The sequence below is a fragment of the Simochromis diagramma genome, unplaced genomic scaffold (assembly GCF_900408965.1).
Source record: "Simochromis diagramma unplaced genomic scaffold, fSimDia1.1 OVJJ01000510.1, whole genome shotgun sequence".
In the NCBI taxonomy this organism is placed as follows: domain Eukaryota; kingdom Metazoa; phylum Chordata; class Actinopteri; order Cichliformes; family Cichlidae; genus Simochromis; species Simochromis diagramma.
Genome location: NW_024387326.1, coordinates 3406153 through 3467100, shown reverse-complemented (window position 1 = coordinate 3467100; position 60948 = coordinate 3406153). Strand labels below are relative to the sequence as shown.

Genomic DNA, 60948 nt, shown 5'->3' with positions numbered 1-60948 from the left:
ACTGTGGAGCAACGAGGCTGTGGAGGAGCTTCGCACGTGTTTGGAGTCTACAGACTGGGACACAATGAAGGCTGCTTCTAACAGCTTGGACGAGTTTACGGACACTGTCACCTCCTATATCCACTTCTGCGAGGACAGCATTGTGCCATCACGCACCAGGGTGAGTTATAACAATGACAAACCCTGGTTTACTCCTAAACTCAAAAAGCTGTGGCTGGAAAAGAGAAAGGCGTTCAGAAGCGGAGACAGGGACTGCTACAGAGAGGCCAAGTACAGGTTCACTAAAGAAGTGGACATTGCTAAACATCAGCACTCTGAGAAGATGCAGCAGCAGATCTCAGAGAATGACTCGGCCTCTGTGTGGAAAGGTTTTAGGAATATCACAAACTACAAGCCTAAAACCCCCCACTCCACTGATGACTTGCTCTTGGCCAACACCCTTAACGACTTCTACTGTCGTTTTGACGAGCCATCAGGCAGCCTTCACACCTCCAACGGCCCCAACAATAGAGACACTTTGGACACTAATTCCCCCACCTCTCCCCCCTCCATAGAGCCATCACCACCTTCAAACCGTTCACCTACAACACCCCCCTCCTCACCCCACACAAAAGAGGATTTCACACCACCTCCTCCCACCACAACTCTTCATATTCATGAAGCAGATGTGAGAAGCAGTTTAAGAACCTGAATGCTCGGAAAGCTCCCGGCCCAGACGGCGTGTCTCCTGCCACCCTCAGACACTGTGCAAACGAGCTGGCCCCAGTGTTTTCTGGCATTTTCAACTCCTCACTGCAGGCATGTCATGTGCCTGCCTGCTTCAAGTCCTCCACCATAATCCCTGTCCCCAAGAAACCTAGGATCACTGGACTAAATGACTACAGACCCGTGGCTCTGACATCTGTGGTCATGAAGTCCTTTGAGCGCCTAGTTCTCTCCCATCTCAAGACCCTCACGGCCCCCCTCCTGGACCCCCTGCAGTTTGCATATAGAGCCAACAGGTCTGTAGATGACGCCATCAACATGGCCCTACACTTCATCCTGCAGCATCTGGACTCCCCAGGAACCTACGCCAGGATCCTGTTTGTGGACTTCAGCTCTGCCTTCAACACCATCCTTCCAGACCATCTCCGAGACAAGCTTTCCCAGATGAATGTGCCTGATCCCATCTGCCGGTGGATCACTGACTTCCTGACGGACAGGAAGCAGCATGTGAGGCTGGGAAAGAATGTCTCGGACTCCCGGACCATCAGCACCGGCTCCCCTCAGGGCTGTGTTCTTTCTCCTCTGCTCTTCTCCCTGTACACCAACTGCTGCACCTCCACCCACCAGTCTGTCAAGCTAATCAAGTTTGCAGATGACACCACCGTTATTGGACTCATCTCAGACGGGGACGAGTCTGCCTACAGGAGGGAGGTTGAACGTCTGGTGTCCTGGTGCAGCCACAACAACCTGGTGCTGAATGCCCAGAAGACAGTGGAGATTATTGTGGACTTCAGGAAGCACACAGCCCCACTCCCCCCCATCATCCTGACTGACACCCCCATCACCTCTGTGGACTCATTCCGCTTCCTGGGTACCACCATCACCCAGGACCTGAAGTGGGAGCCCACCATCACCTCCGTCATCAAGAAAGCCCAGCAGAGGATGTACTTCCTGAGGCAGCTGAAGAAATTCAACCTGCCAACACGGACGATGATGCAGTTCTACACCGCAATCATCGAGTCCATCCTCACCTCCTCCATCACCGTGTGGTACGCTGGAGCCACTATCAGGGACAAACAGAGACTGCAGCGTGTTGTGCGCTCTGCTGAGAAGGTGATTGGCTGCAGACTCCCATCTTTGCAGGACCTGTACACCTCCAGGACATTGCGGCGTGCAGCTCGGATCTCAGCTGACCCTTCTCACCCTGGACACAGTCTGTTTGACCTGCTCCCCTCAGGCAGGAGGCTCCGGTCCATTCGCACCAGAACCTCTCGCCATAAGAACAGTTTCTTCCCCACTGCTGTTGGACACATGAACAATAACCATATGACTATCCCCGCCACTAACACATGACCCTACGCCGTGTTCACTGTATCATTCCATGTTTGGCACTGATCACCACCTGCACTCATGTATATATCTTTCAACGTAGCACTCTTAATTCTTACTCTCATGTATATATCTCATGTATATCTCATGCACATATCTTTCCACGTAGCACTTTTAATTCTTATCCCTACTTTTATTTTTTCCATGTCTATTTAAGTGTTATTTATGACACCATGTTTGCACTGAAGCACCGCAGCAATTTCCTAATGTTGTAAACCTGCTCAACATTTGGCAATAAACCCCATTCTGATTCTGATTCTGAAGCTGCTTTGTCTGTGGAAATCCAGCTGCCTGCCTGTCCAAAATTAGCAAAAGAAGTAGTTTGTTGCTGTATCATTAAATGAAATTCTACATCATGAATTCACTGTTCTTAACACAACAAAAGGCAGGAGTTCAAGTAGCATGTCACTGTTATTATTAAAGTAAGGGGAAAAAAGTGTGACAAATAACAGTGAAATTTAAAAATACTTCAAAAGAGTAAACATTCACACACACACACACACACACACACAAAGTAAATCCTAATGTGATATCTGTCTTTTACTTTTTTGGTGCATTTGCCCACAAGGCTAAACAGGATGCACAGCAGTTTGACTGCTGGTGCTGAAAAGGAAATAAGTTTCCTGTTGTTTTAGGTTCAGTCATGTAAATCATGTAAAATTATTTCGCTAGAGAAGTCACATTCCCACTTTAAGTTTTAACCACTACAGTTCCTTAAACTGTAGTCAAATTAAACCAGGCGTGCAAATATAGGAACCAAAGCACTTCAGATCTGTCTTGCCATACTTTTGTATTGTTTAGTGTGACACCTTAACAGTGCTTTAGCATTGAATGAAACTGTACCTGTGCCATAAAAAAGCCAGAGACAGTATGAAAGGAAGTTTTTTTTAATTATTGTTTTTTTTAGACTTTTATTACACCACATTGTTATTAATGTGAGCAGTTGTGCCCGATCATTCCGTTTCTCTCTTTATGTAAAATAGCATCCTATAACATTTTTGGATGTGTCTAAGCTGCCAGCTGTCTTAAGTTCAAAAAACACAATATACACTATAGATAGATAGATAGTGAGCAAGAAAGATAGATATATAATTTATATAATGACTTTATATATTAGGATAATACCAATAGTAATCTAATAATCTAATTAAAAACACCACATTGTTCATTATTATAGATTAAAGCAATGGTTCCAACCATTTAGTCTCCTCTTTATAAAAGAAATATAACATTTTAAGATGGAGTTGGGAGTGGTTCTTTCTAAAACTACTGGATAATTTCTAATAAAAACCTGTCTGAGCAAACAACAGAGGTAAAGCATATTTAAGTGCATGAACGAGCTTAAAGTAAGTGGTATGTAAAAAGTAAATCACATGTAACTGTTTACATATGTTGTGTTCAAATGATTTGGAAATAGTTACCTGGCAGAATTTTACTGGATAAAACTTTCCTAAAATGTGCTGAAATGAGCACTGAAATGTGCTCATGTGTCAGGTTTCTGAATTATGCATGAGACTGAGTCTGAATTCAATTACAGTTCCTGGGACTAATGTCATTTATTCATCACTCAAGTAGAAACCAATTTAAAACCACACATCAATTTACGTATGTGTAAGTTGCTGTACTGTGAATTTGTTCATCTTAACAAATACTTTTAGTATTTAGATTAAGATCAAGTGACTGTTTTTTGTTAAGAAGACCAAAAGTCTCTTAAACTGCTCTTCATCCTCCAACATCCATCCATCCTGCAGATCGACAGTTGTAGCTCAAGATCACTAGGGGGCACGGTCGAGGCTGAAATAAGCGGTGAGGAAAGCGACCTCAGAACATGCAAAACAGAAAAAGGACAAAAAAAAGCATCACATGTAGATTATTCATTTTAGAGTTGCGCTATTGATTATCTTGCCATATCAGGGGTGCAAAGTAAATGTTTTAAAGCTCTAAATTATATCTGCAGAGTATTCCTGCACATTTTGCATGACATGCTTTGAAAAGCAAGACCTTTTAAAGTTACTACCAGATACCAGCTTTCTTCAAACACTGATCTTTCTCATGTTATTTTTTGATCCGCTGATGACGCATTTCCAAAACAAAACGTAAGAATGGCTGTTACCTCTTGTTAGATCATACTTCATACTCGTCTTTTCTTGACTCGAACCTCAGGGCCGATATGTGAAGTTCAGCAAGTTGATTGGTCAGTTCCTCATCACTTCTTAGAAGCAAAGGGAGTTTTTGTTTACTTTAAAAAACCTCTAGAGAAAGAAGCTATTCTAGTTTTCCCAAGTCGGCGGGACTCACACCAAACCCACGCTGAAGTGATAACACTGACAGCTCTGTATCAGCAGTCACAAGTGGTTGATTGCTCATGATAACATTTTTTTTATGTAGCAAACAAGCTGTGCAAATTTATTGAAGACATTTAATTATTTTGACCCTCTTGCACATGTGACCTCTAAGAATATTTTGTGCATTGAACTCAATAAATTGTCCTTTTTTTGAGTTTTTTTTTTTGTGAAATGTGTGAGTGAGTGTCATCAGCTGAAATGAGGAACTGGTCATGCGGTATCTAAGCTCATCATCAACTTTGTTCTGACTGAGGTGTTAAAGACATTTGTTGGCAGGAAGTTACAGTATGGGTCTAAAAACAAAAAAAGGAAAGAGATAAAGAAATAACACGAACTCTGTCATCTTTATATTGCTCTTGTCTTTTGACTCCAAAAGGTCAGTCTATTAAAATAAAAAGACGTCATTTTTGCGTAAATGAAATCAATTGTGGGAAGAAAAAAAAAGGAATAATTAACAATTATTCTCCTGCAGCAAGATATTTACTCCTAAAGAGCAAATACCCACATATGACTGTTCATGCTTAAGTGAAAGAAGATGTGAAAAGCTTGTGTGAGTCAAGCAGTTACTCAGTTTCAAATTTAGTTTGAGGAATCACTATTGGTAGGAAAGTGAAAAAAGTTGCGAGTGCCGATAAAAATTCAGTAACTTTATACATACGTAATAGTATACTGCCAATGTGCACATACTGCATACGTACTTTTTATTTAGAGTGCAAAAAGTGTGTGTGATGAGGAAGAGTGTATGTGGGGTTTAGAAGTCTAAATATAAGTGATTTTGTAACCAGAGGAGGTTATTTGATTGCGTGTTTTGACTCAACACTGTAGAACAGACTAGAAAGAGTCTAGCTCAAATTTGTTTCAGTACCATAACAGGAAAGATCAGGAACTTTTTATTGAAAAAAAAAAGTTATTTCTTTTATTTTAAGCTCATGTTCTCAGGTACAAACTGAACATTTCAATAAAGCTTTTCAAAATCATGAAAGTGAGAGTTTACTGTATATTTTAAGGGGGAAATATCTGTAACCTCATCTAATCTAATCTAATCTAATCTAAATTTATCTGACAAAAAGATGTGAAACTCTACCCACTCAGGAGATGTGGGCGTTCTACATGTTATAACACTGAATGATCATTATTTGATGACATCTTCATCACGCCCACCTTTCAAGTGACTGCAGGAAAATGTAAAGTATGTGAAAAAGCAGCTCAGAACACATAATGCTTTAAATCAGAAAGCTTTAAAACGTGGATTCAGTGCTGATGGCTTTAGGAGGTAAATACGTGGTGTATCCCGAATGTGATACTGAGAGGCGGAGGTTTCAGGAGCCTGTGGTAAAGCCACATAAATAAAAATTTGCCATTATCTGAAGGGATGTGGTTGGTTAACTGCTTAAACGTTAGCTGGCAGATCTTGATAAGGCTTTATCGCAAAACCAGAATATGTACCGTCAAGATTTTTACTTTGTTTTGTGATAACTTTCGCCATCCTGAAATAAGTACCATTTTACACGTAAGCCAGAAATTTGTTGCCAGAAACTTACTTATTTCTTACTTATTATTGTGACTTGCTTACTCATTAGAACAGTTTTTAATGTTTTCTGTGTCCTCGGAAACAAAAACATGAATCATACTTGTCGTTTCTGAATTTCATAAACTTCTAAACTAAACCAAAAGCCTCCACTGCGTCTTCCTTCTGCACTTTGGCTTTTTTCGCAAGAAGTGTTGCAATCCGACAGCATGTTTTTAGAGCTTGTCATTTAAAACAGCTGATTATGCATTTGACGTGAAGGTGACATTAAATGCTACTGTGGACAGAAAAGGGGAAATTGAACTCGTCACGGAGGAAACTCCCACAGACTTCTCGGCTGGCTGACAAGAAGGAAGCCACAGTGAGAGAAGGACAAAGGAAAAACAGCCTTCACAATCTATGGTAGGTAAGTGAGCCATTTATTTTATACACCCTTGCACTGTGTTGGAGATCATGGGTGAGCTAGGAAAGGGGTGAACGCTTGCCTCTCACAAGTGCTACTTTTTCACAGCTAGAAAATCATGTTGCTATATTATTTTAAAAGTTATTGACGTCTGATGTGTGAGCATCAGCTCTATTTAGAAGTAATGATAAAAATCCACAAAAGTCAAATACACAGGTTTGCTTTTTGGGCTTCATCAGAGCTCATTTTAAAATGTGTTGAGCTCATGAAAGCGGACATGAATTCCCAGCATATGTCATCCTGTGACTTCTTCTCCTTTGATTTGCTCAGAATTTTCACAATCAGATGAGAAATTGGCTGAGACTCTTCAGAAACATGCGCACTTCTCTTTATGAACGCTTAAAATATCGCCCAGAAAATACAGTGAGTGTACAAAATGAAAAAAATAGCTTAAAACAGTAACATACAGGTGTTTCCAGGTGCTGTGGGTGTTTTTTGTTTTCGGGGTTTTTTTTGTTTGTTTTTTTACATTTACATTTTTTACTTGTGCTATTTTCTGAAAATCATTCTGTCTTTGATTTCAACTCAACTGATGGTTTCCACTTCTACAGTGTGGCCTACTGCACCTCTGACAATAACAGGTTGACAAGGTTGTTTAGTTTCAGAGTGAATACTGGATTCCCACATTCTCCTGAACGGGGGTTCCCCCAACCTTCTACTGTAAACAGCAGCTCTAAAGGCAGAAGTAATGCCTGAGTGACCCTTAAAATCCCCCGTTGATATTCTAAAACAATGTACTGAAGTCTTTTTTTCCCTCATTTTTCTGTAACTTTATTACCATTTCAGGTTGCATTCACGTTTTTTATGATTGTACATCAAATTTTATTTAAACATGTTGAGGGATCAATTAAAAAAAATGACAAATGCATTTCACAAAATGTCATTTTGATTTAATTTGCATTTATTTGTCAAAAATGTACAAGGTTTTACTGTTTTTACATTGTCAAAAAAGTGGACGCAACATGAATCAATTGATTTTCTTCTTGCAATGTGGGTAAAAAAATTGATTTTTTTATTTTGTGTTTTTTTACATTTAGTCATTGTACAGTGTTTACATCTCTTTAAAACATAAAAAACAGACATTTAAAACAAAAAGAAAATGCCCACCACCACCCCTCACTCATGCACATATACAAACACCCACACATACGCACACAACTTAACCACACATATGTGTGGCGGTGTGTGATCCCCAGTGTGTTTATTTCTTTTTATCTGCGTCTATCACATGTGAGAAAAAGAGATAAGAGAGAGGCGGATGTGTGGTGACATCCCACAACAAGCAGACACTCAAAGCGGAAGAATGCTCGTAGTGTGGTCATGACTCATTTGTTCATTGTTTCTAGTAAATGAACTAATTCTTCTCCCCTCTCTCTCTCTCTCTGCCTCACACACTGCCCTCTGCTCCGTCTTGTCTTCAGACTTCTTGATGATATCAGTAAAAGCAGTTGGGCAAGTTTCGGGAGGGCAGCTCATAACAAAAGGGCCACCTTGCCCTCACTGGGTGCAATAATGGTGCCTCTCTTCTGGCTTCTGCTTTTGGCAAAGCTTCCTAAGCTGGCTCTTTTCTCCGGTTCAGATCGTTGTGTAATCCAGGAGATCAACAACTCACAAAATGGTAAATATATGCCCAGTGTAATCCTTCAAACAACTACATTTTTAATTGTTTTTCATTTTTATTGTACTTTCATTTTAAAATACAGTGACTTTTGCATATTTAGCTTATAATAGTTTTTCATGCAAATCGTGCCATAAGCACCTAAAATCTGATAAAGGTTCTGAGGAAAAGTAAAGCAAAAAGGCTAACTGTCATATGAAATGTATTTTGTTATGAAAGGTGAAGTGTAAGAATATCTTAACTGTTTTTTTTTATATAATTATAATCATTTTGAGTTGAAGATGACTAAAGATTACAGGAATACAACAAAGCGACTGCCCGATTACCTAAAATGCTTTTCTTTTTCTGCTCAGTGTCTTCAATACTGGAATCATTACAATGCCATAATAACTACATGTCCCATGTCCACTGCAAGTGGAGGCAACACATAAACACACAGTTGGAGCTCTGGGTCGATACAGGATCTGGAAGGTAAAAAAAAGGGACAAAAGACGTGAAGAAGCAAACAGAAAAAAAAGATACATGGGACGCCTTTTTCAAGGAATAACTCTGTGTTCATGTCCTTGCAGGGAGGTGAAGTGTGAGCCATTTGATCCTAGAGATGCAGCTAAGCACAGGGATGTCCGCTGTAGATATAAAGCCAATGCATTTGGCATCGGCTTAAAACACACCGCCTTCTTCCTCCAAAACAAGACTTGTCTCTCCTCCTCCTCTGTCCAGCACAAGACTCTTCATCTTTTACAGCACCGTGAGTTTAACATTCATTCTGTTGTGCTTCCTGTAGCATTCAAGTGAAACTAAACACTCAGGGATGTTGTGCGCGTTTGCATTTTTACAGTGAAAGCACTCCCACCAGCGAATCTCTCCACGCACGATGCAGCTGATGGTGGCCGAAAGCTCATTTGGTCCAGCCCCTACCCTCCCTCCTCATCCCTGAAGAAAAACCTCACCTATCAGCTCAGCTATAAGACGCACAGAGAGGACAACTGGGTGGTAAGCATCGCGCATGCAAGCTCATAACTGGATTGAAAATGCCTCATCTTTGTAGCACGTCAGTTTAACTGAAAGGTCGAAAATAGAAACCGAGGTAGCATTTAACACTCTTCATACTTCCTTGCAATATATTTAGCAATAATAATGAAACCAGTGACCTGATGCCTATAAATCACATTTTAGATTTCCTCTCACAGGAAAGCTTCAAACCTACGAGACCCTCGAGTCAGAAGCCTGGCAGCTTTAAAGAAATAGAAAAAACAGATTAGGATACACCTGGGGAGGTTCTGAATTCAAACATAAGCATACTAACACATTCACAGTTTGGATTTAAACAAATAACGCAAACATACATTTACATTCTAGGTAGCTAAAAACCTGGAAAATAAAATCAGAATGCACATAGAACTCAGTAGCTGATCCAAATACTTTTTTAACCTTGAATAAATGTCAATAAATAAATATTCCATAAGCCACTCACAACACCTGATTCTCTTTGCAGACTGTGAATGTCACAAACACCAGTATGACACTTGAGAGGCAGCTGTTGCGTCCAGGTCAAAGGTATGAAGCCAGAGTGAGGGCCTGGGCCAGCATGGGCCTGTGGAGTGACTGGAGTCCTGTGGTGACCTGGCACACTAAAGAAGGTAAATTAAAGAAATCGGTTCAACTTCAGCTCTGAATAAATTGGTTGGCATGTTTAATATATTGAATAATTTTGCACAAGTAGTGCCTTTTCCTTCTTAAGGAGACCCACACTCTTATCTGCTTTCCTCACATTTCTAATCTTCTCCCTCTGTCCAATTTTATTGGTTAGAGATAAGTCTGGGGCTTTGCAGCTGTTGTTATTAGCTCTTTTTTTCTCTCTTGGGCCACAGACTTTAGGCAGCTTCCCACTTTGCATTGTGTACTGGACGGAGAGAAGGAGGTAACATGTAGCTGGGAAGTGAGCAGAGAGCTGGCTCACATCATTACCTACCAGCTGGCCTGTCGACACAATGAGAGTGCGCCGTAAGTTGAGCGTGACGCTGGCAACACCACCTGGCTGGAAATGAAAAATGCACCTTCATCATTCGTCCATCCATTTGTCAGACCATTCGTGTCATTTCCTCTGCTTACAACCTCTGCTTTCAGGTTTGAGAGATGTTGTTTGAACCCAGCAGTCACTTCTGACCTCACCAGGATGATGCTGAGGTACAGCTGCACGCTGTCTGTCACAGACCCAGAACATCTGCAGCTGAACCTCCAGCCAACACACAGTGCCAAGAGTTTTAAACTCTACCAAAACAGTGAGTAAACATGTGACTGGAGCTACAGCATTCTGGTCGGGTGCTCCAACCTGGGAATAATTCTTGTTCTTCTAAATTCCAAATCCACACTCAAGGAGCGCTTAGAAAAAAGGGTCTTGATTGAGTAGCCCCACCTACTGTTTAAATAGCACTATTGCACCCATTCCGTACCCAATAGACTGTGTACCCAATATATATATATATATATATATATATATATATAGATATATAGATATATAGATATAGATATATATAGATATAGATATAGATATATAGATAGATAGATAGATATATCTATATATATAGATATAGATAGAGATAGATAGATAGATAGATAGATATAGATATATATATATATAGATATATATAGATATATATAGATATATATATAGATATAGATAGATAGATAGATAGATAGATAGATAGATAGATAGATAGATAAGACCCCTTTTGGTACTTTCCACTACAGTCTGTCATGAAAAAACAAACAAGCATACACACACACACACACACACACACACACTAACTACATCCTGTGGGGCTTATTTATTGGCATAATGCATTCCCTAAAGTTAACCAATGAGCTTAAGAATGAATGCCTAATCTCTGCCCAGACGTGAAATCTAAAATCAAATTTTACCCTAAAATTTAATAATACCCTAAAAAATTAGCATGGGCTAATTTTAGTCTCTACAGTAATACAAGTCCTTACAGGTTGGTGGGCAGTAAGATTAAAGTCCCCACTTGGCAAGATAAACGAGTGCAGACACTAAATCACAAGGCAAAAGCGATACCACACACAGCTGTTAAATATGCATAAAACTTTCCACAATAACTTTAGCTATACACGAACTTCTCTGCATTGCTCTTATTCCACAGTTCGTCCCAACCCCCCACAGCATGTAAATGTGACGGAAGAAGACAATAACTGGATCGTGAAATGGACCGAACCAAACAAGAGTCAAAAACACGGCCTGTATTATCAGGTCCTTTATTACAGGAAACAAGATGAGGTAAGAAGCCTTACTATCAGTGTTTGTTTTTTTTAATCTTGATAATTGCATTGGAATTCATTCCCATTAACTATAAAAGACGTACTAATTTAAAGGTGACGTAACTGAAAAAAATAACAAAAAATCAGGTACATATATATATTATTTATTGGGGTTTTTTTTAGAATTCTTCTACGCTACTGGAAGTAAGGGATTTAACTTCTTGGACCATCCTTGGAAAATGTTTAGCCCCACTCCAGGATTACCAGGTCAAAGTTAGGTCATTGGTTGTCCCTGGATCAGGTTCAGAGTATAAAGGAACCCCATCAGAATGGACGGATCCTGTGGAGTGGACCACTAATGAAGGTTTGTGGGCTTTACTTTCAATATGTTTAAGCTTAAAACTTAAAAAAAAAAAGAAGCATATCATGATTCACGTCATTCCCCCAATAACACGATCATTAATTCTGTTTTCCGCACCAACAGTCTGGTCCCCCACAACCTGGATCTATATACTTATCACTGTAGCAGTGGCTCTAGTCTTCCTCATTCTGTACCGCACTATTCCAGCTTGTCGAAGGTACATTATTTGTGTAAAGCAAAAATTAACTACTGCCATCAAAAGTATAAATAATGCATTTATTATGTTCTAATTTCATAAGAATGATTTTTTTAAATGATAAATTAACCCTATTTGCATAAATTTTAACCACTAGGAATGTAATTGGGTGGGTGGACTCAGTTCCTTCTCCAGGAAAAAGCAAAATCCTGTCAGAGTTGATGGTAAGACTTGTTCAGTTTACAGTTTGCTGTTTTTTTTTTGCTACTTCTTTATCTTTATATAAATGTTGCACACTTGCTGTTTTTATATGTAAATGTGTATTTCCTTTTTTCTCTACATCTATTTGCGATCCAGTCCCCCGGCAGTCGGACCCTTACGCAGACTGAAAAGCTGTATATTTGCAAAGTGCAACAACTGGACGTCTTATCTACATGGTAATATGTTTCACACTTGACCTGTCCGGAGGTCTGCACATTTTTTTTTAGTAAAAGAAAACACTTTCAGCATCAGTGATACTCTATAGCTGTTCCCTCAGATAACTCACACAGACAGACCGTTCAGTGCTCCTGAATGTCACCAATCACTGGGCGTAGCTCCCAGAAAGTGAATTGCAAAATGACGAGCTGTTACATAAATCAATAAAATTCTTATTTTCTTCCCCTGCAGCTCATCACAAGCTTCGCTGTGGCCGACCAAGGACACAGAAAAAAAGTGCCTGGATCAGGATGAGGGTTGCTGGAGCTGTGATAACCTGCCCTCTCCTACTGAGGAGGTTAACGTCTCTGACACTTCTGCGATAAGCTTCACCGGGCCATACATCCTCTGTCGGGTCAGCTGCTCAGAAACTCTAACCAAGTCATTTGTCATGTGTCCAGAGCCTGAAAACCAAAAACATGAAACTCAATTTATATTAAACTAGCCTTAATCAATTTTGCATATCCACATACTGTATGGACAACTTTACTTAATAGTTTTCTTGCTAATAGTTAGATGAGAAGAACACACTTTACACACTATATTGTCTAGAATTTTAGATAATTTCTTAATTAGGTGCAATGATAGAAAGTCCCTGGTCCTATTAAAAAAACATCCCTGTAAGCTATATATGAACTAGATATAGCCACTGTGACACTGCCCACTGGTTTAACGACTGATAGCCTGAACCTCTGAGTTTTAACTGCAGCAGTTGTTGCATCAGTAAAAGCACAGCATGCAGTTCTGGCACTTTGTTTTTATTTTTTCCAGAACAGACACACAAAACAGAATGTCACCTATAGCGGTGATGGGAAGTGCCATCACCGCTAGGTTAGCAGTTTCCCACTGATTCCGGTGTTTGTGCTAAGATTTTTGGCCACTTAATTCACAGAGATGAAAGTTGTACCAGCCGTTTCATCGAAACAGAAAGTGAAGATGTAGATTCGTAGAAAAACACCAAACTGTGCCCTTCATGAATGTGTCAAATAAAACTGTGTTACTTGAATCTATGTATAGCAAACCATAAATGAGCAAACATCACTGGTAAAGATAGAAAGAAAAGAAAAATTAAGGCATTTGATTGAAGACTAAACAGCACTGTTTCTTATCTGACAGTCGCCGGAGCCAGCCCCCGAGTCAGTGAGTGTCAAGGATGAAGAGATGGACACAGAAACCCCGTCAGATGACTCTGCATCGCCTTCTCCTGTAAATTTCACTCTTTTCGGCGAAGGCTATGTGTGTCTGCCCAGACACAGCAACTCCAGATCCACACAGGACCTCATGTCCCACTGTGATGAAAACACGAGCACACACTGGTGTGACAGTGCTGAGCAGGACCAGAGGTGCAATGATCCAACACCATGGCTCGTTAACTCGGACATCAAGCCTGGCTTTAGCGAGCCCACCGTTGGGGGCAAGCCGCCAGAATACACGTCGGGACCTTTCACCCACTGGCCTGAAGGGGCCACCGTACAGGCGTCAGGGTACTGCCACCTCCCCACAGCCTTCATGCAAGAGCAGCGCACCAGCCTGCATAATTCATAAGAAGATTTTATCAAAAGAGGACCTATCACTTTCTCTGCACACGAAACAACTTTCTTTTTGCATAAACTTTTCACTTTATTCTGAGTTACTGATGCTTCAATGTGAAAAAAAATTCCTTCTAGCATTTTTGAGAAGCTTTGTGCCTGTTTTTAATCTTAACTGACAAAGTGGCTCCATAGTGTAGTGGCTTATAGAAAAGGCGAAAGATCTCAGTTTTGATCCCAGAAGGAAATGCAAATGACTCTGGAGTTGTGTCAGGAAGAGTATCCAAAGAAAAATCAAATATACTGAAGTGTAGTTTAGTGTCTCACCATTTGAGGGCAATAGTGAGCCAAATTTTGTAGGTGGTCTATAAGCTTATGAGGGATAGAATGCAATATTATGGGAAGCAAACTAAGCCTTTTCTTTTAACTTTTTTAGATAATTTCCTGGCATAGACTGGGATGGTATGTAATCCAAATGTAATCCAAAAAGCAGCCATGCAAAACAGCTTTCGTGATTCTCAATGCGTTCAATTTTTGTTCTGCCTGTGTCTAAGCGTTGCACCATCTTTTCAAATGCATGGCACCATCATTTTACTTGCTCGTGTAATCTTTCAGCGTAATGACAGCCTTTCACGCAGGATGTGCACATTTAGCCGCAGACTCTAAGAACTCAGTTGAAATTTAGTCTTCTTTTATTACTTCCTCTAATTCCTTGTTGCCTTCACAGCTGAAGGGACGCAACTATGTGAACTTCACATCATGGAAACAGTGTGTGCTGTACGTTTGCCAACTGTAACATTCACTGTGGTCATGTACAATATGCGTGTTTTGCACAGAAGTGTCTGAGTTGAGACCTTGTTGTCAGTGTTGTAGCCTAAGTGTTGCCAAAGGTGTGTAGAACATGCCATCTGCATTGTGATGTGCTGATTGTGCTAAGATATGCATAACCAGTGCCGTGTGCAAAGGTTTTAGTTTAGAACTGATGTCAGCAAAGGCACAGAGACGTAAATCTAAACACATAAAGTCTATTTTAATGTAGGTAATGGCATTCAAAGGTGAAGGAGCACAACTCTGCCTGTAAATACAAAAGAAGAGAAAATAAGAAATGTTGGGCTGCCAAACTATGTAATATATATATATTATAAATGCACTCTGTCTGTAGATGTTCTTTATGCTGAAGGAAATAAACTTGTGTAAACTGCTGTCAGCTGTAATTAAAAGAATATTATATTTTTGCTGGGTTTCTGTCTTAAATTCAATATAATGAAGATGTGACCGAAGGTCCTTAAGGTAGAAGACAGTTTGATACAGTGAAGATGCAAAGAAATATCAAAAGTAAGATGTTACTATTACTGATGTACCATTATGAGTACCGCTAATATACTGAAAACACTGATGCATTGAAGTGCATGCTTTATTATGGCAGCTGGTCAAAACTAGACTATAAAAAACTTTGTACTTGTCCACTGGATTCATTCAACTGTGATGAGATTTCCAGTTCAAGACGAACTGAGTCTGCATAATTCTCAGACCAGTGTGTTTCAGTGTGGCGACAGTGTTCTTTGCGGTGCATGTCTCTCTGCTTTCTCCAATCATAAGCTGCATCTCTGTAGCCAAAGAGCTGATAATCCTTCTTCAGGTTGTCCTTATTTTGTAGTTAAATTCATTCGCATGCAATATTAGTAATTCTGGATTCCTGTTGAGCAATTTTATAGCACTTAAGCATTATAGCATTAAATATAGGTTCAGTTTAGGCTATTTGGGGCATTTGTTAACTTACTCAATAGCTAACTCAACAATTGTTGAGACGAGTGTTGTGTGGCCCAAATATAATGACAAACATTGCAACTGGCTTATACAAGGTGTACTTGTGTTTTGCATTGAGGCAGGCAAACTTACCTGTCCATTAATGAGATCAAATGTGGCCCATAAAAACAAGGTGAGGAAAATTCTTTGCAATGTAGTTTTTTAAAAGCTAGGAGTAGGTGTGCAGCTACCTTTTCTTAATATAGCATGGCTTTTTTAAGGTTTTGTGGTTGATTTTTTTTTTTCAGCTAAGTGTGAAAGTACCATTTATAGTCCAGCCATTTTTAGTGCAGTACTGTTACTGAGCAAACATACAGAGGTATGACCAAAGCAAATGTAGGCTGGCATTGTGTTTATTTGTGTTTTATAGGAAAACCCCCCTACAAATTTTAAGTTCAGGTTTAAAAGAAATGAAATGTTGTGCAGCATAATTGTAGTTGTGATCATTTGCATTTTAACACTTTCATATTCCTTGCCTGTTTTTCTAATGCACAGAAGCATCCACGTACACAGAGACAAAGATAATTCGTTTGTATTTATCGTGTTTTGCTGAAAATGGTTTTGTAAATTGGAACAGATTGTGTTTGTGTGTATGTGCGTGTCTGCGTGGTGACTGTATTTCTTAACCTCATACACCGGTGTTGGGAGCATCACACACAGTTTCACAGCGTTATCTAATTTATTGCTCTGTTTATCTTCCCATCTGTTTGGCCTGACAGGACTGCAGAGAGTTTTCAGGGGCTGCTAGTTTCTGAAAGCAGGTGTGAGTGTGCATGTGTGTGTGTGTGTAATACACAGAGTCTGTGGTATGCATGCATGTTTTAGGTCGCTATGCAACATAACTGTATCAGAGTCACCTCATGAAGATATTGTGCTTCGGTGATCAGTGATTTGTCTCAGTGTTAGTGAACTATAAGATTGTCACTCTGTTCTCTATGCAGAAAACACAATGGTGGAATTCCAGGCATGCTGATATCAACTTCCTGTGTTTTCAACCCATCGTTAGGTACAACTTCCTGCCTGATGAGATCGAGGATCAGTTTGACATTCGCTAACTGAGAAATGATGCTTATGTTATGCTTACACACTCATTTATTTGACCTGCAATGTGTCCGTGGAAGGTGAGGGGAAGGTGTTTGATGTGTTTTCCCAACATTCCAGGCTTTTCCAAATACTATGCCCCAAAAAGCAGACACATTCCTTGGTCTCGCTGTCGTCGTTACGGGCCTATTGTTCTGAGGCCAGGGAGTGAGTGACGGACACATTCATATTAAGGAGAAATGGAAAGTGGTCGAGATAAAGCACCAAGGTATGTTTTGATGGAAAGACCAGACTGCTTAATGACGGGGGTATTTGTGTGGTCATCTGTGTACGGCATGTCCCTGTCCTTTGTCGTACATAAAAACAGGAAAATAAAAGTGCTGGAAGGTGTAGGGGGTGCGTGGCGCCACACGGATGCTTGTGTAACCTCCTGTTCAAAGGCCTCCTGTTTCCTTACTACTGTGCATTGGGGAATCTGAGCCATACCGGAGCACACATACTTATGACATGTCTTTCAAAGCAGCCTGGACATTAAGATAGGTTTTGTCAGTCTTACTTAAGTCTCCATATTTGCAATCTAGATGATGAATGAGTAAAAGAATATCTCAGAAGGATTTTAACTTTTTACACAATTTTCCCTTGTTTGGAGCAACCAAATGGAACTTTTAAAGCTTTTAAAGGAAAAAATGAAGACTTTATTGAAAACTTAATATCGCCTATTTTCTGTAAATATATGTATTTAGCATGTGGCTAAAACAAATTCAATCATAATCCTAGCCCTAGTTGGCCAGGTGGATGTAAATAAGATTAGAGCTGCAGCTAGTTCTGCATGGTTGCACTCTCCCGAAGGTCCCCACATGTTTGAGTGCCTGATTCCACATGCACTAACCTTATGAGGTTCACAAATTCACTAAATTTACCCAGACTTTGTGAACTATAACCCTACTGAACCACTATAGTTTCAGCATGTGTTTTTCTGTCAATCTCCCAAGTCTATCAGAGCGCTAACTTACAGCCAAAGCAGCTCTGAATCCTGACATAACTAGCATTATGAAACAGGATGGTCAACATTTGGGTCATGATGTGTTTAATTTGCATTGAAGCATTTGTCAGGTTTTGGGTCATGATTGTTCATTTATTAGTTCCAGTGGCTGTGTGCTGGTTAGGTAATTGTGTTGTTGAGACCTAACAAGCCATAATGTCCTTTAAGGTCAGTCAGTCAGCTATGAGCAGTCCCGTGCCTTTAGTCCCTGTCCCTCAGAGACACTCCCACTCTGCTACGGTGGCTGACCCCTCTATGTATGTGAATGAGCATGAGCACTGCCTGTGTGTGTGTTTGTCGCAGTCAACAAGCCTCAGTGCACGACTCTCGCCTGTTTTTGTTTGAAGGCTGCGGGGGGTTGGGGAGCTGGGTGGACACCCATGGAAAAACAGGCATCCCACCTCAATGCTGAATTTGGAGATGGCCTGCTGTTTAGGAATAGTATGCCTGTGCAAGATTGACAGTGTTATAGAGGGGGCTGGAAGTAATGCACGAATCACTGAATCACATATGGAGATACAGAGCAAACCCTTACATAACTGTCATTTTTTACAGGCGCAATAATATGAGATCCAGCGTAGTGATTTATGCAGATTAAGGCAAAACGACAAGGTCTTATTTATATGCACTCGCAGCCACATTCAAATAATCCCTTTAACCCTATACTATTCAGGACATTAGTATTTATTATGTCAAGTAATTCCTTGTATGACTGATATGATGACAGGAGCCGTGATGACTTATTGGCTCGATAATTCACAAACATACCAGTGCAGCTGGCTGCTGAGTTGGGGAGTTTTTGCAGCCAAGAGTCAAGTGGGTAATTGTGAAAAACAAACTACAGAGAGAGTGTGTGCCAGAGTTCACCTACAGTACATCAACCCCCACATTTTCTTCTCTTGCTTTTTTTCCCCTTTCTTCCTCTCACACTTTACAAACCCCACTGTACATTTCTAAATATACAAGGTAAGGTGGAAATGATGCCTCTGAAGAGTTGGGGGTGTTTTAGGTTAAACAGCTCAGCTACATATATAAAAATAAACTAAAGTGATAAGTTTATGAACATTTCTGTATCCAGCCTTAAAATCCCACATGAATGAGGATAGTCTCACAGTCTCAGCACTCAGGTCCAAACCAAATAATATGATCTATTTTCTTTTCATCTATCACCATCATCCAGTCAATATTTAAACTATCCATGCTTTACTGGGTGGCTAAACTGATGATACTCCTGATAAATGTTATGTCATTTTGTTGACAACAAAATGAAGCTAGCGTAAAATGACTAAAACTGCAGTTTGTTGAACTGAAAGATGAGCCCAAACATGTACAAAACAAGTTTATAGCTCAATTTAGATAAAAGTTTTTGGTCTGCATTTTCTTTCTTCATAACTGACTCATTGGGCCTCAAAGTTATACTGAGGTGAGAGCTAACTATGTTGCTAGCCGTCTGCGAGGCTTCACTTCAGCTAACTGTAGTCACTGTTTGAGTTGTCTTTTTGTCCTTTATAATGCAATTTTTAAATGCTTTTTTGCATTTACTTGTATGTCACTTACTGCTTATTATCAGGAACCTGTGCCAAAAACATTCAGGCTATGCATATTGCTAACCAAGCTATTGCTAACTGATAACCAGCCAACTGTCTGACCAGGCTCCAGGCTCCAAAGGGCCAAAATGGTGATGGCCATAAAAGGAAAGGTCAAAGTGACATTATAGCAAGTAGTCTATGGTTTAGTAATTTTTAGTAATTTCATGTGCTGATATGCTAAATTAAGCTGCTAAACATGATGAAAAGAAATGGTACCTGCTTAGTATTTGGAGGAAACACGATCATTTAAGCATGTAGCACTGGGCTTAACTGCCTTGAATTAATGAAAGGGAATAAAAACACATACAAAGAAGTTTCAAGCACATTAGCTTCTTATACCCATATGAAAATAGCATTATGTGGCAAAGTTATCACAAACATTCTCTTTTTTTCACCAGATCAGGTAAGAAAACACATTTTTTTTAAAAAGTAACAGTTGTCAGATGGTATAAGGAACATACATACAAGCCTTTTTTCAATAACTTAAAATGTTCTGACTCTAAATTATCAGACACAAAATAGCATCAGTGTGTTTCTACATGCTGTTATTAAGGGAAACAGAAAGGTCATAAAAACAACAACATTTGTAAAGTTTATCTTAGTTTTCTTGTTTTAATAGCTAACCCTTGAGTTACTGGTTTTCACTCTTTTAGTTGCCTGTAAATGAAATCAAATATAATGTGTTGTAGGCTCCCTACAGAAATACACTCTGGGGTTAGGACTTTAAAATGAATGTGACTGCTTGCACCAAAACATATCTGGTGGGGGAGAGACATTTCTGTATGAAAGGAAAAAAAATATAGATGTGAGCAGAAACACATACTGAACCACACAGGCATACAAAGCAAACATGCACGCACTATTTGACACTGAAGCTGAACAGGATACTGGGGTAAACTGACAGGATTAGTTTTTTTATGTTCTGTCCCTTTGTTTAAACCTCGCAGTTATTATGACACAATGAATCTTTTTTTTTCAGACTCTATCTCAGCCACATGTTGTTTGCAGTATTTTTTATAGAGAGTAGTAACAGTAGCAACAAATAAATAAGAAACACAGCACACAGTCAGGTCACAAGCCAATTCTTGTTTCACCCATGACAATACTTTGAGACAAGGAAACCTCATTAATGCAAAACTATATTTTTTCTATACCCATATAAGTGTAATTCCAGTGTTTGCAATGAGTTACATAAAATTAAATACGGTTTGAGAGAGACCATCATTTTTAATGAGCTAATAATTGATATCACACATGGAAATTCTTCTGCTCCTGCAGTGTATTGACAATATAATAATCTCTGTTATTATATTATCCAATTAGAAAAACAGCTAAGTTAGGCTTTTTTTGGTTAATTTTTACACCAGATATACTCCTTATTCTAATCTGACTGTGGTTATCAAACAATCCAGGCTTTCAGCAACAAACTCCTTATACACTTGGTTCTGTCAACATTTAAGTGCAGTTTCTGTCTGCTGATATCAAGACAAGGTTCCAAGGAAACTTTTGAAATTGCACTATTTTATACAGTTCTACAGCAATGCAGTTTCATTTCCCCACAGGCACAGTGCTTGCACACAGTTCATCAGTCTTTGGGTGCCACTTGTTGCTTCATACCATCAACTGTCAAAGAAGCAAGCATTCTCTGGAGAAGGTCCACCTTTTCTTTACACTCCATTTTCTTGTTTCCCCCTCCTCTGTTACTCCCAGTATAGGTAGAGGTTCACCAGACAGTCATTAGTAGTGTTACTGAGATCTCACAGGACGAGCAGGTTACTGACAAATGAATAAATACTTGTACAAAGGGAGTCCATTTGGGTCTTCTCTGGGTTATCCATAAAATGCACCATGTTCTCTTTGTGTCCCTGTGGTAGAAATACAGGAAGATGGGATTACAATAAGAAACATAAAGCAGAATTATAATTGTTTTTTGTTTTGTTTTGTTTCATATATTCTATGAACTAACCTGGGTTTCTTTTAGTTCTACATCAGCATTGCTCTCATGGCTGCTTTACTAATCCGTCTGCGATTCTTCCTCATCCTTTTTGTTTTTTGTGGTCGAGTTGGGAGTCTGGGGGCCGTAGGAGCCAATGGCTTTTTTGTGGTAGTTGTCGATGTTGTTGTCTCTGTAAGATGGAAAACAAAGAGTGTAAGAGAAAATTACAAAAGCTGTGCATAACATTGGCTTGAACAGGCTTCAGTCGAACTCAGCAGATCAGCTGATGTCAGTGCCAGCTCACTTTGATTGTTTACTCAGTTGCTGGCAATCTGTAGGCTGCTTTGCAACCCAACTTCATCCGAGCTTTTCCTTTACATGCTGTGTCTTACTTAAAAAGCAATCAGCCTTTTGCTTTAAATGTATGCACATGGAGGGGGCCTCATGCTTTCCACATGTGTGCATGAACTATGGGACAGTCCCACAACTGAACCATAACATAAATATGAATTACTGCAAATGGAAATATCTTTTTTGACTGAAGTGGTCCTGACTCTACATACAATCTTGTGATAAAATATACTCTTAAGTAATTTAAACACACTGTTTTAGTTAATTGAACAATTTACTTAATTCTGCACTGTTTAAAAAAACGTTTAATAATCTCTGTTACCTGGTTTCTGAGTTGTTTGGTGACTGGGATGATGTTTACCATGTAGGTGCCGACTGACTGTCTCCTTTTCTTTCTGCCTTTCTTCCTCTCCTCGCTTCATCTGCTGCTGTCTCAGTATTTCCTTTTCTTCGTCCAACTTTTTATGGAGAAGCAGAAGCTCTTTTCTCTCCTCCTCCAGTTTGGCTTTCGCAATCTGTAATATCCTCTCCTCCTCTGGAGTCTCGTTTTCTCTTTGTCGCGCCAGCTCACGGGGTTCCGGGTTCGGTTCTTTGGTAGGTCGGAACCTGCCCCTAACTGTGTCAGTGACGGTTTCCTCGGTAGGGCTGAAATTTGTTTCAGGAGTAACATGCTGAGAGAATCCACTTGTGTGAATCTTTGGGTATTTGCCTTTGTCTTCTTGCCACAATGGGCTGTGTGTTTGTGTCTCTTTGTTCTCCTCGTTAACTTTGATGTGCAACCCGTTCCCACCTTCTACCAACTTGTTCTTCACCTTAGTTCCAGCTGTATCCACTGAGGAGGCAGTTTTGTTGGCATCTGAGACCACGCCATCCTTCCTCTCCACATTCTCAGTTTCTTTAGCCTCAACAAGCTTGCTGATGTTATGAGCCCAGTGTGGAGCAAAGAGAACGGCTTCTCCAGAACGAGAAGTGCCCTCCCCAGCAAGACTGTATCCTTCTCCGGGCTGAGTGAAGGTGTCTCCTCTGGGGCTCCATTGCTGCTTCAGGAGATCCTCCAGGTGGGCCCTCTGGTTCTGTTTGAGCTCATCCAACTGATGAAGCTCATCCTTGGAATGCACCTTAACCTTGTCAGAAAAAAAGAAACAAAATTCATTTTACTTTTATTTTATCTACAGCTATACATGCACTGCAGTGCACAGGCTACAACACAGTCATGCTTGGAAATAAAAATTCAATTGCTTTGCACTGTTATGACAAAGAGACAAAAGTAAGTGTTAATTCTGAAAAATAATGATAGTAAGCAGAGTTTCTGTCCACCTGTTCGTGTGCATGACCTTGGCTATGCGTCTGGTTTCGATGCAGGTAGCCGTGCTGCCTGCGAGAGGATTTCTTCTTGTGTGGTGGAGGACGAGGAGCAGTCTGACATCTGCACTCCACGTGATCCACAACTGACACCACTGCTTTAGCATAAGTGGGTTTCTTGTTGATGTACTCGACCTTCATAACCTAGGGAGTTTGAGAATAAGATGGGAGGAACAGGAAACAATTCTGAGAACAGCACTAACGGATGTGCGTGTGTATACATGTATGTGTATATAGCTCCGTGTGATGTTGTTTACCTGCAAGTATCTTTTGTGTGTGACAACAGGAACACACTGCAAGCTTTTAGTGTTGCAGCAGCCAGAGCAGCGCTGCACCTCAACACAGGGTGGCCATAGCAGGAAGTTAGCATTGCTCCGGTCCAACATTGCCCTTGTGACCTCAACCACTTCTGTTCGAACTTTACACAGAGCCTGCTGGGCCGGCTGGGCATCTGAGCCATGAGACACAAGTGAACATGAGTATTAGGGCAGAAGTGGTGTTAAATTAGTATTTCAAACATCCATCCAGCACTAAATTCATTTTTTCTTTTTTTCCAGCTTGCTCATTCATCCACTCTAATAAGACTACCTTGTTTTCATGTCTGTTTATGCGATAGTAAAACACAAGCTCCTGTCTGATCACCTGTCAGTACTGCGTATTAGCACTTCAGCAGCTTGTAGACCTGAAGCACGAAGCTTCAAAGAAGAAAATATGCTAGAGCTTCTTCTCATCAAAAGGCAAAGATTAGCATAGGCCCATTAGTGTCTCTCAGTCAACCAGACGGTTAGTGATTAATGACAAGTAATTCAGATATCTGCTTTATCATAATAATGAAAAAAAAAAACACTTAATGGGAAGGGTTTTAACCGTATCATTGAAACCATACTTGTCACATTAATCACTTCACAGGAAACTTGACTGAACACTCAGGGAAGGGACTCCTCTACTAATGAGGATTGAGTACTGTTACATTCATGAGGAAAATCTGCATGGCGGCACTAAAACCTTCTATTCATCTTGTATGAATATGAACAGAGTAACATTTATCCACACTAGGAAGAATTTCTGTGAAGATCTGAAGAGCCACATACAGATAATAAGTCTTTTTGTCATAACCTCTTGAGAACTGAGGAGAAAATTATCTACCAGTGTAACTTTTTTGTGATTTTCTGCCTCTTTGGAGCTAAAGAGAACACCCAAACACGTGAGGCATGATTGAAGAGGCCAAGATGTCCTCTATTAAGCACATTAGGACTTAGTAGGGTAGCTCAAATAAGTCAAAAGATAAAGACCAAAAGCAAATGTCAATTACAGAGGCTGGGTTTCAGGCATTCACAATACATTCACATCTCAAATACAAAAAAAATATCTTCTAAAATATATTGATGGGAATAAAAAGGAAGTTTGGCTGAAGTTTTGTGGGGGGGTTAAGGGCTCACCGAGGCTCCTTGGTAGTCTGTGACCTCCATTGGCTGCAGAAGTCTCGTCTTCCTCATCTGAAACAGAAACAAAAAACAGCATTTGACTTATGTCCCAGACAAATCATGAGCATTTCATTTTTTTTGCATGGGGCGTCATATATATAATCCAAGGGCTTTTAGCGCCCTCTGTATGTGGAGAGATAAAACACGAGCTTGTGTCAAAAGAGCGGGGAGGAGGATGGGGGCATAGCCGATGTCACATTTGAGTCACAAAATAAGAGACCCAGCCCGAGGGCAACCAGTTGTTACACTTTTATAAATCTAATAAATCTTCTGTGTGTTTCTGTCGTCATGTACACCAATGTATGTTTTATTACAGGTGTGGTTCCTTATTTCAATTAGTGTAAAAAAAATGCAATAATTACCACTTATTACTGTATTTCTGTTGTAATAGGAAATATGTGTTTTTTTCTTAATTGCGCAACATTTTGTTCTTTATTTTGAAAGTGCAACAAAATTCAGCTTTCTCAAACCAACTTTAATCTGTGCTAATGTGTTAAGAAAACCACTTCTCATTGTGACAACAACAATGTAAGAGTAGCATTTTTTTACTTTAATGTCAATACATGTTTAGGGAAGAGCTACAGATATTTTAAAAAGGGCTTTGGGTTGCACTGGATGACTGGGTTTTGTGAACAGAATAAAAAAATGTTTTAGGGGAGCTTAATCTGGTTGTGTGAAAATGGTATTCAATTTACGACGTCACTAAGGCTGGAGTAAAATTGCAGACAGCAACTTGGACTCTGGCTTCAAAGCATGTATCAGTAATAATATTAGAAAGCTCTGGTCTTTACCTACGGAGTCAGAGAACAGCAGCATCTGAAGGTCCTCTATTGAGGAGATGGGGCTGTTTCTAACCAGCTCCACCAGGGCTGCAGGCAGAGCGTCCTCCTGAAACACAGATATATAAGAGACCTTAAGATGCACTGTTCTGGATAGTTTGTGAGATTAAAAAAAAACACAGAAGAAGACGACATTGAGACATATCATCACCAGCACACCTGGCTACCGATGAGATTTTTCCACATCTGTAACATCTGATCTGGGGAAACTGTTGCCAAAGTTACCAAAGCAAAAATCCAAACACCAGATTGAGAACATGGATGTGCTATCACTCAAAATATACAGTTATGTGAAACAGAGATCATTATGCACAATAAATTAAAAATACAGCTGAACCTTTGACCCCTACAATGAGGGCATCTGGTTACTCTGTTTAGCTGCTTGCATGCTGGCATGGTTTGAGAGACACATATTAGCACAGTTCTCAGTGATTGCCTTCATCCTATGATAAAACATCATAAATTTCAGGGTGCCCACTTTCCCCACCCATCACAGTCACCGAATGATTTAATATTTATGAAGACATCCTTGGACATTCGCAGTCTCCAATTTGCAGCTCACTTGAACACCTAGAATTTAGAGCAACATGTTATATGGGGTTTCCTCCCCCATCACCAAAACACCAAATGAGGGGAAAATGGTCTTCGATCCCTGCAGTAGACGTAGAACCACTGAAGTTGTTTGGTGGCACACATAGTCGCTCCTATGTGATTAAACTGATGCATGTATAAACTGTATTCATGTATAAAATCTCAAAAACATTGACTGGGCTTTTAAACACTTCTCTGCTACATTGTTACTCTTGCTGTGTACTCATAGAAAGGTAATTCACCACACAGTTCAATGTTATGACCATGACACAGAAACAGGAATATGGAGCTGTTTTCTAGGAAAACGGTGGATCTGGGCAAATATTTCTATAGTATTAAACCATAAAACCAAAAACAGTCCCACATTGTGAGTCCATGAATTTAACCCCTCTAGTCATTAATGGGTAAGAGCCAGCTAAGGAGGGGGGGAGAATTAACCAAAGCGGACACACAATGGTCACTAAGAGCACGGTGAATGACTATTGGCGTTGTGTCTTCTCATCTGCTAACATTTAGGGGTCAAAGGAGCAAGGAAGCAGTCAGGAAGTGGGGGAAGGAGTGATACAGAGAGGATGAGAGAAGGGAGGCGCATCTGAAAAAAAGGAGGAATAATAGATTAATTAAAGCTGGGCTGAAACGGACGAGGATCAGCCGTGGGTCGAGGCACTTCCTTGCATTGATTTCAGCGCTGTAAATGTGGTTCACTTGCTTTGGAGTCTCACGCTAGAATGGAACCGATGAAAATGACCAAAAGAGCAAATGCGTCAGGCATTAAGTGAACCATGTTCAGTTCAGTAAATGTTACACAAAGCCATCTGGAAATAAACTTTAGTTTTAATACTGATTAATTTAAGGTCTGAAGAAAATAATGAATCCCAGCGGGATGCAGGTTTTAGAAAAAGGAAACGGCCATTCATGCATGAGTATTCTCACCCTGCCCATACTGTTTGCCACTGACATTCCCCCATTGTTGCTCAGATTTTCAGACAGTCAAATAATACAGCAGGGAAATGCCTGCTGTATTACACTCGCATCTCTGCTGCGGAGCTGCCGATGCCCCTGAGGAGTCGTCATGATTATTTCCTCCTTTTGCCAATGGAGCAAAGCTGCCTGCTTGGCTAATTGTGTCTGATGTTAATTATAGGACGTGTGCTTTTGTTCACGGTGGTGCCTGCTGTCATGACAATTTGTGTCTAAGCAGGAAATATTAAATAAACATTTCAGTTCTGATAAACAAAGCAGATGTAAACAGATGCAAACTGGACTGGCAGACTATGTAAACACACTCTGATAATGATTAATGAGCACCTATGGCATGAAGGTGAATTATCAAGGTTAAGAAAAGCGTTTTTTATAGGTGCATTTCATATTTCCTGCAGGCAGAAGCATAAAAATAATAGAGCTGAATGTCATTTTAATACAAACAGCAGCACCTTATTCATTCTGAAAAAGGATAAAAAGCTAACGTTTCTTAAAGAAAAGATTAAACTATCTCAAAATCCAGCTGTAGTTAGTCTGCAGTAGTTAGCCTGTTTGGAATAATTAGCTTCTGCTGACAAAGCATTTGTTTTTGACAGCTGCTAATCTACAACACAAAAGACCACTCCTGCCAAACTGTGTCTTATACCTGAACTATTCAGGTATGTTTTCTCCCTTTTTTCTGCTAATTATGGCAGAAAAAAAACACAAGACTTGACATACTGCAGTATTTATCACCTGAAGAAACTCCCCAACCCCTGGAGAACTCATGGACACATTGAAGAATGCCAGGTACAGGCAGCGGCTGCAGTGGGCAGAGGACGAGAGGGAACATCTAATTGTACATAATTAGAGGGTCGAGTTTGCTGCCGGCGAAGCAGCAGCAGCAGCAGCAGCTATAGCACATGTGTGAGGTTTCACATGTAGTCCCTGAAAGTATGCTGACACATGCTCAATATGGGCATGTGCCAGAAACTGTGAGTTTAATTAATTCCACTGTCATAATTGGCATCAGCACTTGGAAAGGGGCCTGATACAATTTAGCTAAAACTAAATTCCGTTCTGGTGGTCCTTGGCTAGGTGCATATGATCATTACAGCTTTATACGTGACAACCACTTTATATACCAGCAGATTTTTTTCTGGTGAAGTTCTTTTAACAAAGACCATAATTGAACATACAGTCTCTATTATTTCCCCAGCTGCCGTGCCATAAACTTTAAAATCACACGTGGGGAATTTCCAGGTTGTATACCTTCAAAGCCTTTTGTGACTTTCTCCTTCAAAAATACTGTCAAAGTCTTCTTTTACATGTGGTGCCTGCAGAGGCAGTGGAATGGAAAGACAGCTTGATGACAGGAAAGTCAACCGTCATCTTTAAATATACATTTAAAATGTACTTTTATGTGAGGCAGTGATAATGATGGAAGGTTACTTATATGTACACGAGTGGATGAAAGAAGGAAAATGAAGCAATAAAATGAATGTTTAAAGATTCAGGGGCTTTACACGATAAAGATATACTGCAATTCAGCATTTGCAAAGCTATTGTGTTTGTAACTTATTTTCTTTTTACAGACATGTGCATAAGTTCTTTGAAAAGAGAGTCCTGACAGGAGAAAGTATACCTCTCCCATATGGGCTTCTTTCATTGGCTCCCTGTTAAATCCTTCTTACCACATACAATGTCCTGAATAACCAGGCCCCATCTTGTCTTTAAGGCCACATAGTACTGTATTACTCTAATACAGCACTTCACTCTCACACTGTGGGCTTAATTGCGGTTCCTAGAGTGTTTAAAAGTAAAATGGGAGGCAAAGCCTTCAGCTTTCAGGCCCCTCTTCTGTGTAACCAGCTCCCAGTTTGGATTCAAGAGACAGACACTCTCTTTATCAAAAACTTTCCCTTTTGACAAAGCACATATTTAGGGGTGGATCAGGTGACCCCGAATCCTCCCTTAGTTACGCTGCAATAGGTTTAGGCTGCCAGGGGCTTCCCAGTGATGGGCCGAGCGTTTCTTCTTTGCTCACCTTTTTAACCTAACCTCTATGTGTTTATACAGCCCTCTGCATTTAATCATTAGTTAATATTAATCTCTGGCTCTCTTCCACAGTGTGTCTTTTGTCCTGTCTTCCTTCCCTCACCCCCAATCTGTCACGGCAGATGCCCCCCCTCCCCTTATTTGGTTACACTGGAGGTTTCTTCTTGTTAAAAGGGAGTTTTTCCTTCTCATTGTCGCCAAGTGCCTGTTCACAGGTAGTTGTCTGATTGCTGGGGGCTTCTCTTTATTATAGTGGGGTCTTAAAACTTTACAATATAAAGCTCCTTGAGTAGACTATTATTATGATTTGGCGATATGCAAGTAAAACTGAATTGAAATTGAATAAGTTATTCTGGGAACAAACTATACCAACACATCAGTTCTATGGCAGAAAACTACCTCAATCAGTTATGCCTTTTTTCTTGCTTTTGTAAAAACATTGTTTAAGCCTTCACTTCCCACGATTGACTTGTTAACTATTTGTGCTTTAACCCCATTGACATGACATGAATTGCCTGGGTCAGAAACACAGATGAAATCTGCATAGAAGCAGAAGACTGATAAAATCAGACTTCATATCAGCGAAGGAAAAGTGGACAGGATTTGTTCTAAAATGAACATAATATTGTTGTCTAGGTCAAGTGAGTCTTGACCTAGATGAGACCCGTGGTTAAGTTTAGTCTTCCTGCTTGACTTCACCAGATTTTATCCATCTTTTCTGCCTTTATATATTCACTGTTGTTGGCTGATTTTCACCTGTTTCTAAAACACTGTTTTGGCATAGAACATGGTGCAAGAGAAAAGAAGGTGTTGATTAAAAAAGGAAGCAACATATAATCATAAAAACAAAAGTCACACAAAAAAGTACAGAAACAACAAATGTGGTCTCTGTAGGATGGTGTTAATGTATGTTTGAATGCACCGGCTGCCTTTAATATCTGGAACAGCAGCATCTGTAAATGCATCACTTCACCACGTGGTGAAGCATCCAGCTGTAAATGAGCCTATCATGGCAGCGCCCGTTTCCTTGCACATCACCCACAGAGGTTGACCCCTGCATGTGTCTGCCCCTGGGCATCCATTCATAACGCCAGTTAATGGGGAGGAATAACAGTTATCTTCTGTATGAAGAGAAGCAGTAAGAGAAAGACTGAGTCTGAAGTTGGAGGTTTTTTGTTTGGCTGTTTTTTTAAAGGCGGACATGAGCTTAAAAAATAATGACACAGTTTTAACTGTTTTAACAGCATGTGCATTGTAGTTGGAGTGATATGCTTACTCAAAATTTAAAAAAAAAAAAGACTACAAGAGTCAGAGCCCAATGTTAGCCAGAAAATATACAGTAGGCTACCGCATATAGGCCCATTAATATATTTATATGCTTCGAGTATTATATACATATATACTACTATTCAAAAATAAATAAATAAATAAAGACTCCACAACGCTGTTGTGTTTTATATCCTGCCGTAAACTTTTAGATAAACCTTGCGGCTTCACTCGTTGGTGCTACATTTGTTTTATAGTGCTCTAATTTCAGAGGGACCACTAATCCCTCTTAAGTGTCCGAAGAGGTTTCTAGAACTTTGATTTGAACTCACCTCGGCCACGCCAAACCGCAGACACACCGCTAGTAACGCGAGCAGCAGCTGTACCCACGAGCTCATCTTGCTGCCCAGCCTCGAGCCTCTTCGACGGACCGGGCATTTATGGAAGCGCGAGAGAGCCTCTCTCCTCAGCACTGCGCGCGGGGGGACAGCGGCTCGCCCTGCGAGACTGCGCGCGCGTGCGAGCGTCCGTCCACACCGCGGTCCCACAGCAGAGGTGTTCCCAAAAGATGAAGAACAATCCGCTCAGCTTGCACCAAACCTTTTTTTTCCAAGTTCCCCTCGAAATATATATTTAAAAAAAAATTGAGAGCGACAGTAAGCCTCCTACTTTTAGTTCACTCTTCAAAGTCCGGTTTAGTTCACTCAGTTAAGTTCACCTTGATGCGCTGAAGTGTCCGTTTTTGGCTGAAAGCTCAGATGAAAAGAATAAGACCATTTTAGCAAAAGAAATTTCCAAGCAATTAAAGTCTACACTTTAGAAAAATACTTTTAATTAAAAAATATCCAAGATATTTAGAAAGGAAGCAAAGTCAAAATAATTCCAAGTGTGTCCCAAATTAATTTCTTTAAAAAAAAAAGCAATAAATTACAAATCCATTTGAATTTTCATTTCCCGACAGTCAAGAGTCTTTTCCTCTTTAACCGTAACGCGTCCCAAAAGTCCAGCTTAGAGGCAGAAATAACGTCGCAGGAAGATAGTTTGCGGTTCTCTTCTTCCAAGGAGTCTTATCAACAAGCAAACCGCTGTGTGGCTCGGTGCGTCTCAGCCCCTGGACCCGACTGATTACGCAGCCGTGTTGTTGGTGGTGGTGAAGGGGAGAGCAGATTTTCACGAGTGTGCGGTATCTCTGCTGCCCCCTGTCCGGAGAAAAGTCGATGCAAGCCAAATTTGTCCACTAACAGCTGCCTGGCAGCAGCCACTGAGAAATATTTCCTCAGCCATGAATCATTTATGCAGATATTTGTAAGGCTGGGCCATTTTTCCTCCTTCCTCACATGAATCTTTACAACGCACCTTAAAACTTCATTAACTGTAGAAAGCAACCAAAGTAACTGAGTACATTTACTCAACAGCAGTGGTACACCACTTTAACTATTGTTTCCACAGTCCATGCTGTTTTACTATATTTAATCTAAAGCTATGTGCACACGTTCATTTTCATATTAACTTGTTTTGCGTATAATCACAATACAAAGTGTCTTGTGCATTATTATTATTATTATATAATATGAAGTGCATTATATAAAGTAAAAGTTACAGTCTGGTACTTCTAAACGGATGCATTAATAAGCTATTAATGTCCCACTAATGTCATGTGTGAGGAAAATATGAAGCCCTTGCTGTGATACTGCCCATCACTGTTCCTATTGCTATTTTTCTAAGAAATGTGTGATTTTTCAAAATGAGCCATCAGCAAATACCTGTAATTATCCCCCCAAATTTTGCTTCTGGGCCTAGCAAAATATTATTAACATACGGACAGGTTCTGATCAGCTGTGTTCAGTTGGTTTATTGCATATCTTGACTGCTGTGTCTTAACAAACCTTGTAGTTGTAAGCTTCTTTCTATTGAATTTCGTCACATGAGCACCCTGTGAGGTCTAACTACTGTCGCACCTGTGTTAAAATATTGTGTATAAGCTGGTATATTTCTCTCAGCTGTCCAGTTCAGTTCAGTTTTGGCAGGTTTTTTTTCTTGTCTGCTGGGTGTATCAGCATCTGATAGTTTCAAGGCTGGCATATTGTGTACATATGCGCATGCACTGCAGCCCCCTGCAACTTCAAGGACCTTCCCACGGCTCTGATGGTAGAGATTATCATCAGAAGGTAGGCCCTGCCCACAGCATCCACTGCCTTGACTCCAACGCAACCTAGTGATTGAGACTAAAAACTTATAGGTGAGGATTTACTGAGGCCACAGATCGTTGAAGCACAAGCATCATTTTCCAAACGATTTCCTGCGCAATCAAACTTCTTTTCGCAAGCAGAGGAGTCGCCTCCTTCTGGTCATTAAGGTTAAGACACTTTTGAAGTAGCATCACTTTTCAGTCCCAGATGCTACCTCAGTCTTTTATGTGTGCAGTCTATGATTTTGATGAACAGATAATAAACCCTGACATCTTTAATATTGTTATTCCTTTTCTTATTGTTGATGCTGTAGATATGGTTGTTGTTGTTAATTTTAAGAGGACTAATATTTAACATTAGTTAACTGTGAAAAACTGAATGTTCCAATTATTCTTTAGCATCTGTGTAAAAAGAACAGTTATATCTATAACGAGGTACAACACATAAGTATGGGATAGCACACCTTAAACCATTTGCTGTGCCTTAAACCATGTCAGCACCTATGCATAACCCATATTCCTAATTTAGTGTGTTGTATAACAGACCTTTTGTGCAGATGCTTTGTTAGAGAGGTCATGGGGATAGTTGCCATGCCAACTGACTCCTCTTATCATCAGCATCACCGCCACCAGCATCAGCGAGGTTTTCAGGAAATAAAAGGTGTTTCTAAATATCACAGGAGTTATTCTAAGATTTCTGACCTTTTGATGATCACTCGTGTTTAAAGGACATTTCTGAACAATGCCCGATTGGTGAGTTTGCAGGCCCAAAAATAGCATATCAGGTATAGATGACCTTTTTTAGACTTGTTATATTATTTGACAGAAGAAAAGAGCAAGTAAGTTTTTATATAATAGAAAACATGTCTAAAAGGGATAAGAACCCTTTTTTCTTTGACTGAAGCAATCGCTGTATCTATGAATGCCCCTTACAGTTAGCGAAGTCCTACAGGTCAGTTGTGGCCCTGTGAATAATAGGATGCCATTGTTTTTCAAACAAGAGTTGATGGAGGAAACAGCATGAGTTATGGAGCTATATTTACACTCGTTTCATATTCACACGTTTGGCCAAGGCTTCTGGCAGTACGAGGTAACAATTGTGACTTTGGATACAAGTGCAACGCAACACTCAGGAAATTGCAGTGACGTAAAGGAAAATTATCAAACTACATGCAAAAAGTTACTGCATATAAAGACGTAAGACACTGACTGTGTACACATCTGCTCAAATGTATGTGGTTACTTTGAAAAGCTGCTTTTCATCTAAAATAATAATTGATCAGTAATGTCCTAAATAGCGGAAACTAATTTAAATTACTTGTAATTTTTCATGGAATATCTACATATATATGCAAAAAGGCCCATTTCTGTCAGCCTAATAGCACCTGTGTTCCAGTGCCACATTGTGCTACATCATGTAAGCTTATCATGCTAAAATTAGAAAATCATTAAAAAAAATCATTTTTCTAATCGTGTTATTTCAGGTGAAGAGGCAATAAATTTGGCTTGTTTAGTTTTTGTGATACGAGCTTTTCTAAAACTCACCAGGACCTTTTTGCTCTAAACACCCAAAGCAATTCCAGGAAGCTGTGGCAAAAACAAGAAAGACAAAAAAAAAAAAGAATTACAATTTCATACAACAGTCTGTGCTCCCTTCGGACAGTGCAAACTGGCTCTTACCAGAAAGAGAGAAGGCCCGCAGTTCCTGAGAAGTGGAAGGTGTGCAGTTCAGCTATAAAAGGCAAGTACATCAGAGTCCACTGATTCAAAAAACAGATGCCTCAGAGGTTCTCAGCTGGCAGCGAAAACACTGAAAAACACAAGACACTGGTTTGAGGGTTTCAGTTTCAGCAGTGAAGAGACGACTCCAAGACGCTGGTCTTCAAGTAGGGAAACAAAAGCAAAAAGTCCAGGTTGGCCAACACACGGAAAAGATTATTATTGGTTAAAGAACAGAGACTGGAGAGAGAAAGAGTGGGAAAGGTATTATAGATAGATGCTGATGAGTCTTGATTGGTGCCATAATCTGTAAAACATGGGCTGATTTCAAACTTTGGGAATCATTTGTCTTTGGTGAATATAACAGAAGAAGTTTAAGTCTTTTAATGTGTTTTTCCGTTTCTGTTTGTTTTTGTGCTTCCTTTTTTTCAAGTATCAGCAATTATGCTAACACTTGACAACAAACTTTGAGTTCAGGTTGCTCCCAAAACATCAGTGTGTGCTGCTGTGTTTGGTTTCTAAGGAGAAGGGGGGAAAGGAGGTGGAGACTGAGAGGGAAGAGGAGGATGAAGGTGGAGGTGGGTGGGGGGCAGGTTCTTGACTAGAGGTAGGGATTTTCCCACCGGCAGCATGCATTCATATCTGTCCAGTCCAGTCTCTCTCTCTCTCTCTCACACACACACACACACACACACACACACACACACACACACACACACACACACACACACACACACACACACACACACCTGTGACTACACCTCAACATAATCCCACCATCCATCCATCTCTAGACAGGAGGTGACTTAATAAGAAACTTGTTTTTTAAAAAAGACTGTTTACACATCTGTATCCAAAGCCAACTGAGTGTAAGTGTTGATCCGTGATCTCTTAAAGTTCAACACTTACACTTCGTGTGCATGCATGCAAACGCACTCTCTCATGTGCACGCGCAAACAGACGAAATGCATGCAAAGAGCATTCGAACATGTTAGAGCACCGTTGTGTGGCGCAGATCACACCACATCAAATATTGGCTCTTTCACACACACGCACGCACTCGCACAGAAAAACACACACACACACGCTTAGTGTCTCTTAGCTGGACACCATTTTCGCCATGCACAGAGGACAGAGGGGCCTCTATGTTTAAGAATGGAGTGAGAAATGACAGAATTCGCTCAAATATTTAAGCGCTTTTGAGAAGATCCGGAGAAGGTCACATCCCCTGAACTAATCTCCTGTCGGACAATAGCGGCATTTGATTTCATGCGTTTTTCTGTCGTTAGCTCTGAGGCTTCAGCGGTTAATTTGACGCAGTAATCGCATAGCTGGACCCCCCCACACACACACACACAAGTGTGCACACACACACACTTCCCCTGGTCAGCTTTTCAAGATGAAAAACATGAGTCTTGTCTATTTGTGTTGTACAAAAGGACCCAGGGTTTGTGCATGTGTGTGTGTGTGTGTGTGTGTGTGTGCGCGTGTGCTTTTGGCTGCTGTCAAATGCATCGGACTCAAGGGGGGAGACAAGTGACCCTCAATTAGTCGTGGGGATAGACTCTCGCCAGCGCGTGTCTCTGAGATACTGCAGGATCATATAGACTGAATGGACTGATGGGAAGTCAAGTATGACCGCTCACCCCGGCTCTCAAGTTTCCCAAATCCCAGAAGTGGGAATGTGGCTAAAAGAGATTAAAAGATGGGAGAAGGCTAGATGAAATGAAGTCCATGGGATGGGTGTGTAAAGCAAAGACATAAGCACAAGAAAATCTTTCTTTTGTTTTTATTTTGCTATATTATCCTGAAAGGAATGCCTGAGTGTGGCTGTGACCAGTTTGGCAGAGGAGTGGCAGCTCAAAGGAGCTTCGTGTCTTAGCAAAGATCTGTCAGCGGCAGCTAACGAATGGGCCTGAATGGGAGAGAGAGTGACTGACAGTGAAGAATTGCTGGAATGCACTTCACTGAAACAAGCATGGGGAAAAAAAGATATAAAGAAAGACGAAATACACAGCGAGAAAGAGACACACTGAGATATGCAGAGTGGCAAAAGTAAGAAGTCTTTTTTAAATGGCTAATAAAAATGACTTCAGTCGGGATGCATGTTAAGAAAGGAGAAAGAGCTCAGACCTAAAGGCATGCTTTATCTTTAGGAGAAAAGACAAAGTTAGTCATTTTCTCTCTTCCAAAGGTTCAGAGTGCCTCTGGACCAGAGCCAACATCAATACTTCTGATGTTTGAAACCCTGCTGTTGCATGTGAGGACAAATTACAAGCACAGAATTCTCCGTCTGCAGCTGATATTCACTGTTTCAGTGACGTCTTTGACTTTAATCACAAGCTGAGGTCAGGTTTAGGGTCCTTTTTGTCTTTTGACTCGACATGCCAAAAACATGATCAGAAAAGTGGTGCATTAATTTCCTCTCAAAACAAAACTCACTCAGACAGTATCAACAAGTAGGAGGTTTCAGACGTCTCTCCGTGTCAAACTGAGCCAAAATATTAGCATTAGTCAGGACATGTTGCCGGCTTGGCTGATCGGAACACAACCTACATTATGTCGTGTGATTTCACATCAGAACAAATGGTGTAAATATTTTTCTGGTCCCCAGTGACGGGTTTGTAGGTAGAATTAATGAAATCGGTGTAGACAAACTGTCAGCGATCAAAAGAAACGCATTTTGTCAGTGTTAGCAGCTTCTTATTTATTATTTATAGAAATCGTTGCCAAAACGGGGCGTATTCACTGTGTCAAAAATCCCTTGAAAATGTTGTTTTATTTCCTTTGGCTAGCATTCTGCTGATGATGGCAGTCTGAAGATAGCAACAGATACAGTGAAGATGGACCACACCATGCTGTGGAGTATAAACACCTCCATGAGGAATGCCTGGTTTTGTTCAGCTCCAAGAGGCTGTATACAGCAGCTTTCCTCTGCCAGGTCCTCCTCCCTATCCTGGTTCACAGGGGACACTACTGCAACAGCTGCAATGAAAACCAATGGGCCTGCTGTACTGTATTGTACTGTAAACTGCTCTATAATTAACATTGTGCACAAAAATGTACTGAGCTGTCTTTTTTTACTTAAAGCAGTACTGGAAATATGCAGTATCAGGGAAGCATTTAACCTCCATCTGAACCACATTACATCTTGTCAACAGTAAACCTCACCCAGAAACAAGACCACAATACTGCAGTGTAGGTAGCAGCAAAGCAAAGGGCGTGTACAGTGTTGTTAAAAAGCAATCGTCACCTTTCTGACTTCTTAGTTTTTTGTCACACATACATTTTCAGGTCATCAAATAAACAACAGGCAATAAGACTGAGATAATAAATACACAGAATATACAATATATACACAGTTTTAAAATTACATCGTTTTAAAATTAAAGTGACTTAGTGCAGTTAGCTTGTTAACGCGTTAGCGCCATGCAGCCCCCCACAGGGGGCAATCTGCGGTGACTCGCTAACGGAGATTTGCGGTTATGATTTTAACGTCATTTTAACGAGATTAACGCTGACAGCACTAGTATTAAGTAAAGGTTACCCACTACCAGACCCGTTGAATCAAGAAATCACTTAAATAGAACCTGTCTGACAGCGTAGAGCAGGAAAAAAAGGATCTCAAAAAGCAGCAGATCATGACACGATCTAATGAAACAGATGAGAAACAAAGTCAGTGACAGCTGTCAGTCTGGAAAGGGTTAAAAAGGCCTTGTGACTCCAGCGAGCCACGGTGAGAGCCATCATCCACAAAGTCAGAATACTTGTAACACTGGTGAACCTTCCCAGGAGTGGCCTACCAAGAACACATCACTGACCCATCCACAAGTGCACAAAAGAGCCCAGAACAACATCTAAGGAACTCCAGGCATCACTTGCCACAGTTCAGGTCAGTGTTCATGATTCAACAATAAGAAACAAATTATAATTAAAAAAATGTGCTTGACAAATATGCAAAACATAAGAATGATATATGGATATATATGCACTATGCACTGATACTGTGACTATTGTTTTATTTGGAATTCTATAAATTAAATTCAACTGAATTGAGCAATGTACTATCTAAATAACCACAAAACTAATGACATCTCCACCTAGCTAAATTCTTTGTTCGATATTGCATTCAAACCTTGTTACCCGGCTAGCCTTTGTCACATCTTTTGGGTAGTCTATATCATACAAGCCAAAACATGAAGCTAGCTTATATATTTATAAGTTAGTGGGGGCTTTTCTTTTTACCAAAAGACCAGAAAAAAACAATGACCATTGATGGTGTAGTTACTATTACACTGCTGTATAGTTCTCAGTGTCATATAAAAAGTGAAGAGAGGAGCAGCAATTCTCCACCCAACAGAGATATAAAGGGAGTAGAAAGGATGGGTGAAGGAAGACAGGTGTACTTGTAGTGTGGTCTATAAATGAATCTATGAGCGCCACATTTTATTTCATATAACATGCTGAACCTCCTCCCACTGATTCCTGTTTACAAAGTTGCTTCCTGTTGATGTTGATGCTGAGTGTTTTACGCTCCATCATCTGTTCTCCTTTTCAGAAATTCATAGCTCCTGTGTGTGTGTGTGTGTGTGTGTGTGTGTGTGTGTGTGTGCGCATTTACTTGTATTGCTGACATTGTGGGGCCCCATAATCCCCATAATGCACACCATAAAAGTTTGGAATAAAGATTTTGTCATAGATGCAGGTGTGTAGCAGTCACAGCTGTATTGCTGGTTTAAAAAAAGAAAAAAAAGAAAAAAGGGCAGCAGAAACAAAAGTAAAATATCTAACTAAACAGTAGCCAGACATAATATAAACTGACTAACTGGAAGGACAACAAACAGACAGAAACATCACCTACAAAGAGGGAGATCCAGATGATATATACACACAAGGGATAATGAGGGAACAGGCTACAGGTGGGACACAGCTGACGCTAATCCAGGCTAACGAGACCAGGGAAGCAAAACCTGATCCACACGAGGCAGGAGAATATCAAAGTAAAACTGGAATTAACACACACACAAACACAGACGCATGGGGCTGAAACTAGGACCGAGAGCAACGACATGAAGACATGACAGACAAAACAAAAGTGCTAAAGGAACCTAATAATGTCAAAGAAGCAACCATGAATTCAAACTCAAACCTAATTGTAAATTTAAACTTAAAAAACTCATGAATCCAAAATAACACTCAAACCGCTGGGTCAAAGACCTAGAAGACAGATTTTGTTTAAGGGTTAGTATGAGTATTTTCAAGTAAAGGTTAAGGTAAGGTCAGTATTATCTTAGTCAATATAAAATCATCAAGAGGCAAAGGCAGCAGTAGTTGTTGGGAAAACACACAGGTTGGAAAATAAAGAAACGAGTTCCACATCTGTCCTTCTCTGGTTAACCTTTTTTTACAATGCTAGCTGGTAACCTGTTCAATCTTATACATGGATAAATATAAAGCTGTATTTCTAATATTTCTTCTTTATCACGACACATGATAAAACACCTCCATTAAGTGAATAATTCACTTAGCATTATCTGCTATAAATCAGTGGGAGGTTCAAGGAGGGATAAGAGAATTCTTTTCACAATTTAAGCACTGAAAAGTTTGCATAGAGGTCTCATAATCAGTAAATCAGCAACAGTATAAGCACCTCAGTGCACTATATGACTCATGGGTCTATTAAAGAGTAAGGTAAAAACTCTTAAGACACACTGGAAAAGATATGAAATACAAGGTCAGGTGGAGGCAAATCACTAATGTGATACACCCACACTTGACACCCTAGTAATTTGGTAGCGCTTCCCCTTTGTTGCTTTGCCATGCAGCTGCACACCGAAAGTTGAAAATCCTTAGAGTGCTATAAATTAGGCTATACAGATGTCAGGCTCTCTGCACATATTCTTGGAGGGCTTATTATAAAGAAAGAATGTGCACACCTGCACTCACAGGCACGCGTATACTGTGCTGCATAAACATTAAATGCTTTGGTGACACAGCCACCAGCAGCACGTGCACACATATACATAAACTTGCATGCTTCAAACCCATGAATGCATCTGTTCCAGGCACTTTACAACAGTCATGCTCATGTTGCAGTCTGTCCCTCTGTCCCTGTATCTCACTACGAGCTAGGAGGTTTTCGCTGAGGACCCTGTAATCAAAGCGAACAATCAGGCAGGTCCAGACGGCACAGAATTAGTGCAGTGGGAGCACTCAGCAAATACCAAACCTCATCTGAAAATGTCCTAAATATCTCTCCAGTACCTGCTTATTACACTAAAGAGTGAACTACTTAACAAATTTGGATAAGGGGACGACAGGGGGAGTGACGAGAAAGAATGAGCGAGCAGTGTTGATTGTTCTTATTAAGTGGCTCAAGTTATACAAATAAAAAAAGAGAAATGGAGAAAAAAAAAGTTATTTAGGGTGAATTGAGAGAATGAGAGTGGCAAGTACAACGAGGAATAACTTGTGATGGGGTGATCAGGGTGCAGGTAGGCACAGAGGAAAAGCAGGGGAGGAAGCTTGTTAAATAAAAAAGGCCTAATGGTTTAACAGGAGAGGAGAGGAAATGAGAGGAGTGGTGCTAAATGAGAGGGTGAGAGTGAGGCGTTAGTTGTTAAAGACCCAGAGAGAGTGGAAACGGGGAAATCCAGGCTTTACCTCCCAGAAGACAGGAGCGGAGGGGGAGGAGGGGGAGGGTGCAGGACAGGGAACTTGGCATGCAAGAAAATCCGCGAGTCACACTCAGCTGCAGATGAGGGTTGTTGAGGGCAAAAGTGTTTGGCGTCTGCCACAGCAGCAATTTCCATTCCCTCCTACTGCAGATACAATGAAAATTGTGTCTGAAAACAATGCCATCTGCAGAAGGAGAGTGGGAAGAAACTTTGGAGTGGCCCAGTTCATCTGCACGGTTGATAGGGAACTGTGTCAAGGATGTGATGTCTGGACAACAACAGCCGACCTGTCCCTCTGTATACAACCCCCCCTTTTTTGTAGGAAGGACCAGACAGAGTGTGTACTTTGTGATAATCGCTCTATTTGTTGTTACTATTCCATTTTGTCTCGAGCTTCAAAGTCAAACACGGTTTGCCTCCTGCGACAAGCCTGTGTTTTCACAGAGATCTGTCTTGGTTTACACAGCCTTGTGTGCCTCAGAGCTTGTGTTTGCAACTGTCTCTTTTCTCCTGATCTCTTTTCCATTATTATAAATTAATATGATAGCTAAAAAAAAGAAGAACGAGAAAACGATGTATGCATAAAGCTGATTTAGCCATGATTATGTCGCCTACAGTTTGCCTCCTGCTGTGAAGCGTCAAATTGAGTATTTTAGCTGGTGCTACTTTTTGCAAACTAGACACGAGTCATACTCATAAGTTATGAAGTTGACTGAGAATCAGTGGCGTACCATCAGGACAAGCGGTGCTTGCTTTACCCTTCTGTAAAAGTCACTGCACATCACTACTGCACACCCATATGCACATATCAGTCACAAGGTAGCATGTGCCTTTTTATCATCTATTCGCTCAAATGTTGGGATAGCTAATAAAATGAGCATAATGCTGAATTAAAGAAGTTTTTAAAGAAGCATTTGAGGCCATAAAATCATACAAAGATCAGTTCCTGAAGTCATAGATCAAGTGAGCCCCAGGGCTCTTTAATCATAGACTAAGCACCTCTTTGTGGACTCAGAGAAAGCACCCCCTGTTGGTTATTAGAAAGAATGCAGGAGTCCATATTTAATAGTCTATGGTAGAAGCCAGTGTCTGTGTGTTGAATATATGTGACTCATTATTGGCAAGAGAGAAATTAGCAGTTTTAAGGGATTTATTTAACCAGCGTTAGCTATAAATTTGTATTAATTTTGGAGGAAAAATATAAAGGTGAAGCTAAATCCTATGGTGAAGTGAACAGCAGTACTTCATGGAGTTCCTGTGGAGTATTTTTTGAACTGTGTGCAAGCTGAATGGACTGAGCTAGCTGTAACTCATGCTCATACATTTTAAAGCAGTACAGTAACCCAGTTAAAGCTTTTTCCATGCAGTCTTTAGTTTCTAAGATTAGCGCAAAGTCTTTCTCACAGATACTTTCTCACACACTCCCAACTTGGAAATGGAGAACAATATAATAATATCCAAGAGCATTTATGAAAGCCACTTATTCTACTCAATCACAATGATGCTGCACTGACTTTGAAGCCGGAACTCTCTTTTTCCCGGCCTTCTTCCTGGACTCCATATGGCTTAAACAGCAGCTGCTCTGCCTCTCTCACTCACTCTGTTTAATTTCCCTCGTCATCCTGCCTCTCCTCAGCCTCTTCTTCCTCTTCCCTCCTCTGGCTTTGTTTGTTCTCCCTCTGCTCCCAGGTGTTTTCCTGCACAGCTCCACGTTCCGCTGAGCAGAGAGCCGTTTAAGCCCCTCTTCCGCTCTGACTCAGGTACACTCATGCCGGTGGCTTCCCCCTGGCTTCAACACACAACATGCTGATCAATAAATGCAACTGTGGCGTGCTGCAGACAGGATCCCATATACACAATCAAATCTGTGCACGGGTATAAATCACACCCTCGCAAAAAGCGACACAAACAGGAGATACACGTGAATGTGGACACACATAGTACGTCAAACGCTTGCGCACAAGCACATGCACGCATGCTGCCTTATTCCAGCTCTCTCTCACTCTTTTTCCCTAATCCAACAATAACACAACAAACCTTGCTTCCTCTGCGTGGAACAATAGTAGGATAGCTTTGATGGCCAGAGGTACTTTGTTGTAGATACTCTTATCAGGCCCAGCATCACCAGATCAGCTATAGATCTTGGCAGTCCTCTGCACTATGAAACAGTTTTATCCTTAACCAGTGACAGGATGTTGTAATGTATGGACAGGATTCAACTGCGTTAACAAATAGCACCTTTAAAAAAATGCCTTATTGTTTTAGGTCTCCTAAATAATTGTTTGAGTTTTTTTTAGCATGTGCCATTATGTGTAATATTATTAATACCCACGCATGAGCCAGTCATAGTAATCTTATAATAGTTTGCTGTTCTTTTTTACTGAATACCAAGTACCAACCACACGGATGAGGCTATAGCTTAAATATTATTTCGGTTAACCTTTGCTATAGTCAAGATACAGTGACAGTATTGTGCATATCATTCAAAATAGCTTCATTAAAAAGAACCGAATTACTCTTTTTCTTGTGAGAGAGTTTGCTTGCAGAGGTAAATCTATAGAGAATAAGAATTTAGCTCTGCCCTTAAGCTAGCAGAGTGTTTTGGTGCCTTTTAGCTCATTGTTTTTCTTTTACGGTTCACAACCTTACTGGATTCACTCTAACACATCTCAATAGCCTTCTTTAGTCTTCAGGGAAATAAGCACAAAAAATATATTAATATACAACATATGCAGTGTAGGGTGTAACACTGTCCAAACTAACCCGTTACTGTAATCACATTACACTTTTCGGTAATGGAGTAATGTAACCTGTTAGTGGACCAAGTTCAGTAATCATATTACAGTTTACATTTACATTACAGTTACAATTATGTTGTTATTTGCATCATTTAGTTTTCTAATAAGCTGAATAAAAAACATCAAACATGACTTTAACTTTCTTAATATTCCATTGTGCTACAATCAGCTGATTTTAATGCAGAGAGGAGGGAATTAGCATAATTGCACAAAAGAAGAAGAAAATGATGGGAAGGGACAAAAACAGCTGCACTATACCGTCAACATAACATTAATTCTTTGCAACCATTTGTACAGACAGCATGCTAACGCAAAGCTAGTGAAGAACCTATAATGATGTTAAAGCCGAGTGTATGCTGAGCCCAGCCCAGCAGCCAGAGCCTGATCTTCAGCAAGAAAACAAAGGCAGTGATGAGCGGTCGGTCTTCTGCTTCTGCCTGTTTCTAAAGTAGAATCATTGTGGGGATCATTTAAAGGTCTCTGTGCTGGTTTTCAACTTTGCATTTTGCTGTTGTTTTTGTGTTCATATGTAAATACTAAAAGGAAAAGTCATTTGTGTCCTCATTAGGAATGGGATTTATGTCAGCGTGAGGGACTCCAGCCTCAGGTTTACATTGCAAGATAGGAAATTTCAAGTCCTGATAGAGAGTAAAGCAAAATTAATGTAACAGCTAATTACATATTGCTAATTAATAACACTGCTTATGCACTTCCTGCCACAAAGCCTAACCTGTTAGCATAGTGAACTATTTTAATCCAAAAACTCAAACCAGAACTAAAAATAAATATTAGCAAAAATCTGAATAAATATTCACTTCTGTCTCCTGGAAGCGTAATCAGGCAACAGCAGTGATATGTCAGCATATTCAGTTAATGATTATTAAAGTTAAATAATGTCAAGTAAATTCATTTTTCTTGTGCTCCAGTGACACTCAGACAGGCGTAACCCCGGGTGGAACCCGGTGTCCCAAGATTCGTTTGAACTCTTGATGACCTGTGTGTTACGTAGTTATATGACACTTAGTGGTGGATCAGTCCATCACTTCTTGCTAGATCCAAAAAACAGTGTGAACCTCAGGATGTATAGATGGATGTGCTGCAGCCTGGCACCCCTCCCATCACAGTGGAGGAGACCATTAAGTTACCACATGGTCCCACCTGCACGTTTTCTATTCTTCCTTCTCATTGCTGCTGTTCATGCACTCATCACTAAAGTTGATGTCACAGTACTGTTGGAGTGAAGGGGTTGGGAGGGGAGCTCAGCGTTTTTTCTTTCTTTTCAGTATTTGGCACACCGTGTCTGTGCTAGCTACAGTTATCTGCAGTTGCAGCAATGTGTGACAGCGTCCCTCTCAGAGGTAGAGGACAGGGGAGATGGGAGATTTGCACAGTACGTCAGATTTTATAAAACACAAATTCAAAGCTTAAATGTAACGTTTTGGCTCATGTTAGAGTTTTTTAATGAGACAATGTGAGTGCCACTATAAGTCACCTCACTGAGTGGTTACTCTGGGGTAAGGGTTTGAAAAGAAAACTATAACATTAAGACAATGGATCTGTACTTGATGTGTAATTGTTATTTGAAAATAACAATAACAAAAAGTTATTTGAAATTTTTTAAAATGGCCTTTAAAGCAAATTACATAGGCATACTTTCATGTTATAAATAAGTTATAATGTACAGTAAGTGCAGGCTAAACTGGATTTGCAGTATTGTGATACTGTTCACAGAGATGGACTCTGGTATCCGTGGCAATTGCTAGGCCAGGTCCAGGGCAGCAGCAGGTCTTCAACAGGAGGGTTGTTTAATCACACGGTTTCTAAGTTTCAGCATTTATTTTGTTAAGAAAACACAAACACTTGTAAACACAGTCATATATAAAGCGTGCCAACTCAGTAACTACTCACACACAAAAACACTGTCACTCTCCCCTTTCTCTTCCTTGATGTCTCACTCTCTCCATCTGCATCAATACTGCCATTGATTCAATAAGCCACAGGCGTTACCGGGGTCAGAGCTGTGTTGGGATACTGGTTGCCCCGGCAACATCTCCATCAGTCCACCCTTACATCCCACAAGCACACCCTCCTTTTGTCCATCTACTGCACCAATGCACTTTGTGCTTGTGTGTGTGTGTGTGTGTGTGTGTGTGTGTGTGTGTGTGTGTGTGTGTGTGTGTGTGTGTGTGTGTGTGTGTGTGTGTGTGTACACGACGACGCCGTGTGTGTCCTGCGTGGGAGAAAGGAGGCGATGAGTCATAGCACACATACCACCAGGACATAACAGCTCCCCCTGTTGCTGGGGCCGGGGAAGCCCCGGAGGTGTGGGTGTATTGTCTGGGAGAACAGAGCAGTCCGTGACATCACAGGACGTCTTTCTCCTACACCATTCCCTGGAGAAGGGAATGGCGTTGGGAAGGAGGGCAGGAGGGAGGGAGGGAGGGGAGGTAGCGACAGGTGGGGGGAAGGAGAGGGAAGGGGGCAGCGAGTCTTTCTTTTGGGCATTTTTTGTTTTGTTTTGTTTTCTTTCTCTCTTCTTTTTGTTCTCTCCTCTTCTAAAGACTCCCACTGATGAGGATTGAGGCAAAACCCATCACTCATTCCTGAGTTGTTGCAATACTTTGAAGCTATCTTCAGCTATGAACTTTTATGAATGGGCCCCACTGTTGAAAGTCTCTTTTAATCTTTGGCATTTACTAAAAGTCCTGACTGAGATGTGATGCCACACACAGAAAATTGCTGATTTTCACCTCTCTGAGAGGCGTGCGTGCATGCACGAGTGCATTCTTGTATTAGTCACACTGAGGAAACATAACTCTATTTACAGAGTCAGATCCCTGTAAACTCCGCATCGGTCTCAGGCAAAGATTATATAAATCATTAAATCGTGAGGTGAGGAGTTTATTTAATGTCAGGTTTAGATAAGGGTAGAAACGATAAGCAGATATGTTGCTGTGACATTTATGGAAACCTGTCATTGTTTCTGGAACATATTTCCATAAGTCTCTGTAATACGCTAAAAATATTTTTGAATTCATTTTTAAAAAGTTAGTTTGTGGTCTTGAGCTGAAAATAATGATGAATATTGTATTATAAGATTTTTTAACCATTTAATATCGTTGTCAACTAATTCTCATCCAGAGAAGAGAGTCCTGAGCCAACCTTTCAGCAGGTTGTCTTTTGATCCAAATGTGGGAAATGTGCAAAGATATGCATTTGTGTGTGTGTGTGTGTGTGTGTGTGTGTGTGTGTGTGTGTGTGTGTGTGTGTGTGTGTGTGTGTGTGTGTGTGTGTGTTCAAGATTCCAGTAAGCGTGAAACAGCAGGCATCAACCCTCAAACCTTTGTACCTTTCCAGTTTGCCTGCTCAGTTCACTAAAACAGATACACACATGCGCGTACACCAGGACTGGGCAGAAGCACAGACACAAACGTACACACTCACACACACGCAGCATGGAGAGGAAACTGCAACACAATGATAAGGTCTGGGAACACAATGGGCTCAGCAGTGCACAGACAGAAGCCAGGACCAGTTTAGCTCTCAAAGGTCAACAAGCCTCTCCAGGCTTTCATTCAGTCCCCCAGTTATTATTGTTCAACATTATAATGATTACTCTGATGGCCTTTATTTTGCAAATGTGGGAGCCATCCGGAAATACCAGTGGAATATGAAAATGCAGGCCAGACCGGAGAGCAGAGAGGAGGGGAAGGAAAGGTTACTTATTTTGGAGGCTGAACTTCTTTGACGTCAAGTTTCCCATGGTCTAGTCCAGCCTTGGATTGGACTCCAGGTTCATCGCAGATCACTGGTGAGGTGCCAGTTTAGTGCACACCTGCTTGTGTCTACATGTGACCACTCCTACCATCATAGTGAGTGTGCTAGTAGACAAAATATTTTGAGTATAAAACAGTATAAGACATTATAAATGAAAGCATACCAAATGGAAAACACATCCTCTGAGTCAAAAAAGAAGAAGCAAAAGCAGAAGAGTCTTATACCTGCATGCTATCTGAAAACCACCAGATAGCGATAGCGGTGGTGAAAGAAAGACCTCCAGTCTCATAGGAGTCTATCAGAAAGCAGCTTTTCTGCTCAGTTTATTGGGTCATTCACTCATTTTAGGTCATATTGAATAAAAATCATCTTAGCTTCATTAAATTCACGGTCTGAGAAAAGCAGGTCCATTTCCTTACAAATTTTAAAAACTGAACCCACTACACAGAAAAGTCTGGATTTTGTGCAATGGGTACCAATTTGTTCTAGTCAGGTTGTCAAGTAACCCTCATCTTATACACGTGATTCTAGACTGAAATATTTTTAATCGTTACACCAGAGTAGGTTTGCATTTTTCAAATTTCAAAAAATTCCTTTTTTTTTTTATCTTAGTGCAACGTCTCCCTTGCCTGAAACAAGACATGTTAGCTCATCCCATTACCATAAGCTTAAAAGTCACCCAAGCTTTAAGCTGATAGAGGAGCCGTGTGCCTTAGATGATCTTATATTCCCACTTTCTGACATTACACAGAGCCAAGAATAGAAAAAAAGCTGTGTTTAGGGTAGTCTGAGCTTTTGTCTCACTGGGATTTCTGGCACATAAGCCCACCTCATTCTTCCAAACTTTGGCTATGTTTGGTGTAAGTCAACTGTAACAGCACAAATAAGGCAAAATAAGGAAAAGCATAATAGATCCAATTTAAAGCAGTCACATGGCCTCTTCCTCCTTTAGCAGACAAACGTGCAGACAACGAGACATAAAGACTGTGCACAAACATCATTCAGCAGCAAACATTAGAGAGAAGAAATAATGAGTGCACATTTCTTTTCACTTGAACTTGAACTACCAGGACTGAGTAATGAGGTAATGCCAATTTGTCACATTTCATATTGTGTGCTGCTGATAAAGCCCATATTGTCTCACATCACAGAGAAAGAGCCCACAACAGGCTTTGCATTAAGACATCATTTCAGCCCAAGAGCGGCGCCAACCTCTTGGGTGAGTCTGAGCGAATGTCTGACTGATCCTCAAACTAGTGAAGAACCAAAGCAGGTCACAGCCCAAAATGTCAGGGCCCTTACATAATTCCTGCATGCATATTCTGTCGTGACACACCAGCTATACCCTCTCCCTTCTCAGAAATCTTCCAACAAGACAAAAAAGGTCAAAGACGTTAGAGAGCAGAGAATGATCCTGGCAAGCTCGGCTTGCATTATGCAAAAGGTTAGCACGGAGATTGGGAATTTAGCTTTTCCTTTCTAGCTTCTAATGCTGATTTATAGATTATGTCACAATGTACAAGCGACCTATAACATCTGAGTCAGGCTTTGGTGCACGGTGACTGATAGGCCACTTGGAGCAGCAGCCTGTGACCTAAGCTGGTGGCTCATCTATCATACAAAGTGACTAAGTTTCCAGTCAAGTCAACTTCTAGTGCATCATTCATCGGTAATGGTAACTGGAAACATAAGTCATTGATTGTGTGAATTAATTTTCAGTGTCAGAATAGTTTTTTTTCTTTTCCCGTTCCATGCCAATAAACATGACCTCTGCCCAATTATTTTTCTTTCTACTGGAAAAATGTTTGCTCCAAAGCAAAATACCAATCTCTGGGGACAAACAAAAATTAAGATATTGTTGCCAACATCTAAAAACAGCATGATTAAAAACAGAGAATCTCAGTGGCAGCAGTTATTTCTTCTTCTAGCTGTTCTCACCATGTTCAAAAAGTCCTAGTCAAATATAGCTCAGCAGCAAGGGGGGCGGGTCTCTTCATGTGCATATGATCTCCAGCCTGGATGAGAGTCTGTAAGTGGAAAAGCCTGTGCTTTCGACCTGAAGTTCAGAATTTTTTTCCCCATCTTTTCAAAAGCAGTAATCTCACCAAAGAGACAGACACTCGGAGCCCTCTCTGTGCTAATGACTGTTTGCTAATGTTTTAGGCAAACCCTGTATTTACTCGAGACAAAGAAATTCTTTGGAGTTTTTGGTCTTTTTTTCACATCGGGATGTTTTTTTTCTTAAATATGTGTTTTGCCAGGGAGAATGCAACCCCACATATGTGCTCGTGAGTGAACAGAGTGACAGCAAAACTAAATGCAAACACAATGTAAAGGACCACACACGCGCTTAAGCTTCACGCTCTATATTCCAGGCTGATGTTTCACAAAAAGGAAAGGGTGTTCAGATTGAGAATTATCAAGAATATCTGAAGTGTTTTGGGTAAATATGCAGGATTTAAATTTATAAAACATGAGTCATAGTTAAAGCAATTTCTTTAATAGGATGCTGCCATTTGTTACCAGGCTGCTGCAACTCTAAAATTTAAACTCGATAATATGATGCTTGCTCTTAAATTCTGCAGTCTCAGTGTCTGATAGAAACCTTGTTGCAAAATCATGGTGCATCAGAACTGATCCAATTCAGGGTTGCAGGAGCCCAACAGCATATAGAAAAAAATAAAATGAGAAAAATAAGGACATGGGAGGTACTTACCTGTCTATTGCTAAGTTGTTTGAGTTGGATTGTGAAATTGTGAATAAATAATGTACAAATTATGAGAGTGCAAAACTAAGGCGCACAACATGTGAAAGTGTAAAATTGAGGATTTTCTTATTGTTGATTTGAATTTCCAGTAAATGTAAAGTGTAGGTTGTAATGCAAAAGGTGCCAGTACAGCTCAGGCTCCACAGCCCTCAGAAAGAAGCTGTTTTCGAGTCTTTCTGTTCCTGCTCTTATGACCCTGAACCTGCCAGAGAGGCGGGAAAAGATGAGAATCGAAAAAGACACTGTGCAGGGTGTGTGCAGCCAGACTTGATCTTTTCAGCTCTGTTTTTTCACTCAGACAGAGTAGATATGATCCAGAGGTGGGAGAGGGGCACCGATGACCTTTTCCGGAGTCTTGGTGATCCGCTTCAGGTTTTTTTCTCTCCTCTGAGGTGCAGCTGGAGAACTTCACCACACATTTCTTTCTGTGGTGCACTGGTAGAAGTTGGTGAGGAGTTTCTGTGTCCAGTTTTTCTTAGGGACTGTAGAAAAAAGGTGGAATGTATGTGAATGTATGTATGTCTCCACCTGTTCCACCTCTTATCTATCAATCGCCGGACTGGCATAGGATGTATCCTTTTTATGTTTCCTGAAGTCAATGACAAGCTTCTTTGTCTTGCTGGTATTGAGGAGCAAGTCATTGTTCTGACACCAGGATGTGAGGGCTTGGACCTCCTTTCTGTAGGTCACCTCATTGTTATTGGTTATCATCCCCACCACGGCTATGTCGTCTCCAAACTTGTATATGAAATTTTTGTTATGAATAGGAGTGTAGAGGTGTGTGGAAACTGAATAAGAGTGGACTGAGAACACAGCCCTGGGGAGTGCCAGTGCTGAGGATGATGTTGGATGAGATGAGGCCTCCAAGTCTCATGTGCTGTGGTCTGTTGGAGAGGAAGTTTTAAATCCAACTACGAAGCCGGAGCCAGTGACAGCAGCTTGCTAACCAGGTTGCCTGAGGTCAACAATCAGCATTCTCACATAGGTCTTAGGGTTTTCAGGGTGTCCTGCCTAAGATGGCATCCTCAGTCCATCTGCTGGTTTTATACGCAAACTGATGCCAGTCCAGGTCAACGGGGATGGAGACTCAATAGATGTCATCACCAGTCTCTCAAAGCATTTCATGATTACCAGTGTTAGTGCAACAGGCTGATAATCATTCAAGCACATAATTGCTGAGGGCTTCAGGACTGTGTGTAGAGTGTATATAAAAGATGGACATAGGCACCATGATGATAGGAGAGAGAAATATGGGGAGACAGTTAGAGCCGGTCATTTACTAATCAGATGGTTGATGATTCAATTCCTCCTTAAGACCACATGTCAAAGTTTCCTTGGGCAAGATGACGAAAGCTAAATTGCCTTTGATGCATCACACAGCACACAAGTGTGACTTTTACAAAATATTTAAAAGCATGCGTGTGTACTTTTCAACTCTACTGAAGCACTCAAGACAATGTACCTCATTAATCATTTCACACAAGCACCTTTTTATGCTTAAGGGCTTTCTATCTAATGTTCACACATTCGTGCTCCATTTGATTGATTGAAATGACAACCTTCTGATTAGCAGATGACCTGCTCTGCCTGCTGAGCTACAGTCACCTATGTGTGTGCGAATGGGTGAATGTGTCCTGTAGTAGAAAACAATTAAATAAAAAAAATATATACATATATACAAAGAATCCTGAGTTGAAATCTATATAATGTTTCTGTGACAGCAAAGATGGTAGAAACATATCTTCCAGGAGCCACCCTATGAGCAAGCAGAGTGCTGCAGTGGACAGTGCCATTAGCGTGCTCTGAGAAGCTTCTGGGTTCAAACCTGTTGGCTGGCTGTGGCCTTTCTACGTGCACTCGGCACACTCATAGCTACTCAAGGATGTTTTGAGCCACTTACTGAATTTCACCAATAATTTAGCCAGGCCGAAACATCAGCCATAAAGCTCAAATGTCAATATTGACATCAAAAATTCAGTATCAGTTGGGCTACACTCCAAAGGTTGCAAAGCCTAAATATAATTATATTTCAGGCTGGATGCAGATGTCTTCTTGTCTCAGAGATGCAGGCAACCAGGAAGTCAAGGAATCCAGGAAGTTACTGCTCCCTGCCAAGAAATACTCTCGGCTAAATCATCCAGGTGAGACAAAAATAATCTTTTGTTGTTGTACGAGTTTTGCATAAGAATACAGAAACAAGGTTCAGACTTTCCTCTAAACAAAGTGCACCTGTAAAGAAATTGAATGATGGCAAAGGAGTGTGGCCAGCAGCTCTTCATCAGTGCGTATCTACGTAAGTAGGAGGGGAGTTGCTCTTCATTGTCCATGTGGTCCTTTCTTAAAAGTGAATTTCTCCTCCCACCACCTCCAGTCCCCACCACCACCACCACCACTGCCACTGCCCCTCCTCCTTCCCCTGGCTCTCTGTCTTGTGCGATCAACAATAGTCTATTTTGTGCTGTCCCGTGCAACTGGAGACACACCCAAAGCCAAGGCCATGGCGCTAGGGGAGATTGTTGGCCGGTGGCCAGCAGAGAGAGACACTGGCTTAATTCTCGTCTGGGAGAGAAGATTCTTCCTCAACTAGAGGGCAGAGGTGGTCGTGTCTGTTTAGCTGTGAACTGTCGCTGTCATTTGGTGCTGTGATTCCCCAGCTAGGACAAGTCACAGCCAGCTACATTTTCATAATAATTAAAAAATAATAATATATGTTGCATTAAAATACTATATACGTTTCTACATTTAGCCAAATGTAACACCCGAATATTCACATGTTTGAACATGTTTAATACAATTTAGGGAAGAATATTTGAAACATGGTTACAAACCCCTGATACCGTTTTGGTTCTCAGAGGTGAAATGTTTAATTTTAATTTTCTTATATTATGTGTGGTTGGTGGACCCCACAGACTGGATATAAAAGATAGTCATCATGTCCACCATGATGTGAGCAGAGCTGTTATAGAAGAACAGCTCTGGGTTATAGGAAGTGTCACCCATTTGCTAATCAGAGGATTGGTGGTTTAAGTCCACATGTTCAAAAATTTCCCATCAGTATCTATAACTATCTATAACTTGAAATAACTGCCCAAATACATGCCCAGCATTTCAAGATAACTTCCAAGTGGAAAGACTAGGTGAAAGCCATTGTTTCGTGCATTCTTGTTGCCATAAGTGACCATAATTGGATAACAGCTTGGAGTTATCAGCAAATACTACAAATCATAGGCCTTGGCCACAGGCTTCGAGTCTGGTTGGCAACACCCTGGTGAGCTCCACTAGGGAAAATTATATTTCGTGAGTGGTTGCTGGATATTATTGGCTGGCACCAGATGAAATTGATTGCAAAAAGGTTGCTGCACCAAAAACTTTCTATCTTTCTGCCTTGGTCACTAACAAATTGCCATGATTACCTACAGTTTGCATAGAAAAGGCCTATTCGTCTGCAAACATTTGCTGGCCACAGGCCTATTTAGTGAAACATGAAAAAGCGTGAATCAAACTAGAAATGGACACTGTTTACCTTCAAAGTAAAAGTTGGACCTTTTGGCTACAACACACACGTTTTAAAAAGTCCAACGTAACTTAACTTTGAAGGTAAACAATTTCTTGCAAACTGCAGGTGACCGTGTCAATCTGCTAGCAATCAAAGAAATCTCCAAGAGGTTTTCAGTGTATCGTGTATACCAGCAACCAGCTACACATAGCAAATGTCAAGATACTCCATGAGGAGTACAGATTTTCCACTTGCAGTCGGTGGCTCCCAGATGATCACTGACCAATCTCTAGACTTGTTTGACTTGAGCCTTAGTTTGCACAGCGTATTCTTGTACAGGTGCATCATGCAATCAGTGACATACAAATAACACAAAAAGTTTCATTGACCCAAATTGGAGCAGAGGTTTGGTGGATGGTTTGCTTGTTAACTGCAAAGACAGCGGTGTCTGTGTTTATTCAACTATTATTTGCTCTAAATACAAAAACAAGAGCAACATTTAACTTGAGTTAGGAAGTGACACTTCAACACAGTTTTTATTTATATAGTGCCAATTCACAACAGCAGTCATGTCAAGGAGCTGTCAACTCATGTGTACATCTCTACTCCTCTGCTATCTTTGTCCTGCAGAGGAGTTTTAACTTGTCTACCCATCAAACAGATTATGGATAAATAGGGCTGTGCGATATGACCAAACTCTCATATCCCGATATAAGACATCTATCGTCCCGATAACGATATAAATCACAAAAATTTCACATTTTCTGTAAATTCTGTGAATCTCGGGCAGCTTGACTTGCATGAAGTGTTTCCAGCTGGACGTCATGTATCTGGAGTCGAATGTTTTAACCTATTTTTTAGCACCTGACGACTCTTTTTTGCTTCTCATCCGTAAAGACTCTGCATACTGTTTCACGTGATTCTGTTTATTTTGAAAAGTCTCAACAGGATCTTGAACTTTATTGTGAAAAGATTATGTGGAAAATAAACAAGCGGACATGCGATGGTTTTACCGTCGTTGTTGCTAACGACAACGCATAAAAACAGGCGCTTGTCCGTCCGTAGTGTGGTTATATTAAATATAAGAGAAAGAGAGAACTTTAACAAATTAATATAGTCACTACAGTTACCATCAAAACGATGAAAAAATATTGCCATAAACTGTTTGTTTTGCGACACCACGAGACAAACGATAGCGTAAAATGAAACGATAGATGTTTTTATATCGTCATCCGATAAATATCGTTATATCGAACAGCCCTATGGATAAACTTGTGCCTCTCAAGTAACAACATAATTCTATTTTTAGTAGCTGCAAATTCATATTATAGTGTTACAGAGATATGTAATGTGATTACTCGTTACACCCAGCACTGGTCAGCATTCCTCAGTCATAGAAAAGGCCTTTAAAAAAAATCTAAGACCAGGTTGTAAAAAAGCAGCAAAGGTTTGATTTTTGTACTCAGCTTCAAGTAGACATTCGAAGAACTGCAATTTTTAGCCTTTCCACTTTGTCCTAATTTTTCAGTCCTGGAGAATGGAGCTTGTTGGAGCCCCCAAAAAAGTCCCCACCTCGTCGTCACATATTGCATTCTCTGATCCCTGCCCTGCCATGGAGTGAAGGTCATTCTATCGACCCACTATTATTCTCTATCGTGACAATCTGGTCCTAAGTGCCGCAGCTGGAGCACACACACCCCACACACACACATTCTGCCGCTGCCTCCTCTGATAAGGCCAAACTCTCCTCATTGTCTGATAACGTAAATATGACACACCAACACACCATCTGAGAGTCCCTGTCTGCCACCAGCCAGCCTAATTATATAATTATCCCTTGTCTGATTGTGCCCGTGCAGCTGAGACGAGGGAGGGCCTTTGTGTGGCTGCTGGAATGTGGTGCACTTGGCATTTTTCAGCGAAAGGGCAGTTTTCTGGAAGACGGTGCCAAAGAGCGGAGCAGAGGGTGAGATCATGGCTGCTGGTGCCCACTCTTATTTTTCCATCTTTATCACTCACACTCCATCTTTCTGGGACTCTCTTCCTTGTCACTAGGTCTCTGTATCTGCTTGTGGATCTCTCAATTCTGGACAATCCCATCTCTCTTCTGTGTCCGTCTCTTATGTATTGAACTCACCAACCGTTCTCCTCAAACAGTTTACTCCCAGTCCTTTCCCCGAGCCTTCATCTGGCAGATTCTGCTGTCTCGCTGATAGAGCAGGCCTTTTCGATGTGAAGTGCACAGGATTTGGCTCGTCGATGATAAGACCAGCGTTAAAGAGAGACCGGAGCGTCCGAGGGTTGCCGGTTGCGTCTGATAGCGAACTTGGAGGCAGCTACTCCGCTCCGCAATAGGAAAGCAGTGCTTTTGTTTCTGCTCAAGAGGTGTTGCCAGGATAAGACAGACTAGGGCATAAGCAGGTGTTGGGAGAGATTACAGCGCGGGCCTTGAGAGCAAGTGCGCTCTTACCTTCTTCTTGACTCAAAGTCAAAAGCAACAAGGCAGGCACCACATAAACCATGTTCTCCCATATTACAATAGAGGATCCAGACCTTTTTTTCTGACATTTACATCAAGGGCCTCCCAGTCTTTGCATGTCGCTACTGGTGGTTTTATGAGTTTTTATTACTTTATCAGGAGCCTTTTATACTCACTAATGAAAACAGCAGGGTTAAGGGTGTTTTGGCACCAAAAGGCCTCCTTCTGAATTCCTTATTATAAGCAGCAAGAACTCAAGAGCATTTTTGTTATTTCAGCATAAGCAGACAAACACCGGCATAAGGGGTGAACTTATTTTAAATCATGCACTTTGGAGTAACGTCAGGAAGTTAAATCTTCTTTCTAATCTGCCCTGGACATGAGACTGTAATGTTCAAACCCTGCATGCTGCCTGCAGCAGGAACACTGGTAATGAACAGCACTTTGAAAAATTCCCATAGAATTCCGGGCTTGTCCGTCTGCTCCCTGTGCCCGCTCATCAAAGCCCCCCTCTGGTTACATCACACAGTGTGGAGTATGTGAAAGAATGCTCCCGAAACATAGCAGGACACCGGGGGCCCACTATTCCCATCTCGACCATACCCCTAGTGATTTTTTGTTGACATAAATAAAGATACAAACAAAATTAGATATGTTGATGTTCACAAAGCACGACCAAGATGTTACCAACAGACCCTGAGATAATATTCTAAAATAAATAAAGAACTTGGATGAGAGAAAGAGTTTGCATGCTGGAGCCAAGAGTAGGACCTCTCCCACTATCAGCATCAGCTATGAGAGCTTCATTGTTTTGCCCGCTGCAAATAGCCTTGACAAATTGCAGTGAATGCGAAACCTCCTTCTAAATTGGAGGTATCTTACAAAAAAACATGTTGGCATGCCACCAGAGGTGCATTTTCCCAGCAGCCCAATGATCAGCAGCCAGAAATGCTCAACAGCACCCCCGCTGGCCGGTGGTGTTTCTGACAATTATAAAAAAGGAAGTTTAAAGTGCAGGTAAAACTCAAGAATGAACCATTTTAAATGTATCTTACAGTACTCTCTCGTGTGTTACGCCATATGAAGGCCTTTGTTTCTCTCGTTTTCTCAATAACTCAACATTTCCTCCATACCGCCATCCTCCTTTTAAAGCTTCCTCCAGCTGACAGGTGGACAATGCTGCAGAAAAAGAGCTGATGTTCACTGGTTTTCACTGCGTGCAATCACCAGTTGATTTCACATCATGAAGATGAAAATAAGAAAACGCAAGAGAGGAAAAGAGGGTATATGAATGATTTTAAGAAGTGGCTTAAATAATAAGAGAGTGATCATGTAGAGGCTGTTGAAGCAGATTAAGATTGTTAAACAGCGCCATCATGTGTTAGTCTGTGGTTATTGCTGTATGGGACGAAGCTCTTACTGCAACTTGCGCTGTTTTATTAAAGTACCTGATTTTTGTCTATTTTCTGTATTTAACACGAGAACAAAACCTAAAACTAGCATTCACAACATTTTCAAAAAAATAAAAGGATAGACACACATCTCTGTACCCAAGTTATTTATTTGAAATTCTTCTAAAAATTTATAAATAGAAAATTCTGCCCGTATGGTAGTTGACTGTGTAATAGTAAAATAATTTACTAATGATAGTAATGACATAAACATGATGAATCGCATCAAAAGATGCTGTCATAGATCAAGAAACAGATCTGCCGTACTGAGTCTTCAAAATGGAAAACATGCAAATAAATTAAAAAGCAGTTCTATATATAATAACCGAACATAATGCATTCTGAACCATGTGTACTAGCACACAGATCCAGTACAGTGTTTTTAGCTAATTGTATTTATAACATAACCGTTCATTTCTATTGATGCGTGGCTGCGGTCATTCGTAAACATTTGCTTCTGTACGGTGAGGCTGTGGCAGTCGATGTGTCTGAACTCTGCTGCAAAAAGGCCAAAGAGGCAGAAGAACGACATCACCAGAATCCATTCACACGCAGCAGCTCCAGAGGAAAAGCCTGTGATGTGGAGAATGGACACTGAAGGAGAGAAGAGCAGTTAAGGAGCACGATGCTGAACAACCGCACATCAGAGTAAATTCAATAGTAAGCCTAACACTAGTGTTGCTGCTTCATTGATGCTTTCAGACACTATAGTGTTTATTCTCAGCCCAAACACTGTCTGTGTATGATCCTGTATAGTATAGTGAGAGGGTTCATTTAAAATGCATGTGAGAAATAGCTCTTCACACACAGTACGGTTCAATATGAGCTCAATGAGAATTCAGTCATTTAAAAAAGTTCAAAGAAATGGGAAACCACAGTCACAGCAAATACTGCATGTATCAGTATTTTTTCATGACTCTACAGCGGTCCTCAACACTTATTGCAATGCACTAGAAATATAGTGTTAAAACAAACGTATCAACACTCACTGGCCACTCTATTAGGTAACCCTTGCAAGTACTGGGTTGGACCCATTTTATCCGCTTAAATCGTATTCATAGTACAGATTTCCATATTGACGTGACAGCATCACACAGTGGCTGCAGATTTGTCGTTTGCACATCCATGATGTAAATGTCCCTTTCCTCAACATGCAGTGGTGCTTTATTTTATTGAGATCTGGTGATTGTTCATGTGTTTTGAGAGAATTGGTTGAACAAACCAATTTTTGATGATTTGAGCTTTGTGACATGGCACTGGTAGGATAAAGTGAAAATTAGTACGCTGTGGTGAAAAAGGGTAGACTGTAGGATTCAAATGATGGTCATTTGATACTAATGGGCCCAAAGTGTAGCAACAGAAACCATTACATCACCAGCAGCCTGAACCTTTGATACAAAGAAGAATTGGGCCACGCTTTGACGTTATTTGTGCCAATTTCTGACCCTACCATTTGAATAGAAACAGAAATTGAGAACAGACAACGTTTTTTTCAGTCTTCTGTTGTCTATCTTTGGTGAGCCACGTGAATCATACCCTCAGTTTCCTGTTCTTAGCAGATCAGCGGTTCCGAAATACTCAGACAAGCATGTTTGGCGACAACAACAATTCAATGTTCAAAGACATTTAAATCACCATTTTTCCCCTTTCTGATGCTCAGTTTGAACTTTACAGGTTGTCTTTACCGTGTCTTCTAAATACATTAAGTGGCAACCATGTGGTTGGACAACTGGATAGTTGCATTAACAATAAGTTTAAAAAAAAAAACTAAAGAAAAATCTTAATTTAATAGATATATTTTGAAGTTAGGTGATATAGAAATAGGTAGCTCATTCTGGACATATTCTTTAAAATTAAAATAACTGAAAATGTTCTTAAAATGTAAAAAAATAAAAAATAAATAAATAAATAAATAAATAAATAAATAAATAAATACAAATTTAAAAATTCTCCACAACTGAATATTCTTACTATGGGCAAAAGCATTATCTTGGATTGCATGAAGCAGTTTGAAGACAGGAAGGATACTAACAATAACCGTGACGGTACAGATGATGCAGAAGGTCGCCCTGACAGGCCCCACCCACCATCGGTCCTGCGATGGTTGAGCCCGATAAGTTAGATACAGCTGTACCCAGAAGTAGGCCAGGCCAAGGAAGAAAGCCAGGACTGCTCCCACAGTGTGAATAATCATTAAAACTGATTGCTACACAGGACAAGCAGAGGGGAGTGGAGAGTTTGATTAGCATACAGTCATCTTCATGTTATTTTTCACGGATAAAGTTTTAATCTTTAACAGAGTAAAACAAGTTCACAAGATAAAAGTGCTACCTGGAAGTTCCCGGTGACGGAGATCGATATGGAGGAGGTGAATCCTAAAACAATGCTGGCAATGTTGCCTTTTCCGTGATCACCATAGTCTCTGACCTGCTGGAAACGGATCGCCACGACCCACAGGGCTGAGAAACACGGACATAAGGTGGTTACGAAACGAGCGAAAAATGACCAAAGCTGCAGAGAATCAAAGTGAAACTACAGCTCTGACAAATGGCAGCTGCTGTTGAATTTAAATGAACTAATTAGGGAAATCCGATAGCAAGCACTCTTCCTCTATATTGGGATATTTATTTGAATAATTTTTACCTAAAAAGCAGCAGATGTTGCAGACCTGGGAGAAGAGACAGCTCTGTGGGTTGTAAGTGCCACACTGGCTAGCAGCAGAAAGACAAATTAGTGAATCACGAGGTTCCTTTAAGGCTGTGAACATGACGACAGCAGCCTGCCAGTTCACCGTTATTTCAGTTTAAGTCCTTTATTCTGTACTCGGCTCTCGGAACAGAAAGGATTTACACCAACCTGATGTATGGGATTCCCTCTGTTAGGTTGACTGATCCATTTGTTACAGCTACTGCAAATCTGATGGAAAGAAATAAGGCTGTTGGTGACTGCTGAATGTTTGTGCCTTTGCAAGGGTATGATTAAACATTTTTTATATACATATATAACTGTTTGAGAAGCCAAGCATACTTATTATTGCAGATTCCCAAACTTGAGTAAAACTGCACATCAGCTTGTGACCATGCCAAGCTCTTGCACAGTCTTCATTTTAATGTCATCCCCAAATCTGATAAGTTTAGTCATTTTCCCTTATAGTTGTCATGCTCTCATGTTAAACTCAGTGCACACACAGACAGATGTGTAAACACCTGAAAACCACCAGGACCGAGTAGAAAAAAATCAAGCACCTAGGCAGGCAGACTGCTTCTACAAACATTTGTGAGAGAATTTAATATAACATAAGGACATGAGGACATGTTCTCTAGAGACACGAATCACACTTCTCCGTCTGGCAATCTGATGGACAAGTCTGGGTTTGGCAGATGC

The 60948-nt window shown here is 40.6% G+C and overlaps 3 protein-coding genes across 5 annotated transcripts in view; 1 reads left to right on the top strand and 2 right to left on the bottom strand.

The window, feature by feature from the left end:
* The first annotated feature begins 6218 nt into the window (after positions 1-6218).
* csf2rb (colony stimulating factor 2 receptor subunit beta) lies at positions 6219-15122 on the top strand. 3 transcript variants are annotated; one of them, XM_040006074.1, is made up of 15 exons: positions 6219-6369; positions 7852-8048; positions 8402-8519; positions 8618-8796; positions 8887-9041; positions 9544-9688; positions 9920-10052; positions 10176-10330; positions 11210-11343; positions 11508-11688; positions 11809-11902; positions 12039-12105; positions 12239-12318; positions 12551-12713; positions 13475-15122. In XM_040006074.1, exons 2-15 carry the CDS (start codon positions 7943-7945, stop codon positions 13901-13903), a joined length of 2139 nt encoding a protein of 712 aa, XP_039862008.1. In that variant the 5' UTR covers positions 6219-6369; positions 7852-7942; the 3' UTR covers positions 13904-15122. The 3 variants fall into 3 exon arrangements, with proteins under 3 accessions (XP_039862008.1, XP_039862010.1, XP_039862007.1); XM_040006076.1 differs by having other exon boundaries at positions 6219-6373; XM_040006073.1 differs by lacking the exon at positions 6219-6369 and having other exon boundaries at positions 7383-8048.
* A 3317-nt stretch (positions 15123-18439) lies between these two features.
* Positions 18440-31448, bottom strand: pdgfbb (platelet-derived growth factor beta polypeptide b). The gene is made up of 8 exons (XM_040006077.1): positions 30545-31448; positions 25290-25386; positions 24454-24510; positions 23272-23465; positions 22970-23158; positions 21975-22776; positions 21332-21491; positions 18440-21230 (listed from the first exon to the last, which is right to left on the bottom strand). Exons 1-7 carry the CDS (start codon positions 30608-30610, stop codon positions 21349-21351), a joined length of 1548 nt encoding a protein of 515 aa, XP_039862011.1. The 5' UTR covers positions 30611-31448; the 3' UTR covers positions 18440-21230; positions 21332-21348.
* A 26196-nt stretch (positions 31449-57644) lies between these two features.
* tmem150b (transmembrane protein 150B) overlaps positions 57645-60948 on the bottom strand; it is a 4939-nt gene continuing 1635 nt past the window's right edge. Inside the window, exons 2-6 of the mRNA XM_040005967.1 lie at positions 60421-60480; positions 60208-60275; positions 59896-60023; positions 59593-59770; positions 57645-58158 (exon numbers count right to left, since the gene is read on the bottom strand). Of these exons, the coding sequence (XP_039861901.1) occupies positions 57947-58158; positions 59593-59770; positions 59896-60023; positions 60208-60275; positions 60421-60480 (646 nt within the window). The 3' untranslated portion in view covers positions 57645-57946. The remainder of the gene's footprint in view (positions 58159-59592; positions 59771-59895; positions 60024-60207; positions 60276-60420; positions 60481-60948) is intronic.

Coding starts and splice junctions, on each gene's coding strand:
- csf2rb (XM_040006074.1), top strand. CDS start 7,943: ATGGTGCCTCTCTTCTGGCTTCTGCTTTTGGCAAAGCTTCCTAAGCTG. Junction 12,106..12,238: donor AAATCCTGTCAGAGTTGATG/GTAAGACTTGTT, acceptor TTTGCGATCCAG/TCCCCCGGCAGTCGGACCCT. Junction 12,714..13,474: donor GGCCATACATCCTCTGTCGG/GTCAGCTGCTCA, acceptor CTTATCTGACAG/TCGCCGGAGCCAGCCCCCGA.
- pdgfbb (XM_040006077.1), bottom strand. CDS start 30,610: ATGAGCTCGTGGGTACAGCTGCTGCTCGCGTTACTAGCGGTGTGTCTG. Junction 23,466..24,453: donor CAGACTACCAAGGAGCCTCG/GTGAGCCCTTAA, acceptor CTCATGGCTCAG/ATGCCCAGCCGGCCCAGCAG. Junction 21,492..21,974: donor CCAAACAACTCAGAAACCAG/GTAACAGAGATT, acceptor TCCATCTTACAG/AGACAACAACATCGACAACT.